Genomic DNA, 63,592 nt, shown 5'->3' on the forward strand with positions numbered 1-63,592 from the left:
GACGCTGTAGATTCCCGTCGGTAACACTTTCGGTCCGCTAGTAAAATGTAGTTCTATTAATCTGCGCTTGAACCGGAACCGGATGTAAGTTCCAAAAAACTGAATTTTGGAACTGAAATTGAATTGTAGAACTGAAACTGAATGGTGAGAAGTGAAACTGAAATTATTCGAGAGCTGAATTTTTAAAGGATAAAATGCAGTTTCAAAGCAAATCAATTCATTTTCAAAATATAAAATTCAATTTCAATTTAGTGATGATCATTTTCAAACCATAAATTCAATTTCAAATTAGACTAATTCAAATTTGGTTTTCAAAAGCATTTATTCAAGTTACAATTCAGATTCAATCTGAGCAATTCAAATTCAAATTTAACTTATTCAAATTCAGTTTCTGATGGCACAGATTTCTGCCCATAGACCTTGCTCAAATCCGTGAGCCCTGTGCTTGCACTCTGTATGTCTCTCTTTGTCTTTGATCCTGGATGGTGTTTAATTCTCTCCATGAAGAAAACATGATCAGACAAATTCACTAGTGCACATAGACCACCTCATTTTGCTGGTAAAGATGGGTAAGCCTTATGTCCTATTAAGTTCCGGTTCTTTGGATTCTTTAGGGCCAAGAAAGACACGGCTCAAAAGTGGTCTTTTTACTTTTAAAAATGACTTTGGAACAGTCTGCCTCTTCAAATTAGGACCTCTCCAACACTTGACATTTTTAAATCCTGTCTGAAAACATCTTCACTCCCTAGCTTTTAATTGTGACTGAGTTTTGTTTTGTTCTCTTTGTTTGTGTTTGTTTTACTTTTTACTCTGTACAGCAATTTGGTCAACTTGTGTAGTTTATAAATGTGCTTGTAAATTGATTGATTGATTGACTGATTGCTGTTCAAAGCACCCTAATAGTAGTCCGATATCACCAGTGTTGGGTAAGTTACTTTAAATTAGTAACTTAGTTACATTACTAGTTACTCCTATCAAAAGTAACTCAGTTACTTCAAGTTACTCATTACTTTCAAAGTAACTAGTTACTAGGGAAAGTAACTTTGGTTTTACCCAGAATTCTCTTATTAATGTGTTGCTTCCCTAACTGGATACCCAGCAAGGATGCCAGTCTTCTAGCTTGCTTACATGTTAGCACTATCCTGCCACAAGTACACTGTGCCACCTAATGGCCTGAACCTAAAATGGTTAAAATGGCAGTGTAGTAGTGCGAGTGCAAGTTAATGATGAAATGAATGAAACTAAATTAGAAATTAACAAAGTTTGTTTTATGTGTCATTTTTGTATCTGTTTGTTTTAATCTATTTCAATTGTTTCAACCCTCTACAAATGCAAACTCATCATTCTGGGGTTGTTACAGCAGTGTCTAATCATTGTACGTAGTATCACTAGGAAGAAGCAGTGGATCACAAAACACAACATACAGTGTGTTGAAACTTTTGAAAGATATTTATTTTTGCCATTTAAATGGACAGAAAGTATGCTTTTAGCAGTGCCAACATTAAACTGTACCTCAGACAATTTAGGACCTGTAGGTATCAAAGTAGGTATCAAAGTGCAAAAACATGTAGTGCAAAAAATGATTTAACATAAACACGGTGAGGTTTGTCCATTCTTTGTAAACTTAACTGCTGAATTGCACCAACTGGAGACCTCATGTTCAGTAATAAAAGTATTTTCAGAGAAAGAGAAGAGAAATAAAATTAATTACAAGTATGTTCAGCCCCACAAACAGAAATAAAATAAATAATAAGTATTTTCAGCTTCATAAACAGTCAAACCAAAATAATATTGCCTCCATACAGGCCATGTAGATAAATAAAATATAATGGTATTTTAAGTGCTTCAGAAGCCCAAGTTTCACTTGGAAATAACCCTGCTTTACCTTGTAGAGCACCACTGAAGGCAACACATCATCATCATATGAGCACTACTCAACTTTGGTTCCATCAAACCAACGATTGTACCTCAAGAGGAGAAGCTTCTCAAACTTCTGATCAGACAACTTGTTCCTCTTTGGAGTGAGAATCAGGTTTCCCAGGCTGACAAGCCTTTCAACTGGGGCACTTGAAGGAGTAGCTGCATTAAGTTTAAGAGAGAGTTTCTTTATCAATGATTCAGAGAGTCTAACCCTGTTGCTCCTGATTTGAGGTACTCGGCTACCTCACCTTCAGCAGTGGCATATATGTCCTCATTTTCTTCAAAGGAGAAGAACTCATCCTCTTTGCTAGAATCCGCGTGCTGTGTTGTGTTGGTGGCGCTGGTACCTGGTTGTAGCTGATCTTGCTCAGGGAGAGGTTTTCTTTTTTTTTTTTTCTTTTTTTTTTTGACGAATAACACTTCTGTGGCTTGCAATCCGGTGGACGAGTCTGGGTTTGGCAGTTGCCAGGAGAACGGTACTTTTCAGACTGCACTGTGTCATGTGTAAAGGAGGGGAGATTATTGTGTGGGGTTGTTTTTCAGGAGCTGGGCTCAGCCCCTTAGTACCAGTGAAAAGAACTCTTAATGTCACGGACCCAGTTCCAGGGATTCGGGGTCCGTGAGCAGTGTGGACTACTATTGTAGTTATTATTATTATTATTATTATTATTATTATCATTATTGTGGTTGTTGTTATTATGGTTGTGTCTGCTGTCCTGTTTTTCCGTGTTGGTGTACTGTCAGGTGTTTAGGGGTGTGTGCTTGTGTATGTGAGGGTGCGGTCGTGACAGGCACTTTTAGGCCTGGTGGGTGTGGCCCTGCCAGCTGACCGGTCCCACCCAGGAATCCACACACACCTGGCGCCGATCAAGCCTCGTCAGAGGAGCTTCAAAACAGTGTGGCTGAGAGCTCCTCGACGCTGGATCGTTGAGTGACTTCCCGTCAGTCTTAAGTGTATTGTGCAAGGTTAGTGCAAGTCTACTGTTAGGTTTTGTACTCACGGCTGCCTTTGGTATGCGTGTTTCCTCAGGAGGAATTGTGGCGACCAGGAGGCAGCACACGGAGAGTACACAGGGAACGGAGACAGAGCACGGAGCACGGGATAAAGGAGAAGACACGGAACGGGAGTTGGGATCGCACGGGGGGATTTATTGTTGTTCGGATTGTCACCACTGTAAATAAACATTGTTGCACTGTAGAGTCCTGCATTTTGGGTCCTCCTTTCCCCACATCCCCACGGTCTGCCAGCAAGACCGTGACAGAACGATCCAGCCATTATGGGCCCAGCGGACTCAAGGACCGTCTCACAGGAGGAATTGCTCGCCCAGCTCTGGAAATACTGTCGGAGCATTATCCAGGCGGCGGATCCACATCAGAGACACATGCAGGTCGTATTTTTTGATGCCTTCCTGTCTTCAATCACCTCATCTGTGAGCTTTTTGGACATTAAGAGACTAATTTCGATTATAACCACGCTGAGGGAAAGTTCCTGTTTTGAGCTGTTTGGTTTGGGCTGTCCGGGCGAGGAGGATATGGCAACCTCCCTGGGAGCCCTTGCTGCCTATTTCTTTTTTCATAGGCTGATAGCCTCCCCGCCGTCGCTTGCAGCTCGCTTGTTGGACCCTCCATTGCGGGAGAAACGTTTCACACGCCCTCTGCACCTCACCACATCTCCACTCACCTCTGCGGCACCTGCTGAGTCAGCAGACCAAGGACCGGCAGCTCAAAATCACACAGCTGCTCTCCTGTCCGGCCGGCTGGTGGAACCTCAGCCTGATACGCTGGCCCCGGCATCGTTAAAGAAGCGACGCTTGCGCCGCCGGCGTGCCTCACCGCAGTCAGACTCTAAAACTTTCCAACAGCCGGCTGTGGTGAGTCATATGGACAATTCATCTTCATTCACCTCATCTGTTTATTCACGGGACTGTGTGAAAGCTAACCTCGTAGCACAGCCAGCTGCCCAGCCTGTAGCCGTAGCACAGCCAGCTGCCCAGCCTGTAGCCGTAGCACAGCCAGCTGCCCAGCCTGTAGCCGTAGCACAGCCAGCTGCCCAGCCTGTAGCCGTAGCACAGCCAGCTGCCCAGCCTGTAGCCGTAGCACAGCCAGTCCAGTCAGCCTCTCGTCTTCATCCTCAGTTGGAGGCTGATATGCCTGCTGGAACTACCCTGCCATTATGTCACCCGCCTGTTGTTTCTACATCGCTGTCCAGTCTACCACAAGTAGCTGCCGCACCATTATCACATCCGCCCTTTGCAGCTACTTCTCCACCAGCGTCCCATCAGACTGCAGCGACCGCAGAACTCTCGACTTCACCATCCACATCACCCGCTCGACCGTCATCTTCGCCACCTGCAGCTTCCGCATCGCCATCTTCACCTCCGGATCAACGACCATCTATACCCGCGTCGCAGCCGGAGGAGCGGCTCAGCGAGCGGGAGGAGCCCGCGTCGCCAGCTGTGGAGCTCAGCGAGCCGGAGGAGCTCAGCATGCCCGAGCGGGAGCTCAGCGAGCAGGAGGAGCCCGCGTCGCCAGCTGTGGAGCTCAGCGAGCCGGAGGAGCTCAGCGAGCAGGAGCAGCTCAGCGAGCCGGAGGAGCTCAGCATGCCCGAGCAGCTCAGCGAGCCGGAGGAGCTCAGCATGCCCGAGCAGGAGCTCAGCGAGCGGGAGGAGCCCGTGTCGCCAGCTGTGGAGCTCAGCGAGCCGGAGGAGCTCAGCGAGCAGGAGCAGCTCAGCGAGCCGGAGGAGCTCAGCATGCCCGAGCGGGAGCTCAGCGAGCGGGAGGAGCCCGCGTCGCCAGCTGTGGAGCTCAGCATGCCCGAGCCGGTGGAGCTCAGCGAGCCGGAGGAGCTCGGCGAGCCACCAGCGGAGGAGCTCGGCGAGCCACCAGCGGAGGAGCTCGGCGAGCGGAAGGAACAACCGGCGCTGCCAGCCGCGGAGGGGCTCTCGCTGCCAGCCGAGGAGGGACCCGCTCAGCCGGAGGTCAGCGAACCGGAGGGACCTCCACGTCTAGCGCGGCCTCCACGCCATCCACGTCCAGTGCGTCCACGTCAGCGACCGGCGCGTCATAGACCATGTGCCACGCCTCGCTGTTGCTCACCGGAGCAGCGACGTTGCCATCGGACCCGTGGCAGGCCACCAGAACCGTTCCGCCGCCACCGGACCCGTGGCAGGCCGCCGGAGGAGCAGCGCCGCCGCCACCGGACCCGTGGCAGGCCACCAGAACCGTTCCGCCGCCACCGGACCCGTGGCAGGCCGCCGGAGGAGCAGCGCCGCCGCCACCGGATCCGTGGCAGGCCGCCTGAAGCGTTCCGCTTCCATCATGGGGTTGGAGGTAGGCCGCCCGAACTGTTTTCCCACCACTGCCTGACCCGTAGCGAGTTTTGCCTGCTTGCGGTCCACTGGGTCGGCCGCAAGAACTGTTGTTCCCACCATGGCAGTGGTTGGACATTTGAACTGGGGTTTTGGGGCCCTCCGTCCGGGACCCCCCGCCGCCCGTTGGTTGTACTGTGGTTTTTGTTTTGTTTTTGTTTTTGGGTCGTCGGGTGCCGACCCTTAGAGGGGGGGTACTGTCACGGACCCAGTTCCAGGGATTCGGGGTCCGTGAGCAGTGTGGACTACTATTGTAGTTATTATTATTATTATTATTATTATTATTATTATTATTATTATTATTATTATCATTATTGTGGTTGTTGTTATTATGGTTGTGTCTGCTGTCCTGTTTTTCCGTGTTGGTGTACTGTCAGGTGTTTAGGGGTGTGTGCTTGTGTATGTGAGGGTGCGGTCGTGGCAGGCACTTTTAGGCCTGGTGGGTGTGGCCCTGCCAGCTGACCGGTCCCACCCAGGAATCCATACACACCTGGCGCCGATCAAGCCTCGTCAGAGGAGCTTCAAAACAGTGTGGCTGAGAGCTCCTCGACGCTGGATCGTTGAGTGACTTCCCGTCAGTCTTAAGTGTATTGTGCAAGGTTAGTGCAAGTCTACTGTTAGGTTTTGTACTCACGGCTGCCTTTGGTATGCGTGTTTCCTCAGGAGGAATTGTGGCGACCAGGAGGCAGCACACGGAGAGTACACAGGGAACGGAGACAGAGCACGGAGCACGGGATAAAGGAGAAGACACGGAACGGGAGTTGGGATCGCACGGGGGGATTTATTGTTGTTCGGATTGTCACCACTGTAAATAAACACTGTTGCACTGTAGAGTCCTGCATTTTGGGTCCTCCTTTCCCCACATCCCCACGGTCTGCCAGCGAGACCGTGACACTTAATGCTTGATCATAGCAAGACATTTTGGACAATTTCATGCTTCTGACTTTGTGGGAACAGTTTGAGGATGGTCCCTTTCTGTTGAAACAGAACTGTGCACAAGTGCGCAAAGTAAGGTCCATAAAGACATGGATGAGCGAGTTTGCTGTGGAAAAACTTGACTGGCCTGCACAGAGTCCTGACCTCAGCCCAACAGAACACCTTTGGGATGAGTTACAGTGGAATTTGTGAGCCAAACCTTCTCGTCCAACATCAGTGTTCAACCCCACAAATGCACTTCTGGAAGAATGGTCGAGTTGAAGCTGTTAGAGCTACAAAGGGTGGGCCAGCATCATACTGAACCAAATGCATTAAGAATGGGATTTCACTCATGTTCATATGTGTGTAAAGGCAGACTTGTGAATACTTGGCATTACAGTATATAAATGAGTACAGGTTAAAACTATTCCCAAATTACTCTAGGCTTCCTTTTTTTTTTTTTTTTTTTTTTACCTTTTTCTTACTCCTACCACAGTGTTTTTTAATTTCATCAGTGTTGGGAAGGTTACTTTTAAAATATATTCCATTACAGAATACAGAATACATGCCCCAAAATGTATTCTGTAACGTATTCCGTTACGTTACTCAATGACAGTAACGTATTCTGAATACTTTGGATTACTTAATATATTATCATGCTTTTTACAACAACGTGAATGTACTATTGCCGTGTGATTTATTACTATTACTGAAGGTCCGCGACTCCGAACTGTAGTAAAGGGACCTCTGACTAATACGGCGGGGTCCCTGTCGGCTCGTAGCCGAAAACTAGCTTTACTTTGTTGTGTGGGTCAACTTTTCTTGCGAGAGACAGAGAGGCGTTGAAAGACTGCTCCAACGGAACTTATTGTTTTCGGAGGAAAACACGAACGTACAGTCGAGTCTTGATAGCTTGGCTGAAGTGGTTATTATTATATTTACCTGCTTCCAGCTCCCGTTTTTCCTCGATGACAACTCCTACCTTTCCATTCCCCTTTTTCTCTCTCCCTCCTCACGCTCACAGACCCATAACGTGTATGGCAGTCCATTCTCTCTGCAACACGGACTACACTGCCCATGATGCTACATTCTTTAGAGCTATGCTTGTAGCATTCTGCCTGTTAGCTTAGCACAACAACAACAACAACAACAACAACGAAAAGGCGCTCTCTCACCTAGGAAACACACAGTCGCAGAGAGAGAGAGAGCGTCGCCCTGTAACCATGGCAACCGTAGCGCTGCCGCCTGGAACAACAGAACGTAGCTGTCAAACAAAACCCAAACAGTCCTGACCCGCGACAAAATGAAACAGGAAAGTACCGCAGTGTAATCCATTTATTTCAACAAAGTAACTGTATTCTGAATACCACCTTTTTAAACGGTAACTGTAACGGAATACAGTTACTCATATTTTGTATTTTAAATACGTAACGGCGGTACATGTATTCCGTTACTCCCCAACACTGAATTTCATTATAAATACAATAATGCACACATGCACACACATTCACTTAGAGATGGCCCGGAGCAGGAGTGTGCCATATTGAAGGTAAGTTTCAGAGTGAAGTAGTCAGTAACCTTCTTTATCCACATCAGTTCATTTTACAGTTAATTACCCAATTTTGCAGAAAGAATATTTCCATTACACAACATAGTGTGGTTGTGCATGTGTGTGTGTGTTACATAAATAGAATTTCACTCGCAATCATGGCTTTTCTGTGTTTATGTTTATTCATGTTTGTGTGCGTGTGAGTGTGTGCGCGGGTGGGTGTGCGTGTGTGTATTGCTTGGGTAGCAGTGTTTAAAGGTCTAATAGCTATGGGGCTAGAATTGGCCTTTTAAAGGTTAATTTACAGTGTTTAGACTTCATGAGTGTGTGTGCATATTGAAGTTTACGAGTTTTGTTATGTTTGCTGAGCAGTAAAGTAATTCACAGTATGAACCCCTCTCCTTCACATTGCTTGTAGGCATGTATGTGTTCTGTTCTATGTGTATGTGAACTTTAAACCACCTGACATTATGAATTGCTTGAAGGTGAGCTAACACAGCTGTGCTGCGTAATAATTAAGGAAAATATACTGGTATTTTGGAAAGTAATGCTGTTTTCTTTCTTCTTAGACTTAAAATGGACTGTTTTTTCTCAGCAAAAATGTTTCTTAAAAAATGTTTCTTGAAACAAAAACTAGAAACAGCTGGTCTAGCGCCATCAGAGGCTCCCTAAGAGAACCTTACCAATATGTATTTCCCTCTTTCCTGCAAAAATAAAGTAAATACAAAATACAGTTTTAAATAATGATTTCTTTTAGTAAGGGAACAAAGTTATCCAAACCTACCTGGCCCTGTGTGAAAAAGCAATTGAGCCCTAAATGTAATAACTGGTTGTGCCACCCTTGGGAGCAAGAACAGCAATCTTCTGAGTCTTTCATATTGGCGTGGAGGAATTTTGGCCCACTCTTCTTTCTTTTACTTCAGCCACATTGATGAGCTTTCAGGGAGAGGTTTTCGACACTCTACCAGCAGACGTGCCTTTGCGAGGTCCTTCCGCGCCTGGTCATGTAGCCAACGAAGCTTAAATTTTGGTAGTGTCACAGCAGCCAGCAAAGCATCTTCACTTCCAAGGACATGTGCAAACCTTGTTTTGACTGCCAGTAATAACGACACAGTAAAAGTGCAAAAAACATTTTTGCATGAGAAAGTATGCATTGTTTCAACATTAAATTAATTAAACATTAACAGCATGCTGTAGTTTTATATAGAATGTATTTTAATTTGTAAATAGTGTGTATTTTACTACGCTGTATTTATTTTATTTATTTATTGGGGTTAAGTATCTGTAACTGTAACAGCATTCACTTGCATGTGAACAGCACAGCACAATATAAAAAGCAATTGAGTAAAACATTTCATTAAAGATAAACACAAATGAAAATATCATCTCTTACCTGGACAACTGTATCTGGTAGCCCAACAAGAATTTGCAGACCATTTTTTATAGCCAGAGTCTTGGTCATCAGCGATTCCAGTGTGGGTAGGAGTGTGGCATAAAAACAATGGTCTTCTCCTTGAAGAATGTCCAGTGCCACAGTAAGTGGTTTCATGACTGCACAGTACTCTCTGATACACTGATGCTCCCTCTCATTGAAACATTTCAACTGTAATGTGGATGAGATTGTGTTCAGCTCCACCACAGGTATCTTTGAAATTCTCTCCAGAGCATAATAGAATGAGTTCCACCTTGTTGTGCAAGGTACTAGTAGCTTCTTTGCAATAATGCCTTCCACAATCTCAGCAGCCACTGTGGAACGACTGGCCATGTTCCACAGCCCTGCACATTTTGTGGTGGCACTTCTGTAGATGGTTTTTTTTGCACCTTCAGACAATAGCCACTTCTCCACATCAGTGCAAGAGATAAGATTCATTGTGTGCGATGCACATCTCTGATGTGGCGGTAAAGAAATTGCATCATCAGCATCATCAGCACCATTCTGCAGCACATCCCCAATCGAAACAAAAGTCACCTCATCCTCCTCATATTCAGAGTCATCTGACTCAGGTGGTGGCTGGTACACTTTAAAAGCCTTGACAAAATTGGAGCCATTATCCGTTACAGTTGATGTGATTTTAAACGATAGGCCATGAGATGAGTTAATGTTGTCCAGCTCAGATGCAATACTGTCATACGTATGTCGACCCAGAAATCACCTGCATGCCAGCGCTGCTTTCTCACATTTCATGTTTTGTGCATTTATCCAATGCGCGGTCACACCAAGAAAACTTTTATTATGCACAGTCCAAATGTCTGCTGTTGTGGAGATGTATTCTACCATGTCAAGTGTATTTTTGAGCTCTGACTCCATGTTGGCATATTCTTGGTCTAGGAAACTGGAAAATGTCTTTCTGGATGGTGCCTTCCCAGCTCTCCCTCGCACAGGTATATGACTAATCAGTTGTCTGAAAGCATGGGACTCAACCGTTGAGATGGGTTTCATGTCTTCCACAACATACCTGACAATCAGCCTGTGTAGCTGGGGCTGGGTGATGGACTGTGCAGCAGGCTGTCCAAAATCAAGCTTTCGTTGTTTTGCTGGAATAGCGTCAACAGAGCTAGAGTCACCGACGTTGCCTTCGGGTTCTTTTCTAACTACGTTGGTAGATGCATGTTGTTTCTGAAGATGTTTCATCAGATTAGAATTGCTAGTCTTTGATGTCGAAAGAGTTTTAGAACCTCCACAGAGAGTACAGTTTACGACAATATTCCTGTCTTTTACCACCAGAAAGGAGAAATAATGTGAATATTTCCAGGACAGAAAACCCATGCCTGGACCATCTTCGACTGCTGCCATGATTGTAGCTTACGTCACAGTGTCACGTGCCCTTTTTACGTCCAACACGGAAACTGCAGTCGTGGTGCTTTCCTTTGTACTTGGGACTCGGAAATTCGGGACTGCAGATGAGCTGCATATGTGTTTAGTAGTAATTTGTTTTTTGTAGAGGGCTAGCAAAACAAGCATTTTTGAGGGTGTCGCCATATTGGAATCCAGACTTCTCCAACGAGGCTAACCAGAACGCCGTTCACTCGAGTGTGACATTATTCCCAGGTTCGTGTTCCGATTTCCGAGGTAAGTCAAACGCAACACACAAAGTAACGAATAACGACCCTATCTAAATCCCAGTAACGAGTAACGCGTTCCTGATTTTGGCATAATAACTAGTTACCGTGCTCGTTACCGCAATAATAACGTAGTTACTGTAATGCGTTACTCAATAACGCGTTAGTCCCAACACTGGATATCACACAGAATTGTCACATGATATTAAACAGTAGCTGTTGGTAGAGTTACCAACCACAATGAAGCAGTTCTTTTTCATTTGTAGATTCAAACTGCTCTTTGTCTTTTTGGTCACAAGATGGCACTAAAGACGACTGTGTTGAAAACCTTGATTAATGAACAGTTTTTCATTACACATTTCAGTGCTTCATAAAGCTTCATTTTACCATCCTTACTATTTAAAACCCTAATAATCTGGATTTGGTAATCCCTAAAATCCTTAAAAACCTGTACCCGACACTCTTGGAAATTCTTTAGAAAGATTTAGTCAGAAGCAGGCAGAAACACTCGCCGCTGAAATCACCACCCTCAGAGGGTTGGTAAAAATCCCTCTCTCTAACAATAATTAAAAAAAAAAAAATTATAAAGAAATTGTCCTTGATTTTCATTTAGCTCCATCCTGTGGGATTTGCCTGGTTAGATTTGTTTACATGTTTGAATCACAGTGTTCAAGATGCTGCATCCACAGGGACTCTAAGATTTGCTTCTGGCTAGGTTGCACAGGGCCATATCTACTCAGGCCTTCTACCCAATCTGTCATCCATTTTGGTCCTCTCGAGTTACTGGCTGCCTCCACTCACTTGCTTCGCTCATGAAGGAGCAGGAGCCCTCTCAGGGCTACTGCCTGAGTATGGCATCAAGATTCTTGTTCTGGGAGTGGGTGTTGGGTGCGCCTCAGTGGCACCCTTTGTCTCCGTGGTCTGGCTAGCCTCTTTCTAGCCTATCATAACAGCCTGCTCAGTTGCAGTCTGTGCTTCTGCAGGACTCACTCAAGCCAATCTTCTGTCTGGCAGACTGAGGCTTTCCACAATTGATGCACAATCTCAAGAAACAATATAGAAAATGTATAAATTGGGTATCTGCTGTTAATAATCTCCTGATTGCATAGTTGAATAAAATTGTATTCTGGAGGCAGGGAGCACTGTTTGTATAGCTGGTAATTAAGACCAGTTTTAACACTAATAACTATTTATTCTTGCCTACCTGTCAGCACATGGAGTTTTTCCACCTCTAATTAAATAAGTAAATACTGTAGGTTCGACCCTTTTTGGCAAGACATGTACCAGGTAGCGGATTTCTAGCAACATGTTTGAACCAGAGTATTAAAACAGATTGCAAAGATACTGCTACAACTGTTAAATTATTTGGAAAGTCGGAATGATGAACATTGCGTATAGTTTTAAGCACAGTGCCAGAGCTTCCAAATTAACTAATTATTCACAAAAATGTATCTAGCTAATTTGGGAGATTTTCATTGCAACCTGTAAAGAGTTTATTACACTATAAAAAGCTCCATAAAGCTAGGTCATCTTACTATTCATCAGTGACTGAAGAAAATAGGAACCCCAGTTTTCTTACCAAGTTTCTTTTTAGCACTCAAAAAGGCTGTGTTTCTATAAATAAAGTCTAATTGAAAACCTACCAGTTTTTGCCTCTGCCTGCATCTGCATTTTGGTCCATTTTCACACACTGGCCTTTGCTGCCATAACAGGTTTATTGTGCAGACAGAAGGATATCTTTTTCAGATTGAATGCACACCAAACTCCAAGATTTCTCACAGTGATACTATGGCAGATAAGGAAATGTGATTTAGAGTAAGTATCTCCTTAGATACTGTGTTTCTTCAAAGCACAGTATCTAACATGATCTTTTATGATATTTAGTTCTGAATATAATAATCTCAGTGTTGTCTATATTTAGAATTATGAAATCAAAGCTCATCTACACTTTTGTGTCTTTAAGACATGTTTATGGTTTAATTAATGGATTTGTATCACTTGTCTTCATTGATAATTAAAGCTGAGTATCATCTGTGTAGCTATGAAAATGCAAGCTATAGTTTTTAATATTATTAACTAAAGGAAGCATATGTATTTCATAAAATGTAACATCTTGCAAAATGCAAAATACAACTTTTACCGTTCCTTCAAAGCCACTTTTAAAATTATTAAATTTAAAAACAAATTATTTCAGAAAAACATTCTCACTTTAATCACACAGTTGCTGTGTATATTCTGCCAGTTTGACAAATTAGAAAGAAGCATTTAGGCTCATACACACAAAAAAGACAAATGACGCGCAAACTGAAGTTCACAAAAAACTCAAATGCAGACATAAGTCTGAATGACACAAAACAGGAGACAATTGTCATTCATTTCATTTTAGAAATGTAAGTCATTGTTCACTCTTTTTTGTAGCATTAAATGCTAAATGAAAAGGGTGTGGGACATGTACTTATGCCATGATTTTTTTCATAAGAACAAACAGCATGTTTGGACTTCAAAAAATCACCCAGTCTTGAGGTCACCTGTTCAGCATATAATTCAGTTATATATGTCTGTGAATGTTCTCAGTCATCCAGGTCATCATAGTCTAAGGAGCTTCGAAAGTGTCTGGATTTCTTTAAGATGAGGAGTGAAAGAAGCCATCTATGTCCATGGTGAACAACCCAACCATCTTTGAACAAAGGCGGTGGTTTACAGCACCAACTGTCTGCCATCTGTAATCCAGTTTTTAGATCCCTTCCCAGACACCTTAACACCCACTCAATGCTGGACCATTTGACCTCAGTACATCGCATGATAGGGTGGGGCTAGGTTTCACAATGGGTTCCCCTGAGACCTTGGTTGATTGTGACCTTACTCTGTTTTCACACCTTGCTTGTGTGATTAGGTAGAGGATCAATAGGGGGCCCATGACCCTCTTGGGGACACTCCCATAGGGCTTATCTAGAACTCTCTCTTAGGCAAGGCAAGGGAAGGCAAGGCAAGTTTATTTGTATAGCACAATTCAACAACAGGGTGATTCAAAGTGCTTTACAGAGACATTAGAAACTAAAATAAATAAAAAGCATGATTTAAAATTGATTAAAACAAGCAAACAAATAAACTAACTAATTAACAAAAAAACAAACAAAACAGTATATAAAATCAAAACAGATAAAATCAGAACAATAGATAAAAGTAGTTAAAATGTTAGTTTTGAAATTTAAGCTTAAAAGTGTGGATTTGGTGCTTTATTCAAATGCAGCTGAGAACAGGTGAGTCTTCAACCTGGATTTAAATAAACTGAGTGTTTCAGCTGATCTGAGGCTTTCTGGGAGTTTGTTCCAGATATGAGGAGCATAAAAGCTGAATGCAGCTTCTCCGTGTCTGGTTCTGACTCTGGGAACTGATAAAAGACCGGATCCAGATGACCTGAGGGATCTGGAAGGTTCATACTGGGTCAGGAGGTCACTGATGTATTTTGGTCCTAAACCATTCAGAGCTTTATAGACCAGCATCAGAACTTTAAAGTCTATCCTCTGACGGACAGGCAGCCAGTGTAAAGACCTCAGAGCTGGACTGATGTGATCCACTTTTTTGGTCTTAGTGAGGACTCGAGCAGCAGAGTTCTGAATGAGCTGTAGTTGTCTGACTGATTTTTTTAGGTAGACCTGTAAAGATGCTGTTACAGTAATCAAGCCTACTAAAGATGAATGCATGGACTAGTTTTTCCAGGTCCTGTTGAGACATCAGATCTTTTATCCTTGATATATTCTTGAGGTGATAGTAAGCTGATTTTGTTATTGTCTTAATGTGTTTTTCTAAGTTTAGGTCTGCATCCATCACTACACCCAAATTTCTCGCCTGGTTTGTGGTTTTTAGGTGTATAGATTGAAGTTCTCTGATGACCTGTAATCGTTTTTCTTTGGCGCCAAAGACTATTACCTCAGTTTTGTTTTTGTTTAGCTGGAGAAAATTGTGGCACAACCAGTCATTAATTTCCTCAATGCATTTACCAAGAGCCTGTACAGGGCCTTGGTCTCCTGGTGACATTGTAATATATATTTGTGTGTCATCTGCATAGCTGTGGTAGTTTATTTTGTTGTTCTTTATAATCTGTGCCAGTGGGAGCATGTAAATGTTAAACAGAGGGGGTCCCAAGATGGAACCTTGGGGAACTCCACATGTGATACTTGTCTGCTCAGATGTGAAGTTACCTATTGATACAAAGTATTTCCTGTTTTCTAAGTATGTTTTGAACCAGTTTAATACAGTTCCTGAAAGACCTGCCCAGTTCTCCAGTGCACTGAGATCCAGTAAAACTAAGACATTTTTCCACTGTCTGTGTTCAGACATATGTCATTAAACACTTTGGTCAGAGCGGTTTCAGTGCTGTGGTTCTGTCTAAAACCTGACTGGAAGGCATCATAGCAGTTATTCTGTGTTAAGAAGTAATTGAGCTGTTGAGAAACTGCTTTTTCAATGATTGTTAGGTTTTGTATTTTTGATTGTCATTTATGCTTAGAAATATTTAACCATATATGCTTAGAGGTATATAATCAATTGTGTAGTGATAGTCTGCAAACTTTGTGTGTATTAGAGAGCACTCTGGGAGCACGAGAGAGGTCGTACCTTGTTTTATTGTTTTATGGTAGGATTAACGTAGCTACGTCTGTTCTAGTCTAAGTGCTTTAACTGCTGGACTTCCTCACCGTGTTATCTAGGGTGAACCATCTAGGGTGAGGGGGAGGCTACCCTCTTCCTGACCAAGGATGTTTGCGTTTGTGCTTTTATGTTATATGACCCTTTGATCAGCAGCACACACACACACACACACAGTACTCTTTGTTTGCATGTGGACGTCATATGTTAATGAACCTATGCATATTCATGTAACCTCAATAAAAGAACAGTGTTACGGGAGAACGAACGAGAGCAACTGGGGTCAAGCGAAGGAACGGCGTCTGTCCGGTTCTCTCCCGTGCACGAGAAACATGAAGAACTTTGCCTACTTCGTGTCTTGCTTGCTGTGTAATTATATTGTCTTCAACGTTCCAGCGAATAGGTTCAAGCTACAAACCTATCAATGATCTTACTTAAAAATGGGAGATTTGAGATCGGCCTTAGTTGTTCATTTGTGTCTTGTCAAGATTGTCCTTTTTCAGTATAGGTTTTATTACAGCAGTTTTTAGTGGTTCCGTAAATACACCTGATAATAAAGAAAAGTTGACGATCTGTAACAGGTCTGACTCTAAAGTCTTTGAGACCTTTTTGAAAAAACTTGTTGCCAGGACATCTAAACAGCAAGAGGAGGAGTTCAGTTGACCTAAGATGTCCTCCAGGTCTTTGCTGTTACTAGGGTCAAACTGTTTCATGGTGTTTAAACAGTTTTTCGGTGGACACAGTACATAGTCTGGATCTGCTGTTGATGTACCAATTGCTTGTCTAATCTTTTGGATTTTTTCTGTGAAGAATTTGGCAAAGTCATTGCAGGCCATGGTTGAATGAAGTTCAGCTGCCACTGGCACAGGAGGGTCTTCAGTTATACACCGTTTTGTGATCACTGCTGTTGATATATTTGTGTGGGCTGAGATTTTACTTTCAAAGAAAACACAGTAATGATCAGACAGGCCCACATCAGACACAGTAATGTTTGAAATGCTCAGGTCCTTGGAGATCAGTAGGTCAAGAGTGTGTCCTCTATTATGTGTGGCCTCTGTTACATGCTGAGTCAGCCCAAAGTTGCCCAGAGTGTTACTCAGGTCTTTAGTCCCTTTGTCCTGAGGGTTGTCCACATGGATGTTAAAATCCCCAACAATAATTACACAGTCGAAATCAACACAGATCACAGACAGCAGTTCACTGAGGTCATTAAAAAAGTCTGTGCAGTATTTGGGAGGCCTGTAAACATTAAGAAACACAACTTTGGATGGGGCCTTCAGCTGTAAAGCCACATATTCAAAAGACTGAAGAAGCTTCTTGGATTAGAGGTGCAACTCCAGATGCTTTTCTTTTCAAGCTCTTAGAATTTAGTCATATAGTTTTTAATGTAAACATTTGACAATATATTTTAGTACACCTGGCAAAGAGGAAAAAAATGAGTGAAGAAGAGTAATTTAAAAAAATTTAAGTAATCAAGACAAAGGCACTTGCAGAGACACTAAAAGAAATCATTCTCATTCCATTTTCAGAAAACTATGATTGTTTTCTCATTTTTTCTTTTGTTGTACTTTGTCTTTTTCATAGAAACAAAAACAATCTATGTTGTTTACAGAAGGCTAGGGTAATTTCTACTGCCACTATGATTTGACAAAAGAGGAAATGATTCTCTGAATTTCGATGCTGTAAAAATCTAAACAAATCCAGTCCTGCTTGCCTTGTTTCTCCTGGCAGAACACCAGTGCTACGTATTTTACGTTTGCCTACTGTGCTGGAGTTGTCACCGCTGCCGGGGTGAGCCATGTGGAAATTATTAAAGGACTCAAGATGCAAGCACTACTGATGTGAGGGAGCTTTATTTAAAGAGTGAACATACAACAAAGGTGAGAGTGGCAAAAACAGAACTGAAAACCTAAATTGGGAAAACAAAACAAAAACAAACCTGAAATCTTGAGATATGAAACATCGCTAAAGGGAGTTGTAGAAAGATGCAGGGAAACCACACAGACAAACCAGCAACACACACCAGAAAACACAGGGGTTAAATACACACAGTGCAATCAGGGAATGGGAGACAGGAGGGAGACACAACTGGGGGAAATCAGAGCTGACGAGAGTGAGGGAAGTAAAACAGAATGCAATAACCTGAGACACTGACCTTTAAAATACACCTCTCTGCATTTCGAACACGTGTCACAACAATTAAGAGCAGCGGTCCGCGACCTTTTTTGCGCCACGGACCGGATTATGCCCGACAATATTTTCATGGACCGGCCTTTAAGGTGTCGCGGATAAATACAACAAAATAAAACTTGTACCGGTACCGAAAAAAAGAAAATTTATTCATAACACAAAAGACCAAGGAAAACTGAGTAAACGATAAAAACGATAACAAAATAACGCTCAAAACCGATAAAAACCCTGAAAAATATACATTTCACACCTGAGCCTCAACTCTCGCGGCCCGGTACCAAATGACTCACGGACCGGTACCGGTCCGAGGCCCGGGGGTTGGGGACCGCTGATTAAGAGGACCCGAGGGAAGCTCGGAAAGCTAGCAGAAGTTATTTGGAGAGGAGAGTGACTGCCGTTGGTTGAAAAGAGAGGTAAAAAAAACTTCAGTGGTGTGGAAACATTATGGGTTCGCGGAGTCAGACATGGATCAAGTAGACATAGTGTGTAAACTTTGCTACAGTGTCGTAGCTGCACCACAGAGCAACACTGCAAAGTTTACTAAACATAGATGTTTACATTTTTCATTTATTTTTATATTGCAAACATTTGCACTGTTATCAGTATTTGCACACTATTTTATATTATTTTTTGACAATCTTTAAAGTCATTATTCAATACATTGTTATTGTTAAATAAATATCGTGAAATAATCGAGATCTCAATTTCAGTGAAAATAATCATGATTATCATTTTTGCCATAATCGAGCAGCCCTAAGTAACACTACTACAAATTGCTATTCTAGAGAGATTGAAAAGTAAAGACTACTATTACTACAAATATTGCCATGACCTGGATGACTTAGAACCTACACAGACATACAAATTACTATGTCTGCGTAGGTTAAAATGCAGATAGACATTCAATAAATAAAATGAGGAACATCAAATAAACAAAAAATAAAACAGGCCTTTTTCTTTATGTATTTAAAAAGTAAGCAAATTCTTCCTCTTTACAAAAATGCTTCCTAGAAAGTAGGTAATGATTATTACCTAGTTCAAGTTATACTTTTCCAGCCCAAGTTTAATGATGTCTTTAGAATTAGCATGAATTAACCTTTACTTAGAGTCAACTGGAATAAGTGATTGATAGAGGGAATTTCACTTCAGTGATCAAACAAGGTGGAGGAAAGGAGTTATATTTACCTGCTGGATAGTTATAAGTGTAAGAAAATAACATTTAATTCATAGGCTATGGAGCAGTTATGTTACACTAATCAAATTATTATGGTGACGTATTCACAGGGTGATCTAACAGTGCATTATAATTTGGATGTAAAGTTCACTTCATTAATAGATAGCATTCTGCCAGGAGGAGCCCAAAGTAGCATCTCAAAAAAATGAGCAGATGAGATGAATTAGATGAGGGCGCGAGTAGATTAGAAGAAACTTTATTAATCCCTCAGGTGGTTTCCTCTGAGAAATTCAGTAATGACCTATTTACAAAAATAAGAGTGTAAGCTCAGGTTATAGATGTGTGCATCTCTCAGAAACAGTGAAACAATTTAGATAAACAAAAGGAGAGTGAAGAAGAATTGATCTGAATTGATCTATTTTGATAGAGCTAAGGATAATAACAATGGATTGGATTTATATAGCGCTTTTCAAGGCACCCAAAGCACTTTACAATGCCACTATTTATTCACACACTGGTGGAGGTAAGCTACAGTTGTAGCCACAGCTGTCCTGGGGCAGACTGACAGAAGGACAGAAGCGAGGCTGCCATATCGTGCCATCGGCCCTTCTGGCCAACACCAGTAGGCAGTAGGGTAAAGTGTCTTGCCCAAGGACACAACGACCAGGACAGAGAGCCCGGGGATCGAACCGGTGACCTTCTGGTTACAGATACGCTTCCCAAACCCCTGAGCCACGGTCGCCCCAAAAGGTCTCCCCGTCTAATAGAAATTGTTGGTCACTGTGTGTGAAATCCTGAGGACTGTGACTCAGATAGAGCACAGGAGAGCTGCATTATTACAGATAATTCCACCTGAAATCAGTACCTGCATGGTACTGATAATACCTAGACAATACATACACACAGAGGATAACCGGCAACTTGTGGGAGGACAGCTGAAACTAATCACAGACTAACAAGACAGGGGAAGCAGAACTGAACCCAAAACACATGAGACAAAAAACTATCAATATATGACAGGAAATGACTGACACTGAAACCACACACACACACACACACGTTACACACTGAAGGACGACAGGGTTCATTCAGGTGCACATGAAGGTTTATTGCGCTGAAACACAGCAAAACAATTCAGTGTTACTGGCGGCTTCCATTGTAATAACTGGCCTGTGTGACTTTTGTAGCATTACGTGTAATGGCCCTGTATTAATCAGAAAATGACCAGTAAACAATAGACAACATAACATGTACTGGCTGGTCTATTTCCTATAACTTTAACTGAAACCAGCTAACAGTTTCCTTTCACAGTACTGATGGAACAACACGGTTACAGAGATTAATGCAGGAGGCTAACATGACTTAGCTAGCGCACAAACGTTACTAGCATTACCCACAGATAACGTGAAAAAACTCCCTTATTCGCTCACATTAAACACCATATAAACAAGAATTACACTCCAAACATGTTAATTAAGCATCAACTTTACATAAATGTATGTAATGCTCGTATATTGCTCTCACCTGAAACACAGCAAAACAATTCAGTGTTACTGGTGGCTTCCATTGTAATAACTGGCCTGCGTTACTTTTGTGTAGGATTATTTTGCCAGTTACCCGTTTGGCTGAGCCGCCACTGCCACCTACTGGCGAAACTAAATATCGCCCTAACATAACATCAGGTGGGAGCAAATGAGCTTTTCACTCTCTGTTATGATGCAAACTATTGTCACTATGGGCACGAACACATAAGAAACACATCTGAGACTTGTTCTTAATGCTCAAAATACTCCCCCCCCCCCCCCCCCCCCCCCCCCCACACACACACACACACACACACAAGCTTGACACAGGCAGAAGACCAGGAAAGTGAACTTAGCCTGATAGCCAGAAGGCTAAATAACAATACAGAACCAAAATATAAAATGATTAAAACATACAGCCTACAAAAAGGGCAGCAATGTGAAAGAAGGTCCTGACTTTAATTCCATCACCTGGCTGGGGCCTTTCTGTGTTCAGTGCTCAACTGACTTTGATCAGTGGCTGTTGATCAATGGTCATGACAATTTGCATAATAATGATCAAAAACCTCACAGCCCATTGTTCTCAGTAGTGCTAGTTTTGGTCATTTTGCCGGCGTACTATTTATAAAGCTGGGGAAACCTACTGTCAGCTGAGACTTAAGAAGTCACTTGGATGGGAAACGTTTTTCCCACTAAAAACGCTACGTCCAGATGAACAAAATCAATTTTCTGGGGATCCCAATCTTATATATTTTTCTTTAAATACAAGACAAAGTGATGCATTTCCTTGAAAACTGTTTTCAAAAACATGAACCACACAGGCTAAAGCTACCCAGTCATATGCAAGTGTTAAGGCCAATGTGCTACCCACCTGCCACTGGGACAAAACTTTCAATACAAGATCAGTAAATTTAGGTCTGGGTAATGTGCAATATCACAAACTATGGTACCTTTTGGAACACCTTTTGGATACAGCTAAGACTCAAGTAGCTTAGATTCATAGAGTACAGAGGAAGTCTGATGAAAATAGTGCTACGGGTTCAAATATTGAGGGTGAGCACAAAAAACAACAATTGGTCCAGGAGAGTCGGTCAAACAATGATTTTAATGAACACACACGTGGGGAGATGAACACTGCACACAGACAGCATCGATCTCCGCCCAATAATACACAAGCAGTGTTTTTTATAACATCAGGGTATTATTTATGACGCCCCCTCATGTGTCAAAGCAGATACAATACATGCATAAGTTTCAAAACCACAAATGTTCTGTTGACGACTTTTGACACATTTAATAGGGCATCTTCTTCGTCTCGAGGCCAGGTGCTTCCTATTAATCTTCTAACTCTCGCTTATCTCCTGGAACAAACTGTCCCTTATGCAAACATAATCTTACAGTTACACGGTTTTGCAAACTATTATTTGAACTCTTACCTAAACATGAGTCTAACTACTGTTTGTGTGTGTGTGTGTGTGTGTGTGTGTGTGTGTGTGTGTGTGTGTGTGTGTGTGTGTGTGTGTGTGTGTCTCGACCTCAAAATGCACTTGGCCTCACCTCGCCCGTTGACGCTTCTGACCTTTTCCCAGACAGAAGCTCTCTGTGATAGGTGTAATCATCTTAACTAAGAACATGTGTAATCTATTGAATAAATGCTTTGATGAAATGATAATTAATGTGATGGTAATGATAATGGTTATGGATAGTAGCAGTAAAATATTTCCCTGATCTCCACAATAGCTATTGAATAACAAGAATAACCATAATCTCAAATAAAAACATCCTGCATGAAAATCAACCCTCTTTGTTGTCCCTTTATAGATGCACAAAACACACACAACAAGAGCCAACATAAAAAAAACAAAAAAACATGACGTGCATAGGGCAGGGGTGTGTGTGCCTGTGACACACACGCAGACCCGATACAAAGAATATCTTATGTTTGATTTTCAACATGCTATTATTAAGATATAAATGGGTTTTCCCACAATAAGAGAGGGTGCGGCAAAGTCATCAAAAAGCAGAACTGTGCTGTTTGGGAAACAGTCCTGTGTTTCCTATTGTTTAACCTATTACACTAAATACTGTCAAAAATGTTAAGCTTTTATTAGAGTCACAGTTTCATCTGTACTTGGTGATGTGTCAAAGTAACACATTATTAGCAGACTGAACAAATTGCAAAATATACTTTTCAATTTATGAAAAATAAAACAAATGTTTGAGCTAAAATATACTTAACTAGAGCAATCAAGTAAAAGCGCAGTTCCTTCACTGTACAAATGTTAATGTGATACTCAAGGTAAGACTGCTGCCACACCTGCTCCTGCAGCAGTTTAAAGCATCTGTCGATTAACTTCCCTGAACACACCAGTTACCTGGTTTATCAACATTGCAGATTAGCAGGAACAACAAAAGTACAAGTGAGCCAAACTTTTGCAATAAAAAAGTGTGGGTATATCAGTCCTTCATTTTTTTAAGGCGGCCAGCCTTTAAATATAAGGTTTGGCTGTTTGTATCTCAGTCACAGATTTGCATTGATTATGGCTTTAACTACATGTAGACAGAAAAGCTTCAATGGTTAGTGCTTCTTATAGCCAAAACTTTGTTTGCTGTGCTAAGCCTTTAGAAAAGAGCAATGGGGAATAAATGCATCATTTAAAAGATAGATGCAGCAATATCTCCCTAAACTGACAGTGTTTCCAAACTCTAGCTTAAATTGTCAAAAGGTTTTGAGGGGTAATTCATGTAGTGTGAGGTAGGAAATATCTCACCATGACTATTCATTCCATGCTCTCTGCCAGCTTTTATCAACAGGTATTCATGGACTCATCTTAATTTAGCGAATAAAGAAAAGCTAAAGATGTATGTTTAGCAAAAATAGAAAAGGGTCAGTGACGCATCATAGTTTTTCATTTATAATTTGTATAAAAAGCGGTTGCATACCCTTTTTTGTTTAAATGTGCAATTGAACAAGGGTGTGGTAACGTGCACTAGCAGAATGATTTGACAAAAGAGGAGATGAGCGTCTGATGTTCATGCTGTAAAAATATAAACACACCCAATCCTAAGCTCACCTGTTCAGTATATAAAGTGTAGGAGTGCTCCTGAGATTTAGTATCACAGTCCAGGGAAACTAATCTGCAAAACTGAAATGTTCATCACAATGAAGTTGACTACTCTGATTCTCCTCTGGGCACACTCCAGCACAGGTAACTGGACTTTTCTTATTATTTAGGATCTATCAGTAGGAAAATCGATTAATGCATGTGATGACCCCCCCCCCCCCCCCCCCAAAAAAAAACAAAAAAACAAAAAACAACAACAACAACAAAAAAACAATAAAACTACAAAAAGATACACACACGCAAAAAAAACCAGGAGCCTCACAGAAAGAAATGCCATGATTTTCGGAAATCGTATTTCCTTCTTTTAGTTTGCAACTTCTGTTGCTGATTCTGTTTGCAAAACTGATGTGAAAATCGTTTAGTTTGGCCAAATTATTTCACTGAGCGGATTAGGTCTACTTCATGTTAGAAATGAGGAAGAGCAATTAACAAATCTACAGAAAGTGAATTTGAAATGAGCATGCTAATGGATATTAAGATTCATCATTCAATAGAAACTCATATTCACTGTGTGGTGTCATGTGAATGTTGTAACCTGTTATCTTGTAAATTGTTTGGGTGTGCTTTGAAAAAACAGACTTAACCCAGAGATAGCTTGGTGTTAAAGTTTAACCTTAATGTTCCATAAGAGCTGATCTAATCTTGTGGTCAGATTCTTTTCTCGCACTAGGTGGTGTTACACCACTATCCATTTTTTTATTTATACAGAGATACAGAGATTAACAGCATTTCATCAATCGTTGTAACAGTGTAAAAAAATAGAAGAGATGAAGACTTTAATAATGCCAGTATACTGGGGTATTCAAAAACCTGTAATGTTTCATTTTAACTTCAGTCCTTTCAATGTTTCTCTCCTTATTGCAGCTGGAGCCCTTCAGTGTCAAACATGCACAGATCAGACGTGTTCAAGCACAGTACCGATTACATGTTCTTCAGGGAAGATGTGTGTTACAGCTACTATTTTAGGTAATCTTCTCTTCATATTTGTCACGGTCCTGGGTCGGGTCGACCCAGCATTTTGAGTTTCTTATGTTTTGGTTTATTTTTGCATTATGGATTGGTTATTCTCTGGTGATACTGTTTTGATTACAATTATATTCTGATTCTTTAGTTATCTGATGATGATGTTGATGACGATGATGATTATGTTTGGTTTAGGTTGCCTGTGCTTGGTCTTCTCTGCCCGTATGTCCCTCTGTTTGTCCATGACGTCATTATGCCTGTTTACGAGTCTGTCTCTGTCTGGCGTGTGCTTCCTGTCTTATTTTGTAGGTCTGTGTCCTTTGTCAGTGCGTTCAGCTTTGTGCTCTCCCTGTCTCGTCAGTGTAATCAACGTCAGCCGTGTCTCCCAGCTGTTTCCTCTTTGCTCCGTTCACCTCTTGTATTTAGTGTCTGTGTCTTCCCCTACTCGGTGTTGCGTCGTACCCTCAACTAGCTGTGTGTTCTGCTTCTATGTTCCTAGTGTTTGGTCTCCTGCTCCAGTTTAGTGTTTCTTTCCAGTGTTTCAGTCCTTGGTTCCTCTGTTCTGACTTTTGGTTTTCTTTTGGTGAGTTTAGTTTGTACGAGGTTTTTCCCAGCAATAAAGCTGCGCCTTAAGTTTCACTTCCGTGTCTGAGTTCTGCATTTTGGGTCCACCACTCCTGCTTGCCTGCCACACAGCGGGTCATGACAGAACGACGCGACCAGTATGGATCCAGCAGACTCACTGAGGAAGCGCAGCTCAGCCTTTGACGGGACCCGGCTAGCGCTTGGAGGGCCTCCGTGCTGCCGTTCCTCACTAGCTGCTTACCCTTCGGTCCACTCACCTGCTTCTTCCCCCCGGATGCCCCGGTCTCACAGAAAACGCTCCCGCCGGTCCCGGGAGGATTACTATGAGACCGCGAGCAACCAGCTTACACCAGCTCAAGCTTTCTACAAGATGTTAGGGATCATTATAGTGCCACCCGACTCACCCAGCGTTTCCACTTCACAGCAGGAGCAGCCACAGCCGAGTCATTCCTTGTCACATTCTGCCAGTGCTGCTTCCTCTTCTACTTGGAAGCGGCGAACGTGCCGCCAGCACTCACGGCTCCGGCAGGAGCCTGGGACTCTTCTCGACCAACCGCCTAGGGTGAGTGACAAAGTCCCCCTACATTCGCCTTCTGTGTCGAGGGATAAACGTACCGTTTCCCCCAAGGCCGCTAACGTCAGCTTCATGAACTCTAGATCTTCTGTTCCTCCTGTTCCAGAAAATGACAGTATTCCTTTTGAGAGCGATCGTTTCCACTTTGGTTCAAAAGACTGTGCTTCTGATGCTCCTTCGGACCCAGGAGTTAAGACTGTTTCATCTGGAACTGTTTATTCTGGGGCTATGTCAGCTCTGTTAGCCGCCCGGCCCGAAGCTCTGTTAGCCGCCCGGCCCGAAGCTCTGTTAGCCGCCCGGCCCGAAGCTCTGTTAGCCGCCCGGCCCGAAGCTCAGTCGCCACCTCCACCACATTCAGCCTCGCTTCCCATAGCACAGTCACATCCACAGCCTGACTTACTACAAACCTTATTTCAATCCTTAGCCCAGTCAATAGCTCAGTTGGTAGAGGAATCATCAGCCTTATCGTCAGCTCGGTTTCCAACTTCACAACCATCATTTTCCCGACCTTTTCTTCAGTTGCCCTCAGCTCAGCCACCTATACAGCCATCATCTTCACCTACACCTCCGGTACAGCAAGCTATGTCTATCCAACCCTTACAGAACTGTTCCACAACCTTGAATCCTAATCAGAGAGACAAACCAAACAATATTGTTATCAGTCCTCAAAAGCTGGCCAGTTCTGAGACTGAGATTCACTCCAGGGCCTCCCCAGAGGCTGGGTTTCAGCCCCCAGCAGACTCTGGACCCCTGGCGGTTAAGAAGCCAGCTGAGGACCGCACCCGGCCGTTGCTGCCTGAGCAGACTCAATGCTCTGTGCAGCTGCAGTCTGCCATGTGTTTGCCAGAGGCCCGTGTGCCTGGTTCTGTTCTGTCCCTGCCAGAGGCCTGTGTGCCTTCTGGTTCCGATCTGTGCCAGCCAGGGGCCCGTGTGCCTTCTGGTTCTGTCCTGTCCCTGCCAGGGGCCCGTGTGCCTGCTGGTTCCGATCTGTGCCTGCCAGAGGCCCGTGTGCCTGCTGGTTCCGATCTGTGCCTGCCAGAGGTCCCCGCGCCTGCTGGTTCTGTTCTGTGTGTGCCAGGGGCTCCAGTGCCCACTGGTTCTGAGACTGTTTTTGCTGGGGGGCCCGAGGAGCCCGTCCAGCCTTCTGCCTCGTCAGCTGGGGGGCCCGAGGAGCCCGTCCAGCCTCCTTCCTCGTCAGCTGGGGGGCCCGAGGAGCCCGTCCAGCCACCAGCTGCTCCACCAGCAGCCTCATCCACGCTTGCAGCAGCAGTTTCATCCATGCCGCCACCTGCTGCAGCGCCTCCGTCTGCATCCTCCACGCCGTTGCCTGGCCCGGCCTCTGCTGCATCCTCCACGCCGTCGCCTGGTCCGGATTCAGCATCCTCAGCGTCGCCTGGTCCAGCGCATGCTTCGGCTTCATCCGCTTCACCTGGTCCAGCCACTGCTTCATCCTTGCCTGGTCCGGCCTCCGTGTCTTCATCCTCGCCTGGTCCGGCCTCCGTGTCTTCAGCCTCGCCTGGTCCGGCCTCCGTGTCTTCAGCCTCGCCTGGTCCGGCCTCCGTGTCTTCAGCCTCGCCTGGTCCGGCCTCCGTGTCTTCAGCCTCGCCTGGTCCGGCCTCCGTGTCTTCAGCCTCGCCTGGTCCGGCCTCTGCATCCCCGTCTGGTCCGGCCTCTGCATCCCCGTCTGGTCCGGCCTCTGCATCCCCGTCTGGTCCGGCCTCTGCATCCCCGTCTGGTCCGGCCTCTGCATCCCCGTCTGGTCCAGCCTCCGCTTCGCCTGGGGCTGCAGGGGCCACGCAGCCTTCAGGTCCCCTACTACCACCTCCACATCGTCGGTCATCTGCCAGGCCGCTTGTTGGGCATCTCCGCCACCGTGGACGCCCTCCTGAACACCCTCCTGAACGCCGCCACTGCCTTCCGCGTGGCCGGCCCCCGGAACTGTTTGCCCGTCGTCGCAGTTGCCGTCCACACGGTCGGCCCCCGGAACTGAACTGTTTTGGCCTCCTGCGCTGTCGGCCTCCAGGTCGGCCCCCTGAACTTGACCTTCTGGGTCTTTCTGGGCTCTGTCCCTCCTTCCTGGTCCCCCGCCGCCCACCCTGGTTGGGTTGTTTTCTGTTTTTGGCTGTTTTTTTTGTGCTTCTGTTGGGCGGTCTGGAGCCCGCCCTTGAGGGGGGGGTACTGTCACGGTCCTGGGTCGGGTCGACCCAGCATTTTGAGTTTCTTATGTTTTGGTTTATTTTTGCATTATGGATTGGTTATTCTCTGGTGATACTGTTTTGATTACAATTATATTCTGATTCTTTAGTTATCTGATGATGATGTTGATGACGATGATGATTATGTTTGGTTTAGGTTGCCTGTGCTTGGTCTTCTCTGCCCGTATGTCCCTCTGTTTGTCCATGACGTCATTATGCCTGTTTACGAGTCTGTCTCTGTCTGGCGTGTGCTTCCTGTCTTATTTTGTAGGTCTGTGTCCTTTGTCAGTGCGTTCAGCTTTGTGCTCTCCCTGTCTCATCAGTGTAATCAACGTCAGCCGTGTCTCCCAGCTGTTTCCTCTTTGCTCCGTTCACCTCTTGTATTTAGTGTCTGTGTCTTCCCCTACTCGGTGTCGCGTCGTACCCTCAACTAGCTGTGTGTTCTGCTTCTATGTTCCTAGTGTTTGGTCTCCTGCTCCAGTTTAGTGTTTCTTTCCAGTGTTTCAGTCCTTGGTTCCTCTGTTCTGACTTTTGGTTTTCTTTTGGTGAGTTTAGTTTGTACGAGGTTTTTCCCAGCAATAAAGCTGCGCCTTAAGTTTCACTTCCGTGTCTGAGTTCTGCATTTTGGGTCCACCACTCCTGCTTGCCTGCCACACAGCGGGTCATGACAATATTATGTGATACACTTCAGTAAATTGCAAATACTGTGAGGTTATATGTACTTTTCATCAACATTAATGAACCACACTGTGAATTTGCAGCTACCTCATCTGGAAATACAACAACAGAAATCTACAAGGCATGTGCATCTTCCTCCCTGTGTCCAGCTACGGGCTCTCAGACATTTTCAGTCGACCTGGGTGTTCAAAGTGCTCTTGCATCTGCCACGTGCTGCAACACAGATAACTGCAACTCACAAACTCTGGCTGGTAAGCACAAATCAATGTGTTTTATTAAAGACACAATAACAGAAAGAGATAAGAAACAATATTCTGATATCTGCTGAAATGTTCTCTGTTGTGAATTGAAATTATGTTCTTTTCTGTTTCAGCTCCAACTCCTCAGTCAAGTAACGGCCAGCTATGTAACATTTGTTCCAACCCTTTGTGCAACACTCCAATACAATGTCAAGGAGTGGAGGACCAATGCTTTCAATCAATCAGTGAGTCTTCTTGATGTATACTTTAACAAAGATCAGCTTTAAATTCTTTTTTCTGCCTAGAATAACATTAACAAAGTTTGTTGTTTTTTTTTTGTGTGTTTTTTTTAACCAGTCACTGGAAACATTATCAAGCATTTTATCAATATTTGTAATAGATGTTATTTTGTACTTTGAATCATTAAAGATGACAATTAAGATGTGCTCATTAATCAGCTTTTGAAAGATTACAGATTTGTCCACAACGCATAAATATATTAGTTAACAAATATTCCCCAAACTGTTTTTAAAAATATTTCAATATTTGAAGCATGGAGGTATTGATTAATTTGCCACTTTTTGTCGTGACCAATCATTTGTTTAAAACAACCGCTGAAGACAAACAGACAAATGTCCATCAAAACTACAGCAAAGTAAAGAAAATACACATGAAAATATCAAGAGTAGCACTTTCATTTCTTGGAAAAATCAGTTACCTACTTTAAATGAAAACGCAGTTTACATGATGATAGAACACCCAGTGTACACTGTTCCAAAAAATAGTAATGTCAAAGTATCTTACTGTATAGTTTACAGTTTTGTACTGTATTTCTAGAATATCATTAAATTTACATAAGTAGACAGTGATTTTACATGTCAAAGGTAAAATAACTTTTAAAAAATAAATGTAGAGGTAGGAATTGCAATTAATATAAATCTCAAAGTATTCACAACATTCCTGAACAGAAATAGGCCTCTGCACCTGGGGTGAGGGTGTGGCCATGAAAACAATGTGACATGCCATTGGACGTTGGGACACATAATAACATGACGCTAAGCATCGGCCAATGAATGTGAACTAACAACCACAAGGTTGCGGGTATGGCAGCATTGTAGGAAAAAATCCTAATATAAAAGTATTTTACTGTGTATTTTACAGTAATGTTCTGTTCTTCTAGAATATCATTAAAGTCACGTAAATAGACTGTGATTTCACATTTCAAATGTAAATTAACGTTAAATCACTGTAATGTAATACAACATAATTGTCATGATTATTAAATGTATCTGTCTGTACATATGCATATTTAGATTGTTAAAATACATTCACAAATGTATCACGATTTCACAAATATCTGTCCGTTATTTGAAAGATTGAACTGTTGAATTCAAATGTAATGCTATGGAAAAGTATATAACATGATTCCTATAAGCTTGAGTTACATCACAGTATTATTATCATTGCTATTTAGGGCGATCGTGGCTCAAGAGTTGGCAGTTTGCCTTGTGATTAGAAAGTTGCCAGTTCGCGCCCCGGCTCGAACACTCTCAGTATTGTGTCCGTGGTCAAGACTCTTCACCTACTGGTGCTGGCCAGAGGGGCCGATGGTGCGATATGGCAGCCTTGCCTCTGTCCTAGGGCATGCAATCAATTATTATTTAAACCAACTGTTAACTGTATATTTCTGTACATATACGTATTATGATTCATATTGCCACATTCATTGACCTTGTTTATAGGTAATTTCATTGTTTGATCACGTTAAAATGTTCCTAATTTAATGTCTAAACGCACTTGGAAAAGGCAGAACCCCATGTAAGATTAGCACAACAAACTCTATTTTCATTACTGAAATTAACTGTATTTTCATGAGAAAGTTATTTTCTGTTATTTTACGGTAGTATTTTGGCGCCCCAGCTGCCGGAATATTACCGTTTTTTTAAGATGGTTTTTTTAACAGTGTAGGAACACTGTTCGTTCATAGGAAATCACTTTGGCTTCTGACATTGTGAGTACATGTTTTCAATAGCATTATTGTGAAAGTCACCAAAACAATGAGGGAAAATCAGGCTCTGTTCTTCTCTTCAATTGAAAAATGTTTACCGGTGGATGTGGTATTATGACATCAGAAATGCTGAACAAACAACTACACCCTTTAGTGGTGTTCTCAGGTTTTAGAGTACACCCAAAAGTCTCTGCAGTGAGATTTGAAGTTTCAGACTGTCAGCAAACAGAGCACATTAAAAGATGTTAAATTACTCTTTATGTGAAAGATATTTATGTTTGAAATATAGAATCAGGAAAAAAAAATCAGCTGAATTAGTTCTTTAGTAAATCACAGTTAATGATGCCACAAATGTTTCCAGCTTATGGCCTTGCATCTATAAATCTAAATGTTTCTTCATTATTTAACATTAAAGGTGTTCTCAGAAAATGCTACCCACTGGAGTATGGAATGCCAGGACTCCATGGAGTACTATGGAGTACATTAGATCAGCTTCTCTGACCATTTACAAACCAATAACAATGGTCAATGCTCACAACTCTACAGATGATCTACAGTGTAGCTTAATGATTTTCTTTTGACTGAGAAATAGATTATAAGCTCTAAATAAAAAAAGTAATACAATATATTTGATAATAAATTACTGTGACAGGTGTGTTAGGGCATAAAAAAGAAAAACATTTTCAATTATAATGCTCTGAGTACTTTTTTTTTGATGGTCACTGGCTACTACACAGTCATGTTTGTCTTATGATATGTTTTATGGTTACAGTTCGCATGTGAAAATGAAAGATTCTGAACCTCAAATTACCCTGATGCATCAATAGTGTTACACGCAACAGTTAGAGCACGAAAAAGGCCAACTATAAAACTGCTGTATGAATGTGTGTGTGAACTGGTAAAAGAGTTGTAGTCAATATTGCCTCGAGGGCTTTGTTAAAGCAGAGAACAGCAATAAATTTATCAGTTCTTTTACCATTTGACATCTCTTTTAACTTGCCCAGTGGCACTGAACCACATAATATAATAAATTAAACTGAATCTCAGCAAATTGATTTTTAAGATCGCAAAAGGTTGATTCTGTTCATCAGGACATAACATTTTCAGTGGAAGAAACATTTTGTCAGTCATCCTTAATGATCAAGGAACTGACCTCACAGCCCATTGTTCATTCAGTAGGCTAGTTACTGTCATTGTGCAAATGTACTGTTTATAAGGTTGGGGAAACCTGCAGTCAGCTGGGACTGAAGAAGTAACTTGGATCAGTGACAAAACATTTCCCCCACTCCCACTTACTTACTTGAATGATTGAACATGCATCAAGTGATTTTTAAGATGTTCTGAGTAATGCTTTAAATATGAAGCTATATCATAACATCATAACATAAAAATAACTGCAATTGTTCAAACTCTGATTTTTGATCTGCAGTGAACGACGGTGTCAACACTTTCCCAGCTCACGGCTGTGCGTCTACAAGCCTGTGTGCAGCTGCCTCAAGCCTGGGTTCCCTACCTTTCATGCAGAATGTCAGTACCATAATAAGTGGACCAGTCTGTACTTTGCCCACAACAACTGCAGCACCAACCACAAAAACAGCTGCTCCAACCACAACCACAGCTACACCAACCACGACAACAGGTGCTCCACATGGTGGTGATATACATGCCCTAAAAATTATAACATTTTAAATATAGATTCATAGTCTGTTATATGCGTGACAGTTTTTAGAGTAGGCCTCCATGGTTTAATTATCCTTAATACATTAACCTTAAATTAACTCTAATTTAGTGTTTCCTATCCATTTTTTATTTATTTATACAGAGATACAGAGATTAACAGCATTTCATCAATCTTTGTAACAGCGTAAAAAAATAGAAGAGATGAAGACTTTAATAATGCCAGTATACTGGGGTATTCAAAAACCTGTAATGTTTCATTTTAACTTCAGTCCTTTCAATGTTTCGCTCCTGATTGCAGCTGGAGCCCTTCAGTGTCAAACATGCACAGATCAGACGTGTTCAAGCACAGTACCGATTACATGTTCTTCAGGGAAGATGTGTGTTACAGCTACTATTTTAGGTAATCTTCTCTTCATATTATGTGATACACTTCAGTAAATTGCAAATACTGTGAGGTTATATGTACTTTTCATCAACATTAATGAACCACACTGTGAATTTGCAGCTACCTCATCTGGAAATACAACAACAGAAATCTACAAGGCATGTGCATCTTCCTCCCTGTGTCCAGCTACGGGCTCTCAGACATTTTCAGTCGACCTGGGTGTTCAAAGTGCTCTTGCATCTGCCACGTGCTGCAACACAGATAACTGCAACTCACAAACTCTGGCTGGTAAGCACAAATCAATGTGTTTTATTAAAGACACAATAACAGAAAGAGATAAGAAACAATATTCTGATATCTGCTGAAATGTTCTCTGTTGTGAATTGAAATTATGTTCTTTTCTGTTTCAGCTCCTACTCCTCAGTCAAGTAACGGCCAGCTATGTAACATTTGTTCCAACCCTTTGTGCAACACTCCAATACAATGTCAAGGAGTGGAGGACCAATGCTTTCAATCAACGAGTGAGTCTTCATCATTTTATTTCAAAAAAGATAATCTTAAAATTATTTTTTCTGCCTAAAATAACTTCAGCGAACATTCTTTTTATAAAAGGAATGTTGGTTGAATTTATTTTAACAGCCAATGGAAGAAATACTGATAAAAAGCATTTTATAAGATAAAAAGCATTTTATCAGTATTTCTAAAAAAGATTATTTTGAAGTTTAAATCTTTAAAGATGACTATCAACATTTGATCTTTAATCACTTTATTAAATTTTACAGATTTAACTGCAACACAGATATATTAGTTAGCAAATAATCCCCAAACTGTTTTAAAAAATTGTAATATTTCTAGTATGGAAGTATGGATTAATCTGACAGTTATTGTCATGACTAATTATTTGTTTAACACAGCAGCTGAAGAACTAAATAAATGTCCATCAAAACAAGAGCCAAGGAAAGAAAATACACACGAAAATATCAAGAGTAGCACTTTGATTTCTTGTTGATGGAAAAATCAGTTAACTGCTCTTATCAATTATACGTTCTTTTACCATTTGACATGTCTTATCACTTGCCAAGTGGCATTTAACTACAAATAAAACTGAAACGGTATATCAGCAAACAGGTTTTTAAGATGTTTTGAGTAATGCTTTAAAAATAAAGCTATATCATGACATCATAACATAAAAATATCTGTAATTTTTCAAACTGTTTCACCTGCAGTGAACGACGGCACCAAGACTTTTCCAGCTTATGGCTGTGCATCTACAAACTTGTGTGCAGCTGCTTCAGGCCTACATTTTCTACCTTTCATGCAGAATGTTGGTACCATAACAAGTGGACCAACCTGTACTTCACCCACAACAACTGCAGCACCGACCACAGCAAGAACTGAGGCACCAACAACAACATCTGCTCCAAGCATGACAACAACGTCTCCAACCACAATAACAGCTGCTCCAACCACAATTACAACTGCTCAAATAACAAAAACAACTAATCCAACCACGACCGCAGCGGCATCAACCACAATCACAGCAGCACCAACCACAACAACTGTGTACCCAACAAAAACAACAACAGGTGATGCAACTACGACATTTAAGGCACCCAGTACAACCGCAGTGGCATCAACCACAACAACAATTGTGCCAACCACTATAACAACTACTCAAACAACAACAACAGCTGTTTCAACCACAACCGCAGTGGCACCAACCACAACTGCAACAGCACAAACCACAACAACTGTGTCACCAACAACAACAAGTGCTGCAACCACGACCGCAGTGGCACCAACAACAACCACAGCAGCACTAACCACTACAACAGTTACTCCGACAACGAACACAGCTGCACTACTTACAACTATTACACCACCAAGCACAACTGCAACAGCACAAACCACAACGACATCTAAGACACCAGCAACAATGTTGGTCGCATCAACCACATCAAACGTTGCTCCAACCACAATAACAACTGCTCAAACAACAACAGCTGCTCCTACCACAACTGCAGTGGCACAAACCACAACAATTGTGTCACCAACAACAACAACAGGTCCTGCAACTACAACATCTAAGGCACCAAGTACAACTGCCGGGACATCAACCACAACGACAGGCGCTCCAACCACTATAACTACTGCTCAAACAACAACAACAGCTGCTTCAACCACAACCATAACAACACCAACTACAACTGTTGTAGCACAAACCACAACAAGTGTGTCAACAGCGACGACAACAGTTCCTGCAACTACAACATCTAAGGCCCCAACTACAACCACAGCTGCATCAACCACAACAACACCTGCTCCAACTACAACCCCAGCACACACCACAACGACTGTGTCACCACCAACAACAACAGCTGATGCAACCACATCCACAGCGGCACCAACCACGACAGCAGCAGCTCCAACCACAACAACACTTACTCCGACAATGACAACAGCTGCACCACTTACAACTATTACAACACCAAGCACAACTGCAACAGCACAAACAACAACAACTGTGTCACCAACAACAACAGGTGCTGCAAGTACGACATCTAAGACACCAGCAACAACGTTGGTCGCATCAACCACATCAAACGTTGCTCCAACCACAATAACAACTGCTCAAACAACAACAGCTGCTCCTACCACAACTGCAGTGGCACAAACCACAACAACTGTGTCATCAACAACAGGTGCTGCAACTACAACATCTAAGGCACAAACTACAACCACAGTGGCATCGATCACAACAGCAGCTGCTCCAGCTACAATTGCAACAGCACAAACCACAACAACTGTGTCACCAACAACAACAACAGGTCCTGCAACCACGTCCTCAGCGGCACCAAACACAACAAAAGTTAGTCCGACAATGACAACAGCTGCACCACTTACAACTATTACAACACCAAGCACAACTACAACAGCACAAACCACAAAAACTGTGTCACCAACAACAACAGGTGCTGCAACTACGACATCTAAGGCACCAACTACAACTGCCGTAACATCAGCCACAACGACAGGTGCTCCAACCACTATAACAACTGCTCAAACAACAACAGCTGTTTCAACCACAACCGTAGTGGCACCAACCACAACTGCAGCAGCACAAACCACAACAACTGTGTCACCAACAACGACAACAAGTGCTGCAAGTACGACACCAGCAACAACGTTGGTCGCATCAACCACATCAAACGTTGCTCCAACCACAATAACAACTGCTCAAACAACAACAGCTACTCCTACCACAACTGCAGTTGCACAAGCCACAACAACTGTGTCACCAACAACAACAGGTCCTGCAACTACAACATCTAAGGCACCAAGTACAACTGCCGTGACATCAACCACAACGACAGGTGCTCCAACCACTCAAACTACTGCTCAAACAACAACAACAGCTGCTCCAACCACAACCAAAACGACACAAACTACAACTGTTGTAGCACAAACCACAACAAGTGTGTCAACAGGGACGACAACAGTTGCTGCAACTACAACATCTAAGACACCAACTACAACCACAGCTGCATCAACCACAACAATAGTTGCTTCAACTACAACCCCAGCACACACCACAACAACTGTGTCACCACCAACAATAACAGGTGCTGCAACCATGACCACAGCAGCACAAACCACGACTGCAGCAGCACCAACCACTACAACAGTTACTCCAACAGCGACAACAGCTGCACTACTTACAACTATTACACCACCAAGTACAACTGCAACAGCACAAACCACAACAACTGTGACACCAACAACAACAGGTGCTGCAGCTACGACATCTAAGGCACCAACTACAACCGCAGTGGCATCAACCACAACAACAGCTGCGCCAACCACTGTAACAACTGCTCAAACAACAACAAAGGCTGTTGCAACCACAAACGCAGTGGAACCAACCACAACTGTAGCAGTACAAACCACAACAACTGTCTCACCAACAACGACAACAGGTGCTGCAACTATGACATCTAAGGCACCAACCACAACAACTGTGTCACCAACAACAAAAACAGGTGCTGCAACCACGACCACAGTGGCACCAACAACAACCACAGCAGCACTAACCACTACAACAGTTACTCCGACAACGACAACAGCTGCACTACTTACAACTATTACACCACCAAGCACAACTGCAACAGCACAAACCACAACAACTGTGTCATCAACAACGACAACAGGTGCTGCAACTATGACATCTAAGGCACCAACTACAACCGTGATGGCATCAATCACAACAGCAGCTGCTCCAACCACAACAACAACTGCTCCAACAACAACAGGTACTGCAACCACGACCGCAGCGGCACCAACCACGACCGCAGCAGCACCAACCACAACTGCAACAGGACAAACCACAACAACTGTGTCCCCAACAACAAATACAGGTGCTGCAACTATGACATCTAAGGCACCAACTACAACCGCGGTGGCATCAATCACAACAGCAGCTGCTCCAACAACAACAGGTACTGCAACCACGACCACAGCAGCACCAACCACGACCACAGCAGCACCAACCACGACCACAGCAGCACCACCAACCACAACAACTGTGTCACCAACCACAACAACAGGTGCTGCAAGTACGATATCTAAGACACCAGCAACAACGTTGGTCGCATCAACCACATCAAACGTTGCTCCAACCACTATAACAACTGCTCAAACAACAACAACAGTTGCTTCAACCACAACCAAAACGACACCAACTACAACTGTTGTAGCACAAACCACAACAAGTGTGTCAACAGCGACGACAACAGTTGCTGTAACTACAACATCTAAGGCACCAACTACAACCACAGCTGCATCAACCACAACAATAGCTGCTTCAACTACAACCCCAGCACACACCACAACAACTGTGTCACCACCAACAATAACTGCAACAACAACAGGTACTGCAACCACGACCGCAGCAGCACCAACCACAACTGCAACAGGACAAACCACTACAACAGTTACTCCGACAACGACAACAGCTGCACTACTTACAATTATTACACCATCAAGCACAACTGCAACAGCACAAACCACAACAACTGTGTCATCAACAACGACAACAGGTGCTGCAACTATGACATCTAAGGCACCAACGACAACCGCGATGGCATCAATCACAACAGCAGCTGCTCCAACAACAACAACTGTTCCAACAACAACAGGTACTGCAACCACGACCGCAGCAGCACCAACCACAACTGCAACAGGACAAACCACAACAACTGTGTCATCAGCAACAACGACAACAGGTGCTGCAAGTACGACATCTAAGGTACCAGCAACAACGTTGGTCGCATCAACCACATCAAAAGTTGCTCCAACCACAATAACAACTGCTCAAACAACAACAACAGCTGCTCCTACCACAACCAAAACGACACCAACTACAACTGTTGTAGCACAAACCACAACAACTGTGTCAATAGCGACAACAACAGTTGCTGCAACTACAACATCTAAGGCACCAACTACAACCACAGCTGCATCAACCACAACACTATCTGCTCCGACTACAACGACAGCACACACCACAACAACTGTGTCACCACCGACAACAACAGGTCCTGCAACCACGACCACAGTGGCACCAACCAAAACAACAGTTACTCCAACAATGACAACAGCTGCACCACTTACAACTATTACATCACCAAGCACAACTACAACAGCACAAACCACAACAAATGTGTCACCAACAACAACAGGTCCTGAAACTACGACATCTAAAGCACCAACTACAACGGCGGTGGCATCAACTACAACGGCGGTGGCATCAATCACAACAGCAGCTGCTCCAACCACAACAACTGCTCCAACAACAACAGGTACTGCAACCACGACTGCAGCAGCACCAACCACGACCGCAGCAGCACCAAGCACAACAAAAGTTAGTCCGACGATGACAACAGCTGCACTACTTACAACTATTACACCACCAAGCACAACTGCAACAGCACAAACCACAACAACTGTGCCATCAACAACGACAACAGGTGCTGCAACTACAACATCTAAAGCACCAACTACAACGGCGGTGGCATCAACCACAACAACAGCTGCGCCAACCACTATAACAACTGCTCAAACAACAACAAAGACTGTTTCAACCACAACCGCAGTGGAACCAGCCACAACTGCAACAGCACAAACCACAACAAATGTGTCACCAACAACGAAAACAGGTGCTGCAACCACGACCGCAGTGGCACCAACAACAACCACAGCAGCACTGACCACTACAACAGTTACTCCGACAACGACAACAGCTGCACTACTTACAACTATTACACTACCAAGCACAATTGCAACAGCACAAACCACAACAACTGTGTCCCCAACAACAAATACAGGTGCTGCAACTATGACATCTAAGGCACCAACTACAACCGCGGTGGCATCAATCACAACAGCAGCTGCTCCAACAACAACAGGTACTGCAACCACGACCGCAGCAGCACCAACCACGACCGCAGCAGCACCAACCACGACCGCAGCAGCACCAACCACAACAACAGGTGCTGCAAGTACGACAACAACGTTGGTCGCATCAACCACATCAAACGTTGCTCCAACCACAATAACAACTGCTCAAACAACAACAGCTGCTCCTACCACAACTGCAGTGGCACAAACCACAACAACTGTGTCACCAACAACAACAGGTCCTGCAACTACAACATTTAAGGCACCAAGTACAACTGCCGTAACATCAACCACAACAACAGGTGCTCCAACCACTATAACAACTGCTCAAACAACAACAACAGCTGCTCCTACCACAACCAAAACAACACCAACTACAAATGTTGTAGCACAAACCACAACAAGTGTGTCAACAGCTACAACAACAGTTGCTGCAACTACAACATCTAAGGCACCAACTACAACCACAGCTGCATCAACCACAACAATAGCTGCTTCAACTACAACGACAGCACACACCACAACTGTGTCACCTTCAACAACAACAGGTGCTGCAACCACGACCGCAGCGGCACCTACTACAACCGCAGCAGCACCAACCACAACAACAGTTACTCCAACAATGACAACAGCTGCACTACTTACATCACCAAGCACAACTGCAACAGCACAAACCACAACTGTGTCACCAATAGCAACAACAGGTGTTACAACTCTGACATCTAAGTCTCCCGCTACAACCACAGTGGGATCAATCACATCAACTGTTGCTCCAAACCCAATAACAAAATCTCCAACCACAACAACAGCTTCAATCCCAACCACTATGTCTTCAACAACAAAATCCACAACGACAACAAGTAGCGCATCTTCTGCCAATTTGAATGTTTTCCCTTTTGTACTGGGACTCTTTGTCTTCACCCTCTATTATTAAATTGGAAAATCACAGATGGAAATTGCATAATAACCCATAAAACTGTGAAGGCACATTTTTAATGTCAATGTTTACTTCTTCTCTTCTTGTTTAGGTGGGATTTAAATTTCATAAAATTCAGATGTGATTAAAACAGCTTGGGTAATAACTATTTAACACACAATTGCCCTTTTCCCAGTGACTTATAAAGTGTAATATATATTTACTTCGAAACGTATTTATCTATTCATTAAACTCATCATCCAAATGTCTTGAATAAATGTAATAGTGTGCAATAATATAAATAGAAATATACATGCATATACCCATAACTAGTTGTATGGGGATTTTTGTTATACATATATATCGTCAGTTTTATGTTACAACAATTATTCAATTATCCACTGAATGCATCATTCATTCAAATGAATTACCCATTCAGTGACAGCATTTTTAACACTAGTTCAGTAATTACACCAAAAAAGCCAAAGGATAACAACTGTGACCATGATAAAGTGTTCAACAGACATTACGGTGGAAACTTCTTTTTTTTTTTTTTGCATTGGAGATATCCCATTGATGGGAAGTATGGTGGACAAAAAATGAGCTATGACAATATGTTTGTTTTGTAAAATGTTATGATTACTCTCATATGTCAATTATTCGCTTGATTATTCTCTGTCATATTGATTATTACACGAGGCTGCACTTTTAGCATATCTAAAATTACAGAGCAAATTACCAAATTATCCATATCTTATTTAAGAAGAGATACTCTGATCTCCCCAGAATGTAGACTTGTACTCTCTTCACACTTTATAAGACCAAATAATGCAATCAATTGTTTTTCTACACTACACTACTTTGCACTACCTTGGAAATATTATAATACGTTTCTTCAATAAACTGTTTTATAATAATCAACAGATTTTTTTGTTAAGAAATGTCAGGTCTTTTTTGGGCTTTTCTATTTTTCTAATAGAAATACAAATTTGGATAATTGAAAAGGGACGTGGATCTTTTGAAGTATTTGTTCTTTTCAAACTAATACATCTCTATTTCTATTACTCAGATTTCAATAATAATAATAATAATAATAATGAAGTTCTTTGGTCTTTAGTGGTTCTAAAAAGCCTAAAGGGCTTTGAGTGGTTCATAAGACCAGAGAGCATTATTGAAACTTTTTTGATACAAAAGTTTCATTAATGCTTGTACATTACATAGTAGTACACAATATATCATGTCATAAGAACCAAAATGAATGAATGTAATGGAAGTAATAACTGATATGAATTTTGTTTTGTGACCAAGCAGAAAAGTCATCCAACATCCCTGATAATAATTATGAAATCAAATTAGAGAATATTCATTCAGCTTTTTTTTCTCATAAATAATTTTAATGGCTTTCCCTTTTTTTTAAATCAAGTACAGAGCCAAAAAGTAGATTCAGGTGTAGATCGGCAGCTGAGTTGGAATGACGCAGACAGCTAGCTTCGACATAGGAAAGGTATTTTGCAGCAGAGATGGAAATTCTTTAGAGCAGGCGGCAAAGGAGATGGAGCTCTTCTGGAGGTGGAGAAGGAAAATTCATTTCAAGCTCTGACAAAGTGTCTGGTGCCCCATAGCCCTCTACTCTCCTGTCAGCTGATTTGGGGCACCTGCTTGGTTGGTTAACCTGAGCAACCTGCCCCCTACCGATCACTCTCAACAAAACTTAGTATCCAGCTCAGCCACCTTCATCTGTCTTTTAATCAGTGCCACTGTCACCAAACCAAACATCATAGCAGGTCTCACTACCGTCTTGCAAACCCTCCCTGTATTTGTCACAGCGGGACTGAACGGACTCACACGCAGGCTCTAGGTCTTGAAAGCACAAGAGTCTTTATTACGATACACCAAGTGATTATTTACAAAGGTGAGGGGAAAGCCGGGCTCGGGGGTCCACACACGAACGGGAAAGATGCCAAAAGTCACACACACACTCCGTCCACTCCTCACGCTCCTCTTCACACTCCAATCACTTAGGTAACACAGGGGTTGGTCCAGGGAATCTGTACACAGAGACACGAAGGGATTATAAGGCAAATCACTGTGAAAACACTCTAGAAGTAACTGGGCTGGGGTTACACTGACGAGGGTCGGCAACGGTCCAACGACGAGAAACACAGAGCTGCCATCTTATAAAGGAGCTGGAACACTCGTGATGAGCCACAAGTGTGTGATTGCGACCAGGTGCGTGGGCAAAAGGCAGGAGCCCACAGGTGAGCTCCGCCCAGGCAGAGGGAGGAGGGAAAGAAGGGAAGGGAGAGAGCAGGAACAAAAAAAGAATATAAAACCATATGTAGCCATACTGAGCCGACCAGGTAGGCACAGGGACCCTGACAGTATTCTATTAATGAACCCAATTCCCCAGATCCCAGACAGATCCCACCCCTGTAACGTAAGGGTGATTACTCAAACAGACACACACATACCATGAAAGACAGAGAGAAATAGAAAGGCCCAGAATAAAGAGAGACAAAGAGAACTGACACAGATGCACAGGAGGACTGGAGGAACATGAATATTAAATATTATTCCAGAATCTTGATTTCATCTCACTAAATTCCATGATGGACACAATTAATTGTCCTTTCTAAGGATTTTACCAAAAGGTTGATTCTGTTCATCTGAAGTTAGCGTTTTCAATGGGATAAACATTTCATCACTCATCCAAGTGACTTCTTCAGTCTAACCTGACTGCAGCTTTCCCCAATCTTATAAACAATACATTTGCACAATAACTGAAACCAGCCCACTGAATAAACAATGGGCTGTGAGGTCTTGATGCATGCTCAATCATCCAGGTAAGTAAATCACAAAAAGTTGATTCTGCTCATCTGGATGTAGTGTTTTCAGTGGGAGAAACATTTTGTCACTCATTGGGGGTGATCGTGGCTCAAGAGTTGGGCGTTCGTCTTGTAATCGGAAGGTTGCCGGTTCGAGCCCCGGCTCCGGCAGTCTCGGTCGTTATGTCCTTGGGCAAGACACTTCACCCATAGCCTACTGGTGGTGGTCAGAGGGTGGCGCCAGTGTCCGGCAGCCTCACCTCTGTCAATGCGCCCCAGAGTGGCTGTGGCTGCAATGTAGCTTGCCATCACCAGTGTGTGAATGTGTGTGTGTGAATGGGTGGATGATTGTGTATAGTGTAAAGCACTTTGGGGTCCTTAGGACCAAGTAAAGCGCTATACAAATACAGACCATTTACCATCCAAGTGACTTCTTCAGGCTACGTCCACACTAATGCGTTTTCGTTTGAAAATGCATTGTTTTCGCTCCTTTTTGGCCTCCCGTCCACACTGAGACGACGTTTTCGCTCATGGAAAATGCAGCATTTTGAAAACGCATACATTTGAAAACGGTGCTTTCGCGTCGCAGTGACAGTGAAAACTGAGTCTTTCTAAAACAATGACGCATGTTAGTCATATGATGCAGACATGTGACCAATTAACTAAGATACCAGAGGGCATTATACAGCAGTTTTTTGTTTGCTCTCAATTTTGACAGCCCTATTAAAGATTAATATCAGTCTGTACATGCTCCAGATAGCTTTTCTTCAAATTCTTTAACTCTCACTCGCTTTTTCAACTTTGTACTTTTGTGTTACTCGCAGCAACAACTCCACCTCATTGTTAGTCCATTTAAAAAACTCGGTGCTTTCCTCAACATTTTTCAGCGACATTTCAAAGAGCCGGAAAGTAAATAAGAAGCAGTCAGAAATGAGGCAGGTCGAATCTTCTTGCATTTCACGCATGCGCAATACTGGAACGTAAGCATTTTCGGCTGTTTCAATGTGGACGCGCAACTCTGTGAAAATGACTTAAAACACTAGTGATAGGTTTGTAGCTTAAACCTATTCGCTGAAACGTTGAAGACGATTTAATTACACAGCAAAGCAAGACACAAGTAGGCAAACTTCTTGGTGTTACTCATGCATGAGGGAGGCCTGCCTGGAGCCAAGTGTCGTTCCACCCACTTGACCTCCGTCAGACTCTCGTCCGCTCCCCAGTAACATTGCTCTTTTATTGAGGTTACATGAATATACATAGGTTCATTAACAAATGATGTCTACATACGCACAAAGACTACCTTGCCTGTGCATTGTGTGTGTGTGTGTGTGTGTGTGTGTGTGTGTGTGTGTGTGTGTGTGTGTGTGTGTGTGTGTGTGGGGTCAGAGTGTGACCCCATGAAGACTCCCCAAAGCTGGTGCCAGGAGTCAGTCCATCTAAACAAAAGGCTCTTACACTCAAACAGATATACGTGTGTTTGCTATACCATATATCAACAAGAGAAGATACGACCTCTCCTAGGAGGTGTGTGATCTATGCCAGAACAGTCTATAGAGCAGTGAAAGCACCCCCCTCTTCATGCTACACAGAGTTGTTACAGACCTCCTAGGATGAGACATTCTTTCAATCTACAACTGATTATCTACTTCTAAGCATATGTGAGTAAATATTTCTAAGCATAAATGACAATGAACAATACAAATCTAACAGCTAGTGTGGACGCGGAGCGTTTTCCAATGAAAACGCTGTTTTCAAATCTATCCGGGCTAGTGTGGATGTACCCTCAGTCTCAGATGACTGCCGGTTTCCCCAACCTTAGTTCATTTGCATACTGACTGAAACTAGGAAACTAGGACCACTGAATGAACAACGGGCTGGGAGGTCAGTTCCTTGATCATTAGTATGCAAATTATCATGACTATTGATCAACATCCACTGATCAGAGCTCATTGATCAGCAACCACTGATCAATGGCCATGAGTACCATTCACATAGAGTTGGGGAATGGCTGCAATCACAGCAATATAAGATGGTGAAAGATGTATCCTTAGGCCCCTTCCTCGATTCAAATATGGTCTTTCCCGTTTCACGAAAATGGCCTCCTTGTCTCCCCGCTCAGACCAGCCGTCAGAACAGTTGAAACATATTTTTTCTAAACACAGCATCTCTGTGCCTTTTAAACCCCAAAACACACTGCGCCGAAAATTGGTCCACCCCAAGGATCGGGTCCCCCAACATAAACAGAGTACTATAGCGTACGCTGTTAAGTGTCAGGAGGATTGCCAGGATTTATACATCGGGAAAACCAAACAACCTCTGGTGAAGGGGATGGCACAACATTGAAGAGCTACCTCGTGAGCTCAGGACTCGGAAGTCTATTCACACCTACAGGCCAGTGGACACTCTTTCAATGATGAGGATGTACACATCCTGGACAGAGAAGCATGCTGGTTTGAGCGGGCAGTCAAGGAGGCCAGACCATCTGGTGCAACACTCCATCACTCTCCTTCTTGGTTCTGTGTGCTTTCACTGTTGAACAAATCCCCCAAAGAAACACCAGCAAAGAGATGTGTGTGCTACTCAAACTGTGGAGACACATTAAAGTTTTAGCAATTTTCCAGTTGTTAAGGTAATGATGGACAGTTATTTCTCTTTACTTAGCTTACTGGTTCTTGCCATAATATGAATTCTAACAGTTGTCAAATAGGGCTGTCAGCTGTGTACCAACCTGACTTTTGCACAACCCAACTGATGGTCCCAACCCCATTAGTGCCTCTGTCAGTGCGCCCCAGGGCAGCTGTGGCTACAATGTAGCTTGCCATCGCCAGTGTGTGAATGTGTGTGTGAATGGGTGAATGACTGAATGTAGTGTGAAGCGCTTTGGGGTCCTTACGGACTAGAAAAGCGCTATACAAATGCAGGCCATTTACCATTTACCATTAAGAAGGCAAGAAATTCAACAAATGGACCCTGACAAGGAACACCTGTGAAGTGAAAACCATTTCAGGTGACTATGCCATGATGCTCACTGAGAAAAGGCCAAAGGTTTAAAGTGCTGTCAATCAAACAAAGGGTGGCTACTTTGAGGAATCTAAAATATAAGACATATTTAGAGTTATTTATCCATTTCTTCTTTGCTACACAATTGCATCTATCTTGAGTCAAATATTTGATGTCTTCAGTATTTATCTACAATGTAGAAAGTAGCAAAAATACAGGAAAAGCATTACGTTTGAATGCAATAATAAATCTGGTACTTACACACTTCAACAAAATGAAAAAAGGAACAACCATAGTAATAGAGGACTCATCAGGGAAGCGTTTCCATAAACGGTATAAATAATGTTTTCAGAAAGTTTTATGTGAGCTGATACAAATCTGACCATGTCCCAAATACAGAAGATATTCACAAATTCATCAGTAGTATAGATCCACCTCATTTACTGCAAGAACAAACTAGGATGTTTGATAAGCCGATATCTCCAGAAGATCTATTTTGCGCTCTTTATCAAATCTCAAATAACAGAGCACCTGGGCCAGATGGCCTCCCTGCTGAGTTCTACAAACATTTATAAACAACTATTTCCCCCTTATTTATAAGAAAGGTCGAAGAATTTATGAGTAGCTCCAGATTTCCTCCTCTTGTGAATACTCCAATGATCACCCTACTATTAAAACAAAATACAGATCCCACTAACAGCTAATTACAGACTGCTTTCTCTCATAAATACAGACAATAAAATTATAAGCAACATGCTGCATCCCACCTATGTCAGCACTCATCCACCCTGACCAGGTTTTCTTAAAGGCAGACATACAGCTATCAACATTCGTGAATTATTCAACTTAATGAAGCTTTCGCAATGTCAAAAAAGTAAAACTATAATCATATCACTTAATGCAGAAAAAGCAAGGTATTTTTGTTTGCACTACTCATGTATCTTTCACAAAATATATGAATACATTTGCTATATTTTGTAACTTTCCACCTAATTTTATTATTATATCTAAATATATATTCTCATAACACTAACTGTTATTTTTAATCATAAACTAGCAAAAACGTTTAGTTAATACAAGTATTACAAATACTATCTTCTTATGGCAATAATAGTGTAGGACCAATGACCCACTAAGAACAAGCAATGTAGGTATATGATTTTTGTAAGCGACCTGCTGGATGTTTTTTTGCTTGGAAAAGTCCGCTCTCCATCCGCTCTCCTTGCATAAGCGATGAATAGAGAACTGTAAGTGCCTACATCAATAAGGCATGTACAAATATTTTATAAAAAATCTAAATCGTATATATTTGTACATTTGGCAGGTCAACTGAGCCTTAAATGGATGTAAGATTAGAATGGTGTGGTACAATAACATTTTACAGCAGCACATGTTCTCTATTTGCTTGCAAGTAAACCTAAATTAATATTAACACAAGGGATCTTATTTCAATTTATATTAATTACTCTAATTAACCATTATGATTGTTATTATTATTAAATAATTAATAAAACTCAGAAAGTTGAGTGACTTTGTCTTCAAAAAGAAAAAAAAAGCCCATTTCATTTTTATTTATTGAATTATTTATTGTCATTCATCCATGTCAGTCATGTGAGGTAAGCACTGATGATGAGTACACCAATAAGTTTGTCTTTTATTTGTTGTGCTGAAAGAGCCTGTTTTTTAAATGTAAGGAGGAAAAAGTCAAGTTAGTGTTAAAATGTTGAAAAAAGTACCTGTGCAATCTTTGGAATACAGATAGTGGTTGAAATGACTAAATTATATTTGGTGTATCTAACTTTTTTCCAAATTAGCTCATATAAAATAAGAAAGAACCTTACACTATACAAATTTAGCACAATTTACAGACAATTATATTGTGTATTTCTACTGTGCTGAGAGATTTCCTTCAAATAAAAAGTATAAAGGGCAGTAAAAAGTTATTCATGTAAAACCTGAAAGATCAACACCGGAATGTACCTGAAAATAAATGTCCGTTTTCTTTCTTCAGTTTCATGACATACAATACATTGTGTATTTTGGTTTAATAGCATGTGTGTTTGTATTATTGCTGTAGATTTTATATGTTTTATATATTTTAAAGTTTTAAAGTTGATCTACAGCATTACATCTTATTTTATAATGATGTTATGTGTTAGTATCACACTATTTGTGTTTAAACACATGGTGTGAACTAACGCTATGGTTACGTTATATATTGAGCATATGCCCCAATAATACAAAGAAGAAGAAACTGATATATCTATTAAGAATTATGTCACTGTTTAAGTATAAGAGCCCTTTGCTTAGGTGGACCGCTGGACTCCTAGCACTAGCTTTGGGGAGTCGTTCACAGGGTCACATCTTGACCCACATTCACACACACACACACACACACATACATACACACACAGAGACTGATACTCTTTGTTCACATGTATGCCTGTGTAAGATGTCATATGTTAATGAACCTATGCATATTCATGTAACCACAATAAAAGGCAGTGCTACAGGGGAGCTGACCGAGAGTGACTGGGGTTCGAGTGGCAGGAACAGCGCTTGTCTCAGTCGTCTCCCTCATGCACGAGATCACACAGAGAGTTCTCCCTGCTTTTGCTAGCTGCAGTAAATTGCCTCGGCTGTTCCAGCAATAGCTTTGTGCCAACATAAACCTAACAGCCATCTCCCTGTACAACTCCTCCATCTAACACACTGTAAACACTACAATAGTTACACCCTTTTTACACACGTTCTTTTCTACTCTGTAATATTCTTGTCAATTTTCTTGATATTTATTTATAATCCCCTCTGTTAATCCTTGATATTTATAATTGAGTGATCTGGATATATTAGTGCTATTTCTTAAATGTGTAAAATCTGTAACATGATGTATTGTTTGGAGTTTAGTCTGTTACTGTTACTATTTTTACCATTTCTTCTTGGAGCAACTGTGACCCACATAATGTCCTGAGGGATTAATAAAGTATTCTGATTATGATTGTGATTGTTTCAGAATACATGACATGCCATTATCCAATGACACATCTGCTTACCTGTATCTTTTGCTCGTTTCTCCTCCTCTTCTTTTCTCTTTTTTCTAAACTGAGCACCTGGCTTTAAACTTTTCTTGTCCATCTTCCATTTGATTTTAATGTTGCACTCCAGTATGAACACCTATGCGCCAAACCACAACATAACCTAAAAAACCTACACCTTAGCTCACAGATTCACTTTGTGTAGGGTTTATTTCTGGGATTTCGGACAACCCAGAATTAAAATCATGAATACATAATGGGCTTGGATTTACAACATTATAAATGAAATGTGCTCTCTTTGGAAGCAGCAGGGCCCCCTCCCCTTTCGACAGGTTGTGTGTGAGACTTTAAATCATCAAACTGTAAATTTTAAATTGTTATTGATCCCTTTACCCCGAGTCCGAAAGTGTATATTTATTTTCTTACTCTTCTTATATTTATTGTTTGTTTACTTGCACTGCTGTAACTGGAGCCTCGTCGTCTCGTCTCTCTGGACTGTATGTAGCGGAGATGACAATAAAGTTTTTTTTTTGTTTTTTTTTGCCTGTCCCATTTGGTTCTTTAGCCATCAGAATTGTTGTCTGAAGACCAACAAGGATACCCAATGGATTTACTTTGCCAAATGGATCTTCGTGGCATTGCCGTATTGGTCCATTTGGTCGATCTTTGTTTTTATTATTTATTATATTTTATTTTCAGATGTTACAGATGGGACAGACATGAGTGAGGGATAGGAAAGGGAGAAAGAAAGAGGAAGGAAAGGAAAAACAGAAGGGGAGAGGGACAGTGAGAAAGGGGGGGAGAAAAAAAATAAGAATCTCCTGGATCACCTGTTGAGAGAAGAATAGAAAACAAGCAAAAAAACAAAAAAAAAACAAAGCAACATACTAAACACAACACCATCGCATTAATCTAGCTAAGTGTAAACAGCAGTAAATACTAAATATTCAATGTTGTTGTGCAGTACGCAGGACAGATGTGCTTCGAAGTAGTAGCCAAGAAAGGTGTAATTTAAGTCTATGAGCAGTGAACACCCGTGTGCATACCTGTGTGGATCAGCGTGCTTGTATTCCAAAGGTTTCTCCATGTAACGATCTGCTAGGGAGTGTGGGGGGGGGGGGGGGGGGGGGGGGGAGCCACAGCCCCGTCCTCCAGGGTATGAAGCAGGTATGGAGGAGATCAAAACTCCAGACATCCAGAGGCCCCCAGAACACAAGAGACCATAGAAGACCAACAGAGGGGCAGCCGCGCCACTGTCCCAGCAAGAGCTGAGGAGAGTCCCAGATGAGGGCTCACTCAGCTGCCGCGGAGCAGAAGCCAGGGGGAGTTGCAGTGACGCGCCCGTGAGCTCCGCCGGCAGCCTGAGTGACCGAGCCCCAGGCCGAGAGGCCGGGGGCACCCCACCTCCGAAGTGGCCCGAGCAAGCCCCAGGTTCCAGGCCTCGATAAGCGGCCGCCAAGGAGTGAGCCGGTGTGTACCTGGACGCCCACCCCCAGACACAAAGAACCACCAACGCACCGACACCTGAGGGAGTCCGCCACCGGCAGGGGAAGTGGTGGAGGGGTGGAGATAGGCCTCCAAACCTTGGAGGGCCTGAGGTGTCCCCAGAGAGGTGGTGTCTGATACCCAACCTGACATATAGACACAGACATACAGGCACACACAGACACAAACATCCATTCCCCCCCTCATGCTCTCATATGCACTCACTCCACACTCAACCAACGTGGAGACAGACATAAAGAGACGCTGTACACACGATCACACTCCCCAAGCGTACTCTACAAACCGGGTCTAGGTACCCTTGCCCCTGGAGGGGGGAACTGCACCCAGACCCAGGTGGTGTTACCCTTTTCCCTGCGGTGGGGAGAGGCAGACCGCCCCGACTCCGTAGCAGCAGGGAGGCCCCACACTCCAGACCGCAGTCGGACGGCCAACTCCTCCTAGCCCTCCCGCTCCAGCAGGCCGCAGAGAATGGGGGTGGGAGAAGACTCCAAACCTCCCTCCACCCGCTCATTGTAGTGTTGATGCATGTGTGTTCTAAGGTGCAATTAAAACCCAGGAGGGCATGGAGCTACCTGCCAAGAAGCAGCAGGTAAGCGCATAGTCCCTCCTGATAGCCCTCAATGTCTAAGTGTATTTAAAATTGAGAGGTGGGCAACAACGCCAGGGGTGAGGTGTACACCCTGATGGTAATATGGACTCCGTGATTGTGCCCACCCCCAAGATCCTATATGTATGTGTAATGAGAGTGTGAATAATGTGAATGTCTAAGTTGTGGGATAAAATTGAGGCAGAGGCAGCCAGAAGGGGACAGAGGGGGGGGTAGCCTCCTCTGCACCCTGGTGACATACCCCTACTCCAAGGTCCTGCATGTGTGGGTGGTTGTGGTGGAGCGGGAAGAGGGAGGAAGCTGGAGATGGGGAGGGAAGGAAGGGAGGGGCAGGTAACCCCTCCCTGGGGCCAGCTCCCCCGCTGACCCCAGTAGGCACTCCCACACTCCGCGACCCGCCAGGGAAAGAGGGCCCAGGCCCATCCAGACCGGGGCCCAGTGCAGCAGCGCCTCCCGGCCCCACAGAGCCCGGGACAGTTCACCCAACCCCACCACAGAGAAAACTGCACCCACCCCACCATCCACTCATCTTCCAGACTACATAAGACAGTAAACGCCCAGGCTGAGATCTTCCTCCACCTCTCCTGTGTCTCCCCCTCCTGCAGAGAGAGTCCCTGAAGAGAGGAAAGCTCCTGCAGATGTGACCATCTCCCCCACCAGTTGAAGAGCCCCCCAGGCGGCTCGACGCACCGGCGGCACCCTGCTCCAGGGCTGGGCCCCCATGCACCCACCCGCCCACAACCCCGGCAACACACCAACCAGGATCCAAGCCCCCGAGGCCCGGCCCGGGCCCCAGCCCGGAGACGGAGCGCCCCCACAACCTCACGCCCATCCCGGACCCACCCAGGGGCAGCCAGGCTACCAGGTCAGTAACCCACGTCCGTCAGCACAGACCCTCCCCTAGCCCCGCTGCACGCAGCCGCGAGGAAACAGTCACCTGAGAGCCAACAGAGCCCCCAACCGGACATGACCACTACCCCGGGTTGAGCCCCCCAAGGAAGATGCCTCCGGGGAACCCCCCGACGCCCTAAGCCTGTCCCTACCCCCACACCAATCACAACAGTGAAGGGGGGACCAAACTATGACCCCCCACCCCCACTAGGTGATGGAGCTGATAAAAGGAGCCCAGAGCAATTGATCTGATGTGGTGGCAGAGGCTGTATCAAGACTAATGTAATCTAATAGATAATTTCTATATTGGTTAGAATTAAGATTATTTTTATTTTTCCAGTTCATGAGGACTGTTTTCTTGTCTATGCATAGGGCAGTGAAAATCATATGGGCGATATTCTTTTCTGAAGTGACATTATCTAAGCTGCCCAACAAACACACTAAGGGGGAAATTGGAATGTTACATTTCAGACACTTTGATAAGTCTTCACATATCTCGCGCCAAAACTTTTGCACTGGTGGACAGAACCAAAGAGCGTGGATGTAATTGTCTGGTGTATTGCCTTGACAGTGTGAGCAGTTGTTGGAAGATGTAAAGCCCATCTTGAACATCCGATGACCTGTATAGTGCACTCTATGTAGTATTTTGTATTGTATTAATTGCAGACTGGGATTTTTAATTAATTTAAAGGTTTTTAAGCAAATCTGAGACCAGAAGTTTTGGTCTAAGCTGACTGATAAATCTGCTTCCCACTTTGCAATAGGAAGGGATATTGATTCATCTAATTTAGAAAGTGTTCTGTATATTTTAGATAATAATTTGGGGGATTTAAGAGTAAGAAAATGTGCCGCACTTAGTGGTGTTTGTAATTCAACTTGACTGAGGTTAAATTTCTTTTTTACTATGGATTTAATTTGTTGATATTCTAAAAATCTTGTCTTGTTAATCCCATATTGTGCAACTAGTCTGTCAAATGGAATAAATTCTGTTCCCTCTAATATATGTTCTAAGTATTTAATTCCTTTACAACTCCATTCTGGGAAATTAATCATATTATTGTTTTGTAATATGTCAGGGTTATTCCAGATAGGTGTACGTTTGCATGGGATTAATGAAGACTCCGTTATTTTTAGAAACTCCCACCATGCTGTCAGAGAAAAGCTGATGTTGATACTTTTAAAGCATTCATGTCTTTTGATGTTTGAGCTAATAAATGGTAGGTCTGAAATCTCTAGATCCTTGCATAGTGCCTGTTCAACATCTAGCCAGGGCTCAACTAAGAAGGTATGTTTTAACCATTCTGAGATGAACTGAAGCCTGTTGGCTAAGAAGTATTGGTAAAAATTAGGCAGATCTAATCCTCCTCTATCCTTGGTTCTTTGTAGCGTTTTTAAGCTGATACGCGGGGGTTTATCTTTCTAAAGGAATTTGGAAATATATGAATCCAGAGATCTGAACCAATCTTGTGATGGTTTGTTAGGGATCATCAAAAATAAGTAATTTATTTTTGGCAAGATCATCATTTTTATAGTGGCGACCCTTCCCATGAGTGATATGGGTAAAGATTTCCATCTAGTCAGATCGCCTTCTACTTTCTTTAGAAGTGGGATGTGGTTTAATTTAGTTAAGTCTGAAAGCTTAGGAGAGACATTAATACCTAAATATTTAATATTTCCGGATTGCAGTGGGGCAGAGGAAGAATTATGGAAGGAGCAGTTAATGGGGAGAACTGTAGATTTTGGCCAGTTAATTGAATAATCTGAAACTCTTGAAAACCAGTTTATTAAAGTAATTACCTCTGAGAGGTTGGTTTGTGTGTTTTGTAGAAAACGCAACACATCATCCGCATAGAGACTGATTTTATGTTCTATGTTCTTACATTTTATGCCCTTAATTGTTGTAGCCTGTCTAAATGCTGCTGCTAGAGGTTCGATAAAAATTGCAAAAAGTGAAGGGGAGAGTGGGCATCCCTGTCTGGTGCCCCTCAGGAGACAGAAGCTGGAGGATGTCTGGTCATTTGTTCTGATACGAGCTGTTGGGGAATTGTATAATATTCTTATCCAGTTTATGAAAGAGTTTCCAAAACCAAATTTGGGTAAAGTTGCGAATAAAAATTTCCAGTTAACTCTGTCAAATGCTTTTTCTGCATCTAGAGATAATATTATGGTTTCGATGTTTTTATCGTATGAGTAGTCTATTAAATTAAGTAATCTACGAGTGTTTGTTGAGGAGTGCCGACCTTTTATGAAACCAGTTTGGTCAGGATGAATTAAGAGGGGGGTCATTTTCTCTAATCTCTTTGAGAGAGCTTTGCAGATTATTTTAAGGTCTACATTTAAAAGAGAAATTGGACGATAGCTTGAGGGAAATAAAGGGTCTTTGCCTGGTTTTAGCAGGAGACTAATGTTGGCAGAATTCATATTTGGTGGTAGTCTGCCATTTTCCTCGATTTCCTGCAACATGCCGTGGAATACTGGTGCCAAAATTGTCCAGAATTCTTTGTAGAATTCTGCAGGGAAGCCGTCTGGACCTGGAGCCTTATTATTGGGCATACTTATCAGGGCTTCCTGGAGTTCACTTGGCGTCAGTGGCGAATCCAGTTCCATTGCTTGACTGTCTAGTAATTTTGGAAGAGTTACGTTGTCAAGAAACAGATCAATTTCATTTTTAGATGGGTTTATTTGTGGTGAGTATAAAGTTTCATAGAAATCCCTAAAAATGTTGTTTATTCTTCCAGGATCATATATTGTGTTCCCCGATAAATCTTTAGCAGCACATATAGTGGTTTTTTCTTTATTTATTTTTAGCTGGTTAGCTAGAAATCGACCTGATTTGTTACTGTGTTCAAAATTCTGCAAGCGTAGTCTTTGTATAAGGAATTGTGTTTTTTTATTAATAATTTCATTTAATTCTAGTTTTGTTTTGCATATTTTGTTCAATGTTTCCTGATCTTGGTTGCACGCGTAGGCTTCTTCTAGTGATTTGATGGTTTTTTCTAATTCCTGAATATTTTTGTTTTCTTCTTTCTTTTTGTGTGATGAGAAAGAAATTATTTTACCTCTCATCACAGCTTTACCTGCTTCCCATAGAACAGAAGCAGATATTCCGAGAGTGTCATTAAAGTCTAAATATGAAGTCCATTCCTTTTTAAAATATTTAATAAAGTCTTCATCTTTAAGTAGTGATATATTAAATCTCCAGTTTTTTCTTGGCGTAGTGTTATTCTTGTGTATTAGTGTTAAGGATACGGGAGCATGATCGCTGACAGCTATAGGATGAATCTCAGTGTCTGAAATGTCACACAGCAGTGAGCTGCTGACCAAAAAATAATCCAAACGAGAGTAAGAGTGATGAACATGCGAGAAAAAAGTATATTCCTTACTGGTGGGGTGAAGAGAGCGCCATGCATCGCAAAGACCAAAGTCGCTCATATACTGATTGATTATATTTGTGGACTGCCAATTGCGCTGAGTTCCTGTTGTGTTGAGCCTATCCATGTCTTCATTTAGTCCAAGGTTGAGGTCACCGCCAAGAATGAGTGTGCAATCAAGGTGTTCAGAGAGTGCACTAAAAAATCCGTGGAAGAATGAGGGTTCATCAACATTTGGACCATATATACTTACAATACATAGTTTTTTGTTCAATATTGATAGTTTAATAATTAGAAATCTACCCTCTGGATCTATAACTGTATCGAGTACTGTAAAATTAACATTCTTATGTATTAAAATTGCTACTCCCCGTTGTCTAGAATTATAACAGGCTGCAAACACGTTAGGAAACTCAGGTGTTTTAAGTTCGTTTAAACCTGTGACAGGTCTGTGAGTTTCTTGTAATAAAACAACATCTGCCTGTAGTTTTTTAAGCTGGTTAAATATCTTTAACCTCTTTCCTCTGGAGCCAGCTCCATTTACATTCCATGTGACAAACCTCAGCATGCCCATAATTGTGTGTGTATGTCTAATGATGTACGCTGGGTGTTTCGTTTAGACAGATGGAGAGGATGTGGAAACATCACTTGTTTGTAAATAGAAAGAGAAAAAGAAGTGTGGTGAGAGGCTCCATAAGTCTGACTATGTGTGTGAATATTCACTAATATGAACAAGCGTGGCTTGCTTATGTGTCCTGCAAGTCTGTGCGTGCTGTGAGGCTGTTGTGAATGTGCCGCCGTTGAGCTGATGTGTTTGCGTGATCGTGGTGTGAAAATATGGAGAAATAGAGGGTGTTGTTTGTAGGTGAGTGGGGAAGTGGGTGATCACAGCAGTGAAAGACAAGAGAAAGAAAGAAACCACATGAACTGTGAGCAACATCAAAAAAAGAAACAAAACGGAAACATTCCAATTAAAGCAATGACGGAGGGTGACGGTGTTATATCTGCTATGACATCATACTGATATTACTAGGTTAAACTCATGTTAAAGGAGAGAGTGTGAATGAATAAGAAAAGAGTGTAGCGGGTTCTTATCTGGAGTGCAGTCAATATAACCACGGTGTGGTGCCGGGGTCGCGGTAGAGCTGTCCGTCCACGTAGAGCCGGTCCACGGCGATGACAGCACGGGAGCCTTTCTGGATAAAGCTACGTCGAACTGGGAACAGGACCTTGCGTCGTTCCAGGATCTCTTTGGGGAACTGGTCGTTCACGCTGAAGTCCGTTCCTTTCAGCTCTCTGCCGCGACTCTTCACCTGTTCCTTTTGTTTGAATTGACCGAATTTGGCCACAATAGGCCGTGGTCTCCCGGTCCGCGACCGCACGCCCCCCAAGCGATGCACTCTATCGAAATCGATGTTCTTTACGATGTCCTCCGGCAGCTTCAGGTGGATTTTAATGAAGCTTTTCACCGTTGCCTCCGCGTCCTCTCCGGCAGATTCTGGAATACCAGAAAACACAAGATTATCTCTCATGCTACGGGCTTGTAGATCGATAACGGATTCTTTTATTTTTTTATTTTCAATGTTTAGCTGGGTCACGTTATCGGTGAGAGATTTAACCGACTCCCGTAGCGTGGCATTTTCAGCGGCAAGCGATTCCACCTGCTGCTGGCTGAATTCCAGGGATTCTCTCAGAGATTTAAATTCCCGGTGTAAAATCTCCACCAGGGCCAGCCTCGCATCGAAACTGGACAATCGCTTGTCGATTGACTCCAGGATGTCTGCGATGTCATTGCCGGCAGGCGATGTTGTACCGGGGGAGTCTGCCGGGCGATATCTCTTCGATGACGGCGTCTCAGTTTTGGTCGGGGAGGATGTACTGTGGGCCTTCTTCATTACTAAATCTTGAAAACAGCGGTCGATGTAATCTTGGAGAGCGTCTAAACTCTCCCCGTTGTCATCCAGGGTGTTAAAGGTGATAGGACAGATGATGTTAGTTATATGACAATTGATTAGTATATTTGGTAATACTGAAGCTTGAAAAACCTTTGTTAAACTCTATGCTACCATTTGCTTTTTTTTCTCCGCCAAAATCTTCGGCGTCTGACGTCACCTACAACATGGGTCGCTTACCTTGTCCGTCACTTCCGTCACTTACCTGCGTCCCCTATTCATTCATTTTAGACTTTTGATCCCTTTACCCCGAGTCCGAAAGTGTATATTTATTTTCTTACTCTTCTTATATTTATTGTTTGTTTACTTGCACTGCTGTAACTGGAGCCTCGTCGTCTCGTCTCTCTGGACTGTATGTAGCGGAGATGACAATAAAGTTTACTTTGACTTCAGCAGCGAGCAGGCGTACCGAGGGCTCTCGTGCTCACTTTTCACATATAGAATTTAGAAAAAACATCGGTGCAAATTCTAAGTCTGTATCATAATGTCTGCTGTTTTCGTGTTCGTTGCTTTGCTTTTATTTTGTTTTATTTTGCAAGTTGGTTACTAGATGCCGCTCCTGCCAGCCGAGAATACCCCGCCGCCCTGCCCTCTCCTCCCTGTGCCGCAAACAGCAGGCGCACCTCGCAAATGGAGAGTGCCTTTACTCCCATCAAATGGGTGATAGAAAGCCAATCGGTGCCTATGCCATTCCCAAAATGCGCTGGCATGACATCAGGGCAGCATCAGTACAACCAATTTATGTTTTTGCAGATGCCCGTGATGCCGCTCCCCACCACGATGCCGATTATTATTTATCTAAACACAACAAGTTGCAGATTTTCAACACGTTCTTACGGTGGCCCCTAGAGACAAAGCACTTACAAACTCCAAAACACTTGCAAAATCCAAAACACTTGCAAAATCCAAAACACATGCAAACTCCAAAACACTTGCAAAATCCAAAACACATGCAAACTCCAAAACACTTGCAAACCCCAAAACACATGCAAATTCCAAAACACAACGGAAGTGCTCCAGGACGCTAGGGGCAGCGTTGAGCTTTTGTTACCTAGTAACTACACAAGCCAGGAAGTACCAATGACCGGATTTGGAGTGTATCCCAATTCAGGGTCTGCAGCCTTAAAGGCCGCATTTCAAGGCCAATTACGTCACAGCGAGACAACGAAGGCTGTCCCAATTCAAAGGCTGCTCGAAATGCGGCCCTCAAATGCGTCCTTAATTTCCCTGAATTTTAAGGATGGGTCGGTGTAGCCTTCATGGCCCAACATATCCCAGATTCCATAGCGCGGCGGTGGTGTGGATAATTTTGCCGAAAAAACGGCAGAAGAGTAAACTTTCAGAAGTAAGTACTGAATATTATGTCACTTATTTATGCGCAAATGTTTTTATAATGAAGAACATTAAAACATTACTGTTGGCCACATGTCGGCAAAGTTATGTGACATTAGCGACGTTTGTACTAACTTGGTTTTAAAGCCTTTACTTCAAAATATACGCCGTTCAACAGTTGACTTTAAACATACAGAGAATGTGATGATTTTATGTATAATTAAAGTCAGTCATATATCCACAAACACAACAAGCTGAAAGTCAGTGATGCTGCTCGGTTTGCAGTCCTGAATATCACGGCACAAGCAGGATTCACTGCGCTGTTAATGTTAGCTGTGTTATATTGCTGCCTCTGTTCAGTGGTGTCGAGCCAAACGGACTTTAACGTGTGTTTGAACGAGCTGACGGTTCACTCGTTAAGCTGAAAGAAAGATGCTTTAATCACAGGAGTCACACATGTGTCCACTGAACCATCTGGGAACTCTTCTTGTTTTGTAATAACACAATCCTCCTTCTTTTGTGCTGTTTTGTAGCAGTGTATACACCTGAGACTGTCACCTGTCTGTCTGTCCTGCACTCTCTCTCTTTTTCTTTCTCTCTGATTGTGTAATAAAAGTATGAACATTCATTTAGAAGTTACACTTGTGTTTGAATCTTGCAGCTTATCACACATTTGATTTCCATGTGTGACAACTGCAAGTGGCCAGAGTGAGGACAGACTGAGGGACCCACTGCTGCACGTCATCTGTGAGGCTTTGCACCCCTGATGATCCACCAGGACAAACTCAGCAGTGTGTGAGGAAGAGGAGGAGGAAGAGCCAGCAGCAGCTGACAGATGGAGAGAATAGACTGTTCCCTGTTTGTGAAGGACTGCTAGGAAAGTTTAACATAACTGTCTGTGCTGAATCAGTCTTATTAGGTAATGTTCAAATAATTGTATCATTCCAGTGTTTTCAGTGTGGGAGAAAGTACTCAGGGCCTTCAAGTTACACACTATGAAAGGCAGCAACAAGTTTAATATTCAGAAACCTAAAGTATGTATCAGCAGCAGAATGGAGCTAAAAATAAATGTTTGTTCCAGTTCTATGAAGCTTTGAGTATTTTGGATTAGTAGTACTGCTATGTTTGTTGCATCATATTGCTGTAATTGTTTATATCCTTTATATATTCTGAGGTAAGTTGATCTATAGTGTTACATCATATTCTGTAAGGATGTTATGTGTATGTATACTTTCTGCCCAGTTTGACCCATTTAGCAGAAGCCAGCCTGTTTAAGGCTCTGATATCTATTCTGTATGACTTAAAGCAGTTATGACATGGTCTGATTTTCTCACCCAATAAAGGAATATTTCATATATCAGTCTACTCTTCATTTTATCAGAAACAGTTATCACAGCTTGTACATTTTCTTTTTATAAATATATGTAAGCAATGAGCCAAATTTAGTAATGCCAACACACTGAAGGAACAACATTTGTCTCTTATATATGATACACCTATATATGCACTGTCAAAGATACTTGTCTTTGAGTGAAGATTTAAGGTGATAAGACATATAAATAACTGCAACTTGAATCTGTACTGAAGCTCAGTATTTGACACAGAGTTCATGTTCACTGCTGTAATAGCTAATAATGATTAATATAATAACTATAATATTGGCCATATTATATTTACATTACCAAAGTGATATGACTTTAGTCTCATGAACAACATCAGCTAATTGTTATTTACTAACTAATCTTAAATGACTGTTCAGTACAGAAATGAAGCCCAAAAATCATGTTTTACTGTCCTGTGGTCTCAGCCTCAGATACTTATCAAATCACACAAAGCTCTTGTAGAAACAAACAAACAAATGAACAAAATATGTTCTCCTTCATTTCTGTCAAACAAAGTTGTATGACAAGTTTCCAGCGGTTCGTATTATGGTTGCTAGGCAACCTGGGAAGCGCGACGGAGACTAGACCGTCCCATACAGACAAACTTGCCGTTTATTTTGCAAATCGAGCTCAACACTGCCCCTAGTGTCCTGGAGCACTTCCGTTGTGTTTTGAATTTTGCAAGTGTTTTGGACTTTGTACGTGTTTTGGATTTTGTACATGTTTTGGAGTTTGCAAGTGTTTTGGAGTTTGTACGTGTTTTGGAGTTTGCAAGTGTTTTGGAGTTTGTACGTGCTTTGTCTCTAGGGGCCACCGTACGTTCTCACTCCCTAAGCGTAATATTTTACGCTAGGTGATTTTACACCACACGTTTTGTTTTTGTTTTGTTAAAAGCACTGACTTACCTTAATACAGATGAGTAATATAGACAGCATTGTATATGACCAATATATAAACTACATCATACATCAGATTTTTACATGTTGATTATATGAATATGTTATTTATTGCAATATTGTGAGTGACCACTAAGAGAGACTATTAACAAGGCTATAAAGTTCTACCATTTAAAGCTCAGTGACACAAAAAAAACTGAGCTACACAATGGAATACAAAGGTGTTTGAATATGAGATATGCACCAGTTTTCCTAATAATCTGGGACACTGTGATCTGTGGTATCTATGTCCGCGGGTTGGGAATGCATCCTTTAGGCTGGGGTTGAGTATTCTGTGGAACAAGTTTGCTCTGACACACCTCACTGTACTCCCTGAGATGAGCACTCTGATCATCTACTTTGTTAAAACAATGTTATGACATCCGGTTAATAGTAATAGTGTAATTAAGTACATTTAGCCAAGTAACTGCACTTTGGTAGTAGTTTCAAACAGGCCTATATGGTATGGCATGTCATTCCATCCATCCATTGTCAATTATCTGTGTCCATATTGCAGGGGCACAAGCCTAAACCATGATGCCAGACCTCCTTCCCTATGACCTCCCTCCCCAAAGACACCTCCAGGTCTTCACTGTGACTACCAAGATATTGTTAAATAAGTTGAGGAATATACAGTGGGGAAATAATTATTTTGGTTTGCTCACTTCCAAAGAAATGAAATGAACAGTCTCTCATTTTTATATATGTTTCATTTTAAAGGAGAGAGAATATGAACCAAAAATCCAGACGAAACACATTACATAAAAGTTATAAACTGATCTGTATGTCACTGAGTGGACCGTAGATGGATTGTGGAACAACTACAGTGATGTGGACACTGAATCTTCTGATTTATTTCTCAATCTACTTCTCTGTGTGTCCCGAGGTACTTGAACTCCTCCACCTGGGAATCATGTGCTCTGAAAAAAAGCATAAATGGGATTTTGAACTAATTACTTTCTTAATTAATTACATGTGGAAGAGTGATAATAATAATAATAATAATAATAATACATTTTATTTGAGGGTGCCTTTCAAAAACCTAAGGTCACCTTAGAAAAGAACAAAATTAATAAAAGAAGCAATAGTCATAAAATACATGAAATAAGTTAAAATTGCAAAAACAGAACTTGACAACAGATAAAATCAGCACTAAAGCGAATAAGCCAGTTTGAACAGATGTGTTTTGAGCTGTGACTTAAATGCGGGAAGAGCGACTATATTTCTTATGGTTGGAGGAAGAGAGTTCCACAGCCGAGGAGCAGAGCAACTGAAGGCTCTGTTCCCCATAGTTGTAAGGCGTACGGACGGAACAGTAAGATGAATAGCAGATGAGGATCTGAGAGGGTGGGTAATAGTGGTGATATGGAGCAGGTCACACAAAAAGGAAGGAGCAGATTTATGGATACACTTGTACGTGAGAAGTAAGATTTTAAAGGTTATCCTGGCTTCTACAGGCAACCAGTGAAGCTGCTGAAGAACTGGGGTAATATGAGCTCTTGACAGAGTACGAGTTATAACCCGCGCTGCGAAATTTTGAAGAAGTTGGAGTTTATGAAGGGACCTTTTAGAGAGACCAAATAAGAGGGAATTGCAGTAATCAATACGGGACGTAATAAGGCTATGGACAAGGATGGCAGCAGCATGGGGAGTAAGGAAGGGACGGAGTCGGTTAATATTATATAAGTGGAAGTATGCAGACCGGGTTATATAATTAATGTGAGACTGGAATGAAAGAGTATTATCAAGTATGACACCCAAACTCTTAACCTGAGGGGAGGGATGGGTGGGAGAACTTTCAATGTTAATGGAAAAACTGTGGGATTTGGATAAGATAGAGGCTGTACCAACAAGTAAAACTTCTGTTTTATTACTGTTAAGTTTAAAGAAATTGGAGGAGAACCAGGATCTAATCTCGATAAGACAGTTTGAGAGGGAGGTAGGTGGGAGGGATGAATTGGGTTTAGAAGAAATGTAGAGCTGGGTGTCATCAGCATAACAGTGAAAATGTGTATTATATTTTCAAAATATATGACCAATAGTTAGCATGTAAATAATGAATAAAAGAGGCCCTAATACTGAACCCTGGGGCACACCAGCAGAAACAGGATGGAGACTTGAAGAGTGGGATTTAAATTGGATAAACTGAATGCGGTCTGAGAGATAGGAGGTGAACCAGGCAAGGGGGGTGTGACTAATGCCAATGGACGCTAACTGGTTTAGGAGGATATTGTGAGAAATGGTATCAAACGCTGCACTAAGATCAAGAAGGATGAGGATGGATAGGAGACCAGAATCAGCTGCCATCAGAAGGTCATTGGTAATCCTTAACAGAGCAGTTTCTGTGCTATGATTGGGGTGGAAACCAGACTTTAATTGTTCATAGAGATTATGGTTATTGAGGTGTAAGTGAAGCTGGGAGGGGAGAACTTTTTCAAGAATTTTTGAAATAAAGGGGAGATTTGATATAGGGTGAAGATTATCAAAGTTATTGGGGTCTGCACCAGGCTTTTTGGGAGTTGGAATAACAGAAGCCTTTTTCAGAGATGAAGGAACGATTCCAGTGTTGAGGGAGGAATGGATAATACTGGTTATGAGAGGCGCTA

General features: G+C 42.5%; 1 protein-coding gene and 1 long non-coding RNA gene across 4 annotated transcripts; both read left to right on the forward strand.

Moving 5' to 3' along the window:
• Positions 1–4,798: 4,798 nt before the first annotated feature.
• Positions 4,799–6,119, forward strand: LOC143413205 (uncharacterized). 2 transcript variants are annotated; one of them, XR_013093820.1, is made up of 3 exons: positions 4,799–5,250; positions 5,666–5,862; positions 5,952–6,119. It is a non-coding gene; the product is annotated as an uncharacterized LOC143413205 (long non-coding RNA). The 2 variants fall into 2 exon arrangements; XR_013093819.1 differs by lacking the exon at positions 4,799–5,250 and having other exon boundaries at positions 5,435–5,862.
• Positions 6,120–35,998: 29,879 nt separating this feature from the next.
• On the forward strand, positions 35,999–41,018 carry LOC143413264 (uncharacterized). 2 transcript variants are annotated; one of them, XM_076876045.1, is made up of 3 exons: positions 35,999–36,152; positions 36,195–37,706; positions 37,974–41,018. In XM_076876045.1, exons 2-3 carry the CDS (start codon positions 36,413–36,415, stop codon positions 40,166–40,168), a joined length of 3,489 nt encoding a protein of 1,162 aa, XP_076732160.1. In that variant the 5' UTR covers positions 35,999–36,152; positions 36,195–36,412; the 3' UTR covers positions 40,169–41,018. The 2 variants fall into 2 exon arrangements, with proteins under 2 accessions (XP_076732160.1, XP_076732159.1); XM_076876044.1 differs by having other exon boundaries at positions 36,195–41,018.
• The last annotated feature ends 22,574 nt before the right edge of the window (positions 41,019–63,592 follow it).

This window comes from Maylandia zebra, linkage group LG17 (assembly GCF_041146795.1).
Source record: "Maylandia zebra isolate NMK-2024a linkage group LG17, Mzebra_GT3a, whole genome shotgun sequence".
Classification (NCBI taxonomy): Eukaryota; Metazoa; Chordata; class Actinopteri; order Cichliformes; family Cichlidae; genus Maylandia; species Maylandia zebra.

Excerpts from the sequence above, each read along its gene's own strand:
- LOC143413264 (XM_076876044.1), top strand. The coding sequence starts at position 36,413 with ATGACCACAGCAGCACAAACCACGACTGCAGCAGCACCAACCACTACA.